The sequence below is a fragment of the Phocoena phocoena genome, chromosome X (genome assembly GCF_963924675.1).
Source record: "Phocoena phocoena chromosome X, mPhoPho1.1, whole genome shotgun sequence".
NCBI lineage: Eukaryota > Metazoa > Chordata > Mammalia > Artiodactyla > Phocoenidae > Phocoena > Phocoena phocoena.
In genome coordinates, this window is record NC_089240.1 from 30,402,210 (window position 1) to 30,474,298 (window position 72,089).

Consider the following 72,089-nt stretch of genomic DNA (forward strand, 5'->3'; position numbering starts at 1 on the left):
TATTTTTCATTTTTTGTTTCACTAGATATATAAGCAGATATCTCTCAGATGGTTCTCTGGATTCTTTCTGCAAATCAGAGCTTGAGCAACAACTCTGCGGAGTTTCAGTGTACACAGATCTCATTTGATGACAAGTAATAGTGTGTTAGGGCTTATACAAATATTAAAGACAAGGACACTGAACTTAAATATCTTTCCCAAAGTCATCCAACTAGTACATGACAGAAATAGGAATCAACTCTGGACTCTGTGGTGTCATGTCCCCTTCTCCTCACACTTCCTTTAGATGACATACAGCAAGTGTTCCATGTACACACAGCTTTCAGGTTCAGAGCAGAAACAGGATGCTTAAGAAATGCTAGTCCTTAGGGTGTTGCTGGTGTTGATAAGGTGCTATGGCTTTTTGCATTACTAATAAACGTATGTCCTTCCTGATTTGACAGCACCAACAAAATGCAATCATTCAATTTCAAAAGCATTAAGTAACAGAGTTCTGCAGTCTCAAAATGATCAGTTTTTCAGAGAACAAAGAGTCCTTTGATACTCCTGACCTTAGTGGAAATAAGTAGGGGGGATGAAATTGGGTCTACTGTAAATAAGATACTAGCTAACAGGTAAGGAGACTGAATTTAGCAGCAATATATGATAATGAGTAGCTTCAATAGTTTATTGCTCTTTGTAAATATTCTCACCTTCTGAGCTATATGAAACATTATTTGTAATTGGAGAAATAATTTCATTTTGATGTTCATTTAACTGACTCACCTGAACACACATAGGGAAATCAGTTGTATTGTAACCATATGGCTATTTACTAATCTAGTCAATAGATTGAGTAGAGGCCATCTGAAAGACAATACATGGAACATCTCTAGAAACATTGTGATGCACAGTTTAGTGTTAAATATGTAATAGGCACATATGTAAAAATAACCCAAATGTATATTTGTACATAATATATCTGTTTAACTGGCTCAAATATAATGATATATGAATATAAAATATATGTGAAAAAATACCATGGCCACTGTGTTTAGGAAAATACAAGCAAGATGAGCATGAAATAATGTATTTTGCTATAACTCAGAAATTCTAAAGTGCTTTTGAGATGGCTTTTCTGAGAGTACTAATATAGCATTTAGCTACTACCAGCTTCATTTCTATTTCTAGGAGCTAGTAACCAGGAGATGGAATGCTCTGGGGTTAGTGTTGGCAGAAGACCAGGTGTTTCAGATATCAGTACTCACTGGCAGTGCGTGAGGTTTATGAGGATAAAGAGTTGGGAAATTATGTCTCTGTGTTATATATAAAGTCATGTCACAGAATTATTTATCTATCACCAAGCATCTCAAAATGCAGCTGTAATATAAAAGAAGACAACTAAATTCAGAAGACTACATTGAAATAAAAAGCTAAAATTTACTAGCTGATTAACTTTGAAAATTAATTAGGCTTCAGTTTCTTCTACTGAAAATTATAGATGATAATTCCCTTTTACAGGATCTTGTCATAGTAATTTGAGGTTGAATCATATAAAATTGCTGATATTGATCATTTTTATCTACAAAAATGATAATTGCATTTAGATCAACTTAATAGTAATAGCTTCACATTTATTGAATCCTCTGTCTTATATGCTCTTTGCTATGTTTTACATGTTATAGTAGATTATAATGATGGCTTCAATTTTTTACCCTTCCCTGTATTTGTGCCCTTTGTAATATACATCTTTAGTGTCCTCCCATCACAAGTGGGCTGACCTTTCCTGTCTCTTGAGTCTGGGTCCAACAACTTTACTTATTTTGCCAGTGGGATGTCAGCATGGGTGAGCAAACAGAGGCTTGCAATTAACTTTAGCAACAGGGCTTCCCTCTTTTGCCGTGAGAACATGTCCAGGACAGACTCCTGGAGAGTGAGACATATCTAGAACAGAGTCAAGGTCACCCAGTTATTCTAGTCTAGACTATCGGCACTATTATCATCTCACTGAACAAAAGGAGACACTGTGACCCAGAGAAAAGTTCAGTAAACTGTCTTGGGTCATATTAACAGACAGTAAATGACAGAAGAAGGGTTTGAAATTAGGGAGCCTCACTCCAGAGGACATATTCCAACCAGTACACAGAACAGCTTTGTTCTTGTAAAGATGAAATGAGATTATTTTTTGAAAGTGCTTTGTCAGTGTTAAAGCACACTAAAAATATAAGTCATTATTATGAAACTGCAAAAGATGCTGTAAAATTCCAGCTAAGTTTTCCTTTGTCTCATAAAAAAATTTTAAAAACCCCAGGCAAGTACTAGCTGATTTAAAATGCACTGTTCTTTGATATGCCAGTTACATAGGAAAAACTGATAAATGGTGAAATTTAACATGCCACCTTCTTTCTGAATCAGTGATAGACCGCTGCTATTTGCTAGGCAACTACCAAGTAAACAGAAAAATAAAGCCACCGTTTTCGTGGCAAGTGTCATTAATAATAGATTAAGTTTACAGTAAATGTAATCTGTAGCATAGATCACACAGACAAAAATCCTGAAGGGGAAATGAAGGCATTAATAAGATATTTCTTAATTTTATGAAGCGTTATACACATCAGACCACTGAACCAAAAAACCTAGGGAAATAGCAATGAAACAGGGCATTTATTCCTCAGCTTCGAGGATGCATGCAAGTATAAATGGTGCAAAACAAGATGATTATGCCTAGAAATTGGAATAAACATAAAAAAGAAAAGTCTGGAGATGTTAATAGGCATTAAGTTCATGAGGTGTGACTTTATTTACATGGAATATTTTCTATGGGCATGAATTTTAAAAATTCGATTAATTTTTCATTTTTACATATATTGAACCCCCCAAAGTTATTATTTTCTTCAAAAATAAAATAAAACTAGATGCTGCACTGGGTGAAATGAATAATGGGGAGAACTGAAGGGAAACAGGACTCTGCATAGAAGTGTGCACCTAAGCTGAGTAAGGCATGACCCGAAGAGGGACTTCTTGATTTGGAAGGCTTTTGTCTGCAGTATTCCTCTTTTTATAAAACACAGAGATGACACTTTTAAAAAAAGAGAAAGAAAAAAATGAACTTAATAGAAGAAAAGAGAAGAAAAATAAAAGGAAACCCCAAAGAAATGGATTAAACAATAGGAAAAGAGTTCTGCTTTGGAAAGCATAACTAAGACTTAAATGATTTATACAAAACCTGTTGTTTCATAAATATCTCCCCAAAATCCTAGGTTTGATTTAACTGGCTCTTATTTTAATCATTTTCTTCTCCTTTGATGATTATCATCTAATTTTCTTGGTCCTTCTTTGAATAAAAAGGAAATTTAGAGGGAAAAGAGAAAGAACACTCAGAAGAGTTTTGCTCTTGAGTGTCTTTACTTTCTCTAGTATTCAGCTTTGAAAACAAACCATTCAGTCATTCATTTATTCACTTATTCATTAACTAACAAACATCTAGGGAGAAAAATGATGACTCCTTGTTAGGACATACACAATTCTGCTAAGAGAAAACTGATTGCGCTTGATGTAGATTTGGATAGCACTTATTTTTTCCTGACAACTACACCTTCATAAGATCCCACCATCTTTTTCATGTAAAATTCTGTAATACTTAGTCTCTTTATATTGTGCTTGCTCAGAAGATGTAGCTTTGTATAGTTCCTGCTTAATTTTACCTTATTGTCACTGCTTCATTGTCCTAGCCTGTCAATAGTTTTGAATCCTGACACCATAATCCTGCAGTGCTATTTGCAAATTTTTATGTATTCTTTTTTTTTTTTATGTATTCTTAAAAGTCATTGAAGAAGTTTTCTACAGGCTAGATGACTAAAAAAAAATCTGAAAAAAAAAATTGGCACTCTATTATGTGGCAGCTGGGCATGGAAATTGATACCACTGCTTTGGAAAACTGCTTGGAAGTACTTATTAAGTTGAACATGTGAATTCCCTATAACCCATCAATTATGTTCCAAGTTATAAATACACAACAGAATTATGTGCATAGTTTTATCAAGAGGCCTGTACAAGAATAATCATACCAAAATATTTGTAATAGTCCAAACTGAGAGCAAACTATTTGTCCAGCTATATATCCATTTATGTATAATGGATAAATAAATTGTGGCATCTTCATATAATGGAATATTATACAACAATGAGTTGAACAAAGTACAGCTTACATGCAACAATTTGAACAAATATCAAGAACACAGTGTTGAGCAAAATAAGACAGAAACAAAGCAAATACTGCATAAGTTCACTTTCCTGAGTTCAGAAATCAGACTAAATAAAACTATATAGGAATGAGTCGTTAGGTGGTCAAGCTACTTTAAAAAAAAAGGCACAAGAAATGATTGTCTCTAGGGTGGAGGAACTCAGGGGACAGTGATGAGAGGAGCATGAAAGATCTCTGAAATGTTGGCAATTCTGTTTTTTGATCTTGGTTATGATTATATGGTTGTTCTCTCCGTGATAAATTACTGAGCTCTACATACGTATTTGTACATTTTTGTGTGTATTTTATTTGACAATAAAAAAGATTAAGCAAACAAACAAGCAATTATAATTAGAATGTCATGTTTGGAAGCACCCCTATAAGATCATCTTCTGGTTCATTTCCATTCCTTTAGCCTAAGCTGCCATTAAGCATCATACTTTTTTTAATGGGTGCTTTTTTATAGAGCAGATCTTTCAAATAAACTGCTTAAAGTCTTCTCTAATATTTGTCACCATTATTATTTTGTAAATAAGTGACATATTAGCCTGGAATTGCTAGGCTGGAAACATATTTCAGAAGATATATAGATAAGTCTCCAAAAAGTAAAGAAACTGAAAAATAATGACTATGACATATGACAAGTAACTCTTCTTAAATCTCAGATATTTTAATCATAACTAAGAGCTAATTCTGAAGTGAAAGTCTTTTAATCACAAATAAGTAATAACCATATTTCCTTAATCCTAAAACATATTTTGTCACACCTGTGAAATCAAGGTCCATCTTATAATCAACTGCATCCTCAATCTTTGTCAGCCTGGATCAAAGTTAAGGTCTTCCAGAGAGAATTTTCACTTACTTTTGCCAGCCAACTTCCGGCACTACCCACCTGAGACCATTTTAAATTAAATTCTCTGCTTGAAGTTCTTTGGACCACACTGGAATTGTGAATTCAGACCTCAAACTTGCATGAGTACCAACTAGTTGTTCAAATTCTCCACCCAGTGCCAAGATTGAGATATTAAGCTTCCCCTGCTGTTCTTTTCTCTGTGGCCACTGTATTGAGTAGCCTAGTTTTAAACTGAAACTAATATAGCCTTTGGTGACCCAGTTTTATTCAAAGGACTCCTGTTAGACCATGCCTCCACCCAAACTTGGTTGTGTTTTTTCCTTTCTTATTAAAGTACATAAATTCTTACAATCCCTGGTATTTTAGATTATACAGGTAGAGAGATTTTCTTTTTTTCCAAAAGAAAATATTTAGTCTACAAGTGCACAGAAAAACCCAGACTGATTCTTCCATGTATCATTCTGTTTAACCACATTTTAATTTTGGTCAAAATCTTGCTACATACTCTATATTGTTAGTAAAATATTAGGTTGCAATTAAAATTAATGAACTTACTTTGAGAACTGTAAATCATATCACCATGTGAGGCAGAATTATTGTTTCTATGTGCACACTTTGTGTTCCCTACTTGAATTATAAGACCCATGAAGTCTCAAATTATACCTTTAGTAATGTCCCATTGCCTTGTACGTTTTGGGCCCATATTAAAGATGCAATAAAACTTAGTTTGGAGGGCTGAAAAACAACATGAGGTTAGCAAGAAACAAACAAAACTTCCATAAATAGGGTGTGTGTGTGTGTCTGTGTCCATGTGTCTGTGTGTGTATGTGTGTGTGTCTGTGTGCACCTGAATGCAAAGTAAAAGTAAACATCTGGGCACAGAATCAAAGAAAGCTTCTTTGTTGGTCTTCATTATGAAAATATTTCAGCTTTGTCAGGATTAGATATTATGGAAGAGTGCTTGGGAGGGGATTGGGACTCCTATCTACAATACTTGCTCCAACAGATTCAATTCATAGCCTTAGCAGGTAATAAAAGAACTTTGCCTCTGGACCATGTAAGGGATTGCCCAGGCATAGCTAGGTGCACTGGCCATTTTATGTATTAATGCCAATCTCAAATAAATCACTTTTCTGGTCTGCTGTGGAAGGAAAGAGGATATTTCTGTCAGTAAGTGAATGGAGGATTACTGACTTGCCGACCTTTCCTGACTGTGATAAAAGATGACTTCTTTCCTTTTAGCAATACTTCAAAAATGGAAATTGCTCTTTTAAACGTACAATGTGAGAATGAAGTAGGGAGCCCGCTATTATTCCATAAATAGATCGTGGCAGAGGGCACCCCTTGGGAAAGGGAGAAATTCTCATTAGGGCTATTTTTCTGAGAGCTGTCAATATGCATGCGTTTGCATTTAAAGAATGGAGAAAGGAGGAAGCAAGTCCTGACCGGATGTATTTTAAGACTCTATTCTTATTCCTGCAGCATTTAAATATAGTGTGTAAAATACAGCACTCCTAAATGCCTCATGCTATGTTTGTTCTGCAGATTCTTATGTCACTTTCCTGATGAAGCAGTCAGGAATGCAAAATTATTTTGCCTTGCATTGTTAGATCCAAATAAGAATGGAAATAACAAGGCATGCACTTTCCCTTGACCCAGGATATGTGACAGTTGCCTGGTATTTCAAAAACAAATGGCTTTTGCTGCTCAGGCCACAGGAAAAAAGAATGTGCTAAAGGACTGGACTTTTTGTTAAATGTGTTTGAGGGTCTTTAAAGGCCTGAGAAAATTAAACAAGTGAGAAAATAATGATGCAGAATATTTAGTGATATCAAATACTAAAACAACTCAAATGGTCTAGAAGTCACACCGTATCTCTGGAGTGTTCTATCAATTAAGTCTTAAGTGACCTTTCTTTCAGTAGTACCAGTTGTCAGAACCACTCTTTTGTTTTATGTTCTGTGTGCATGTGGCTTCTCTGGACAATTTGAAGGTATTGTTCACAAAAAGCAAGGATCCTGTGTTATACCAGTGGATGCTTCTGGTGATGAATCAGTTTGTCTTAAGGGCTCGAGGCCACCTGCTGTCATACAAAATCACAGAAAAATGTGAAAGCTAAAATCCACATCAATCAATAGAACTTTGTTTTGAAATTAAATAGGGAAAAAAAAAACTCTGAAAGTGGATGACTTAGCCCCTGGATGAAAACTGTGGAGATGACAGATAATTTGACTGCCTATAACACTTTGCTCTAAGAACTAAGAAAAAATCATGCTAGCATATTATTTAAACACCTAAATATTTTGGTCTCATCACAAGAAAGAATAATCCTCTTTTTGAAGATATTTATCTGTCACAGTGCATCTGATATTGAAATACATATTACATCAGTGAATTTTCATGAACAAGTAATGATCTTTTCTTAAAACACACACACACACACACACACACACACACACATTTGCCTTTAGGAGGATGCAATAGCAAGAAGCAGGAGGGAGGGTTTCTTCCCACCTCTTGTTTAATCCTAGGTTGAGTTGGAACACAAATGTGGAGGAGATTAAGTCCTTGACCTTGGGCTCAGTTGTCTGTGCTTGTGTATAACTGCTTTTTCATATGTGGAGCCACCATTTTAGCCAAAGGATGATCCAAAAATAACTGGAACTGTTAGGTTGACTTGCTTAAGCAGCCATACAGATCAGGTGTCCAGAAGAGTTGGATGAGTAGACTCTTCTACCAAATACAATTAATGTGTACACTCCAGCATGCTTGATTCTAATTGGTCCTGATTCACCTGAGCCAAAAAAGCACCAGAGCGGAGGCAATAGAAACCTTGGTTGATAGTATTGTGTGTGTGAGATATTACTCTGAAATGCTCAAGAGAAGCCGTAAGTGCAAAGAAACAGGCAAAATCAGCAGGACCAGCATTCTTGGAGAATGCATGTGAATGGTGCTGTCTGGAGTTGTGCAGCACGACAGCTCTTATGGGCTAAGGTAGATTGCCAGTGCATTTGTGATGTAAGATGGGGGAGAAATTACCATGAGTGGCTTCAGAGATTCCAGGACAGTTTTCATGCCATCTAATAATTATTGATCTTTCCCCCTTAGCATATGACTTTGATCCTGGGAAAAATATACACACAGAAGGGAGTGTTTACACTAAAATATTTTCACTTCGTTATATTTTACTGTGAATGAGAGAACTGGGAGCAATTCTGATGGGGAAATAGGAGTGTTAGGCACGCTGGGGTGGGATAGGAAGTATGTCAAGAAATCTTCATGTACTTCCCAATTCTTTTTTGGAGATTTAGCACAACCTGAATATTGAATCCTCTAACAAAGGGTGCTTTGTCTAACAAAAGGTTCTATTGGCTCCAACTAAAACTAGTTTAATCAAAACAGGAAATTATTGGAAGGACACAGGAGTATTTCAGGGAACACAAGGAAGCTTGACCTTACTAAGAACTGGGACCACCCACTGTTATTCTCTCTGCGTCTTACAGGGTCCCTCTTGACTGCTTCTCTCTGCATATCTATTTCATTCCTTTATTCTCTGCAGTTTTTCTTTGCCTCCCTGCACGTACCCCCAAACTCCATAGTTTATGCATTTTATTACTAGCTACATGCAGAGACCAATTCCAAATCAATAGGCAAGGGAAACAGAGGGGACTAGCTTAAGGCAGGAACCATCTCTGCTGTATGTAATCACCTCTGACCAGGGGTGCAGGGTCATGTGGTGCAAGTATGGCTGCCTGCCAAGTCCTCTACTGTTCTCAGAAAAATCATTATGGGTGAAGCCTAGACTCCAGAGCTAATCAATTACATCAACCTGTCAGGTTTCTACTCTCATAACTGCACAGTCTTATACCACATAGTTATGACTAAATGATAAAACTTGGAAGATCCAACTGTTAGATCTCCTTGTCCTGTATATATTTTTCTCCAATCTTTATGCTCACTTTAACTTTGTATTACATAGATTGTAAATAATTCTAAAAATGCTCTGGTTCCAAAATAAAAAACATATATGCAAACCATTCTAAATATAAAAATGCACAAAATTTGTACATATTTATACTCGTAAATCAATACGAGCCTCACTTTAGGAAGAGCATGTCACATGTGTTTTCCCCATCCAGAGAGCATAGTAGTCCAACAAGCCTAACTGAAGTCAAACACTGCTTTTGATTTGAATGGGCGTAAGAAGTCTTAATTGTTGCCTCAACTTTTAGAGCATTTGTGATTCAAACATGTCATGCAGTTAGCAGCAGCAGGAGGATGTTGATGTGTTTAGGCTCATACTTGAACTTCCTAAAGTTCAAATACCTGCCCAAATATGTACTAATATTTATTGACTTTCTGATACAAATGGGGAAAAATAATTTTATCCATGCCTGAAAAGAATGCGGGAAAGAAACTCACAGCATTCCATGTCTTTAAAGTTGTCTGGAAGAATATGCTAAATATTGAGGTTTGCAAAGAAATATTCCAAGAATGGATTTTCCAGAATTCTGCTTCATTAAGAAGCATTTAAAAATATCAAGGTCTTCAGAAAATATAACTGGAAATTTTATATGAAACATTATGCCTCCATATAGATTTCTGTATTATATCAAATTTATGCCAAATTTGTTCCAACAGTGAACAGCACCCATAGCTTGGAGTTGAATGAGAAACATACTTTTCATTCCTACTGTACAGCACAGGGAACTATATACAATATCCTATGATAAACCATAATGGAAAAGAATATGAAAAAGAATGTATATATGTATAACTGAATCACTTTGCTGTACAGTAGAAATTAACACATTATAAATCAACTATACTTCAGTAAATTTTTTAAAAAATATACTTTACATGATCATTAGTGTTAAATGTTTTATTACAATATCTCATTTTGCTTCTTTCAGACACACCATGGCTCAAATAAATGACACAACCATAATGGCTAGATAATGTTTAAGATGAATCACCTACAAGTTAAAAATGGTAAAACTTGTTCTTGATGTCAGGAATTGCCACATTACCACTGAGCAGTGAAATGGCCACAAAGGGGAACTTACTCTCCAAAAATGCTTTGATCCACAAGTTTCCCAGAGAGAGGCTGCCAAGCATGATAGCATTATCTGTATTTTCAGTTAACACACAGTATCAGAGGCCAGCGAAGCAGTGTTTCTCCTCCATTTAACCCTTAATAATTTAATTCCCCATTCATAATCATCTTTTGTTGTTGTTGGATTTTTTTTTAACATCTTTGTTGGACTATAATTGCTTTACAATGTTGTGCTAGTTTCTGCTTTATAACAAAGTGAATCAGCTATATGTATACATGTATCCCCATATCCCCTCCCTCTTGCATCTCCGTCCCTCCCACCCTCCCTATCCCACCCCTCTAGGTGGTCACAGAGCACTGAGCTGATCTCCCTGTGTTATGCGGCTGCTTCCCACTAGCTATCTATTTTACATTTGGTAGTGTATATATGTCGATGCCACTCTCTCACTTTGTCCCAGCTTATCCTTCCTTAATAATCTTAACAGAAATGTCTTCTGTTCAGTTTTAAAACAATTTCTTTGAACTCTTCCTTGTGAACTACATTTTTATCAAAAAACTAAATAGGTTGTATGATATTAATTTCTTATTTTACCTTTCTGATGATAAAGTCAAAGCAACCAAGGGTCCGTCTTCAGTACCATCATGTATATGCAGTGTTTGAAGTTAAAGTCTATGCCTGTCTCTCTTCTGTGTATAAGAAATGCCTTCCGGTCACACAGAACATCCTCACCCATGCCAAAATTAGTATATAAATTATATATATAGTTTAGATACTATTTTCTTCATTAATCCACGTCACACGCAGAAATTGAAGTATTCAAGGTTTTTGCTGGTTTGATGACATGATTTTCCAGTATTTGTTCCAAGCTTCTTTTATAATCATTATTTCTATGAAGTCATTCAACTTGGAAATAATTGCTTGCCAAAACTGAGTTTCTCTGGTGAACCACTCAACACAGCTTTAGTTTTACAAAGAACACCATTCTTTGTATGCTGTTAATCTTGGCTTACAAACACCACATATTATCCTTCCCACTTGAACAGTTCAGCTCCTGTTCTCTTAGTTATACTTTGGAACCATTAGACTTACGGCTGGAATATAAATGTGTGAGTCACCTAGCTGGTGAGTCTTTGAAAACAGATTTTCCAAGTATGGATATATGGACCGTCTGCTCGTGGCAACATCTAGTAGTTATTAAAAATGTGAGGACTTCCCAGTCTGCAAACCTGCCTTATATCAGAAAAATTGTTGGCATTTTATCTCATAGAGTTTTGTTACTTAGTCTGATTTTAACTTTGACATTAAGTATCTCTGACATTGTGTTCCCAATACTTGACACAGAAGTTATTCAAGTTAAATTATTCAAATAAATTAGTGCTTCCTGTGAAAATACTAAGCGCTTAATTCTCATTTTTATTTGCTCCTTTAATCTTATCTCATTTAAGGTTGCACTTCTGAAAAGCTATTAACAGAAGGTCGTAACATGAAAATTTGACCAATAAATTAAAAATCCAGGTATTCAGTGGATTATTCTACAGAATACAAAATAATTTCGCTATCAGTTAATTTTCTAACCAAAATGACTTAAAGACCACCAAAATGGAACATTGTGTTGACAAAGCATGGGCCTGACTTAATAAAACAAACCACAAACTGACTATATGGCCACTATGGCAAAGCAAATTAAAATTGTTTTCCTGTTTCCTGTTCACAATGAAATATCTGAAGGCAATGGATTTTCCCTTGTCTAATCCTAGTGAAGTTATCTCTCCATGTCTTCCAAATTCAGAGAAACTGGGTCATGGATAATTACCAGGCAGGACATGACTGTAAAGGTGTTTTGCCTGTGAGAATTCTGTATGAAAATGAAAGTACCTTATACTGAAAATATAATACATCAAATGAATGATGCTGCTCCATCGAATTAGAATAAGGTCATCGAAAAGGAAAATTTCTACGATAGAAAATTTGTGAAAATGTTAGAATTCATAACTTAAATGTGCATACTTTTGAACATCTGATATTAAATACCTCATAGATTTATGAATGATTTACAATATTTTTTTCAGCAGAAAAATATACTGTGAACCTGTCAAGATTTGAGCGTTCATGAGAAATGAAAGACATGACAAAAAATATATATTTTATATTCAAACTGATTTTATCAACACAAGAAAATTTGCTCAATTATATATGGCTCTATTTCTACCTTCCAGAAAATTTTCTGACAATCATACAAGTGCATTTTTTGCTCTAATATATATTTCTTTCCAAGTATACTTAACATTTATCTAATACACAAAGGGTGATGGGAAATTTGGACTTTATGAATTTCTACACATATGCACACTGAAAATTTAGTGTCTAATTAAAAAATAGAAATAATGCAGGAAAGCCTGCTTTAACATACCTTGCAACTACTGAAAACTAAACAAAAACCAAATTAGAGTATCAAACCCTTCACTACTCCTCTTTCTACTTGTGTGATTAGACAATAGGAAAAAGGAGAGCCTACACTCTATCTCCTTCTCTGTGCCTTTTAAGATAGAAAGTTAAAAAAGACACTTAATAGTCTTTCTTTTATTGTTCATATAACTCAGCTGCAGAAGATAGAAAGGATTTGGGAGATAATTTGAAACAAAATATAGTTTAAAAATATTTTACACAAAATGAACATGTCATATCAAGCTATGTTTTCTAAATAACATATACTTTATAAAAGAGAAAATGAACTGAAGACATGTAATTTAGAAACCTGTTAAAGAGTCCACACAGTAGAGAAGACACAAAGTCAAACCACATCAGTGAAGCCACTTTTATTTTTATTTTTTCCACATAGATAACTTCATGTCAGCTACAAAAATCATGAAATTAAGAACTGATCGTGAAACTGCAAACTCAAAACCACTGGAGTGATAAACAGGTTCCCCCCAGAGGACTGTTAAAAAAACAATAACCAGAATAGCATGAATTCATATTTAAGTATTAAACATGTCATATATTTTAAAATAATAAATATATAACAGCAGTAGAGAAACTAATAGCATAAACAGCATGGAGTATATTTTATTTTTTAAGACAGATGAAATTTCTAGGCACAGTTTTAGGCATTAAAGAGGACACAGAGGCATAGGTTAGTGCGCGCTGCTCTGTACAAAAATACAGTCTGAATAAATTACATTGCTAGCCATACAATTAGACGTCACTTACCAGTCAGTTCATTGCATGTTTAATAATATACAGGTACATGCTAATCCATATATATCATTTATATTTCAAACACATAGGTCTCTCTATATTTATGTCTTTAAAATTTACATGTTGAACTTACAAAAAGCTAAATTGTTGTGCAAGAAATCCAAATAACTAGCCCTGCTGAGTACTTTATGCTATATGTATGTATGTATATATCTCTCTCTCTCTCTAAGATAAACAATGGGATTGTAGTTAATAGTTTGGCTTGTAAGAAAACATTAAACAAACCTAAAGCTGCAAAGACATAATGTTACTGTGGGTGAAAAATTCACTTGTGTTGATTCTGATAGACAAAACAGTATTTTGGATGAGCAATGACAACTTTCATGTTATATTGAACTTGTTAGTAATGAAACACTTTCAAATATTAGTGATGGTAGAAATATAGCATAGGGCTCTTCACTGGGAAGGGGAAAAAAGTTATATAAGAAATCTACTTCTCAGTAAACAGCAAATATGTGTGCCTTAGCTTATACTATATTCTGTCACTTTCCAGCTTTTCATATTGACAGAGAATGAAAACTTTGTAAGACTCAAGATATGATATTGTTCTAACAGCACACTGCATCCTCTACTAGGACTAAGAAAAGTGCCTCATTGATGTCAGCACCAAAGTACTGTTTGTCCATTATTCAGGAATAAAGAGATTCTCTCCCAGTAAAGAGTGTTTAGTAGCTGAAATCCCTTTCCAACAAATACCGTTATTTCTCATGCTGCTCTGATAATACGCAATTAACAGCAAGATAGTCTGGCCCAGATTTTACTATTTCTCAAGAAAATTGCTTCAAAAGATTCTATAATAGTAATATCTTTCTGGAAAATTTCCACTCATAGTTTCTTATGATTCTATACAGAATTATATACTTTTATAAAGGTTTCTCTCTAGGATGCATTTAATCATTTTTGTCTGTCATCGCTAAAATAAGAATAAGCCTGGTTCTTCAAATTTACTTTGTGATTCCATAGAAAAGTCACAAGATAAGAGGGTTTTTTTTAAGCCTTTGAATAATAAAACAGTTTTGTTTTTTTCCTGTTGTTTTGGCAACAGTTCTTAAGACAAGCTGAAAGCAGAACTCTGCTTTGGGAGGTAAAGCAAATTATTAAATACTATTGATGTGGTCCTGCTCTTAACAGATTTTGCAATATAACAGAACACAGGTACATTTTAAATGATTTCTCCAATGCTTCTTTCTGCAAGAGGGCCAAATAGTGTCTTTGTTAACAAAAATAATTATTTATATTAGAACTGTATATTTGATATAAAAATATGTTTACAATTAAACTAACCAAATTTGTATATTAAACAGGATTAACACAAGTTTGCAGTGTAAGACTCGTTACAAGCTTACTCCCTATTATTGATAGTTCCTTCCATTTGACCAGTCAATAAATGATTCCCTTACTATAAATCCATCATAATTGTGTGCACAAATCAGTTAGCCCATTAGTTAACTTCAGAGGACCAGGTGATAACCAGATGAATTCTACTCCTCTATTGACATTTAGACATTTATATAAATCTATCACTATTCCTTTATTTTTTAATGAAGACATTTAAAATACTTGGAAAAAAAGCAGCCTTCTATTTTAATGAATTTTAAACAAAATGATCATCCTAATTGCTACTCTCTTTTGAACTACAGGGCTTACAGAAGAATCATTAATTTTCAGATTAACACCATTTCAGTTTTTCTTCTTATACAATTCTATTAACACTTTCCAGTGAAACAGTAGAGAACATAGAGCAAAAGCTTTAGGGTATATGCACTTTTGTATGGTAAATAAGTGTGAATACCAATCTAAGCCTCTTAAAAACGTGTACAAGGTTAGTGTTCAAATCACTTCACTAGAGCAAACATTTATTTTATGTGCAAAAGGCAAATGCATGTGTAGGGCTAGGGAAAAACTTATTACCATTTATACTAATGGTTCACCTTCTATAAAAATATTTAAGCTTGTTACATATGCACAACTGTTTGCTGTAATGTTTGGTAAGTGATTTAAAGGGTACTTAGGACAAAAGCAACTCATGCATATTTCTTTCTAGTTGCCCCAAGGAAAGTAGAGACTCAATTTTTCCTCATTCTAGATATGGCTGAGGCAAAATTTCTAACCACATAATGAAAAGCACATGTCTCCAAGTCTTGACTTCCTTCCCAGGGAGATGCTGATTGCCAAAGCATAACCTCCCTTTAAAACAAGTATTCTTGAAGGTGGAATATGTATCATTAACCAGTTACATTCAGAACCCCCATTAGATGCTGAAGGGAAGTTCACTTTTCAAGAGTTCACTCAAGCAAATAACCAACGGCCAATGTAGTCACTGGGTGGGATAAGCAGGCGATAAGGACTCTAACAGAGGAATCCTTGTCAGCACAATGGAGCTTCTAAACGTTGCTTATGCCAGCTGCTCCCCTGCAGGCAATAGAAGATTCAGGCATTTCTCATTCCAACTAGTTTCTCACAATGGTTGCTGTCATATAGACCCTTCACTTCTCAAGAAAAGTGACATGAACATATTGGAAGTTTGCAGCATTTGCCTATGTCTAATCAGCTCTCTTAATTTGTGCAGGTCCCTAAAATGGATGTAAAAGCTGGTTATGATGTTGACAGCCAAAAGGCAAAAGATATTAAATCAATTGAGCAAACTGCTTGATGCTCCACAAGTGTTTTAGAAAATAGTGACTTAGAAAAGATGCAGATGTAATCCTTTTGTTGGATGGTTGATTTTTTTTAAAATTTTAGACTATTGGTTCTAGTAGTAGTCTTCGTAGTTCTTAGGGTTCAGGCAATAAAGGATGGCACCCCCAAACGAAAATATAGTTGCACCCCAGGCCAAGCCATAACCCCAATTGAACTCATGGTAAATTTTCAAGCTCACAGTTTCAATGAACTTGATTGGGTAAAGGACCAGGCTGCAAACCTGTAAAACAACTAAAAAAAAAGCAAATCAAAATTAGGAAAATGTTATTTACAGGAAATAAAATGATATACAAATATACATATGTATGAGAATTACACTTTAATCAAATAAACAAAAAAGCCAAAAAATTTGAAGCATTGCTTATTCTAGATGGTACACTTTAAAATATTGACAACTTTTTCTGTTTAACACTATTTCACAGTACAGTAAGAATTACTCTATTAATAATTAGCAAATCACGATAATAGTATTTGATGAAATAATTAGTGTAATATAATTTATATGAGCATACAAAATAATGGTTCTCACTTTACAAACACATATATAATTATCACTATTATGGCAAGTAGTACTAGTTTAGCTAAACTGTTTCACTATACAACACCTGTAAATAGCTTCCCAAGAATAGTGACCCCAGATAGCAGCTAAAAACCCTTGTTATTTATTTATACTCTTGAGAAATTGGGGACTTTGAATTCATCTGTACTGATGAAACTGGTGTACCTGTGATTCAAGATGTGCTTTTGTTGCTGTCACTTCTCAATATCATCTAACTCAGCCCAATATTCCAAGTCCTACCTTGATGTCCTTACTCTGATCAAAAACTATTTTTATTCTTTTCTTTTCATCCAGTCCATACCTCTCATCTTTTAAAATGGGTTCAAAAGTCATCTTTGTCAAGAAGCCACACCAACTTACACCCTTATTAGATATAACAGATATAAATATATTATATATTCATTCCTCACCTACTTTCAAAAAAGAATTAAGTCTATGAAGGCATGGGAGGTAATCGTACTAGAAAACCTAAGTTAATGATGTCTACCACAATAGGGCACAAAACTTAGCTCTTACTTCTTAGTTAAACCTTAGTTCTTAGGCAGGGCTAAAGGGGAAATGTGATGAGTTATACTTAATAAAATAAAAGAAACCAGTTAATCGGGAAGGGGGAGGTGCTTTTTAAAAAAATATCTAAAATGCAGTCGGTATTTATCCAGTGGATATTTTTATATGGGAGACACTGGATTATATATGAGGTGATGTCTTCCATTCAAAATCATAACTTTCTATTGGATCAACTATTATATAATTTCTTTTTTTTTTTTTTTGCCCACGCCACACGGTTTGTGGGATCCCCGACCAGGAATTGAACCCATGCCCCCTGCAGTGGAAGCACAGAGTCCTAACCACTGGACCACCAGGGAATTCCCTTCTATTTTATTTAAATCAATTTAATGAGAATTTATGGGATGCATCTGCCTTATTCTCTACTATATGATGGCTTCCACCCTCAAGAGACAATCTTCACCCTGAAAAATCTGAGATATAGTAATATGTGACAGGGATTGGCAAACTACCAAATCTGGCCTGCTTTTTGTTTTTGAAAAAAAGTTATACTGGAACACAGCCAGGCTCATTCATTTATGTACTGTTCACACTACCATGGCACAGTTGAGTAGCTGCAACAGAAACCATGTGGCCCACAAAGCCAGAAGTATTTACTATCTGGCCTTTTATAAAAAAAAAAGTTTACCAACCCCTGATATATAATGTAAATTTTGGGTTAAAATAATTATTATTTAACTCATCTTAAAAATACCATAAATTCCAAAAATGCAACAATGAAAATGTGAATGATTAAGGTGTAGGAGACAAGAATAAACTTTGACACAGTAAAAATGATACAGCTTATTACATTTTTTGAAAACAGCAAGAGGATGGATAGTGTGTTTAATTAAACTGGAATTTCGTGCTTTAAAATCTACTCTCATCTATTCTCAGTACCTGTAAAATATCATTAATACCAATATGACTAATGTTCCTAGAAAGTCTACATTAACAGTCATCTATCTCTGGCATAAGACTGATGAACTACAGAAAACTCATGAGGGGGCATGATTCCTAAAAATTATTACTTCCGATAACGCTCAGACTAGGCGTGAAATGACCTTTCTGGAAGCAGATATAAGAATTCCAAACATTTTTGCCATGTAGCTCAACACTGCTCTGGGCCAGCACTAGCCTACCATACTTCCACATTACTACTGACAGTGGATGGATAAGTAGGTCCATATAACAGGAGAATCTCTCAACATTCAAAACAGAAATCACACCTTGTTTATAGTTTAAAAATCTCAGAAAAAGTTTTAAGTCGTTGTTAGAACAATTAACAGCATATTATATAATCCACACTTCTATTTCCAGCCAGTAAGTGCTAAATGTGTATTAATTTAAAAACTGGCTGGCTCTGTGCCTTTGTGATGGAAAGGGTGCTTTCATGTTTTAAATGTCTTAAAACTAACAAGAAGTCAATTACTATCAACCATGAACTACAGAAAAAAAAATTCCAAAGTTACTAAGTAAATTAAAAAGAAAAGCATTTTTCTCCTTTGGTTTCTATACTCTGGTCACTAGATCCTGCCAGGATATGATTGAAATATGAATGTGAATTAGAAACAGTAAAATTCATTTACTCATTCAACAAATACTTGAATGTTTCTAAAGTGACACAGTTTAAGGCACTGGTAACACAAGTTGCTACCCTCATGGCTAGGCACACCATTATCAGTAAATAAATATAGAATACGGCAGGTATTGCTAAGAGACATGAAAATACAAGAAAACAAGACAGAGGGATGCAGGCTGCTCTTTTAGATGAGAGCTGAAGAAGGCCTCTCTGGGGAGGAGTCATTAAAGCACAGACCTGAATGAAGTGAGGGGTGCAGGTCAATGTAGTGGGAAGTGAGCAATCTTGGGTAGAGGGCACGGGCAGTGCAAAACTGATGCAGGAGCACACTGGGTACAGTGGAACATCAGTAAGGATGCTGTGGATGCAGTACAGTGGTACAGAGAGCAAGGAAGGGAACAGCATGAGATGAGATAGAAAAGACAGCCAGAGGCTCATTCAGGAATGGCCTTGTGAACCATGATCAGGGGTCTGGATTTCATTCTAAATGTGATGAGCAACTGCAAGAGGAATGTGAACAGAGAAGTAAAAACTGATCCGAATTATATTCTAAAAGGATTATACTGCTTCTTTTGTGAATCAGCCAGTTCCTGGAGTGAGGTGTTCACCTAGCCTGCTTTTAATATTCATTTCAATGTGTTCTATTTAGCAAATATTTGGTCTTCATGGTATAATATAATGATATAGTTTCCCTCTAGTGGGAAAAGTAGAAACACAACTCCATTAGGCTCCACTGGCTTCCTTCTCTCTCGAGCAGCTTTCTTAGAGATGGAACTTTATTGTGTTGTTTGCCAGATGAAAATAACCCTAAAACGCTTTATGCTTCTGAATTATTTTACTCTCTTTGGAATCACTGAGAAAAATGCATGTAATAGCAAAATTGAGAAAAAAATATAATCTTGCATTTGTAAATAATTTTCTTCATTTAATATAATATATAGATGCAGGTTAAAATGTCTCCTTGCCTTTCACAGATGCTGCAAAGGAAACTAACAAACACACCTAGAGTCCAGAACTCAAGAAAATAACACCATACTATGTTTCTACTTTATCACCAATCGATGAAACATAACAGGCATTGGCTGTGGTATTTTCTATGCTCTATCTCAGAGGCATAAGTAAAGTTGTATAGCGTTTTAGAATTTGAAGGGAATTTGAGGTTCATTTTATTCCCCCTCCCTACTTTTTGGAAAAGAGGCAACAAAACTACCAGCCATGAAATTGTGCAGACAGAAACATGACAAGAACTTAGAGGTTCTTGTGTTATTTCTAGTTTTCTTTAAGGGGATATTTTTCAATGTTTTCAATATTGAAATATTCAAATTATTCAATAGTCAAATAGTCAATATTTTCTAACATGGGGATATTTCAATATTTCAACAAACATTTATTGGATGCCCACTGCATTCTAGGTGAAAGAGGTAAGACAGATAGGACACGGCCCTTGTCCTTTGATATTTCATACTCTATCGTGGAGACAGACACACAGATACAAACAAATGTGTTCAACAGTAGTAGTAGAGGCATGTTCACTTATAATCCATTCATCATGTTTATTGAGCTCTAATGATATTCCAAGTACCACTTCTGCCTGCAGAAAGAAGGGAGGGCTTCAGAGACGAAGCACTATTTGAACTGGTTCTTGAAGGATGGACAGTACTCGGTCAGAAGAGAAACATGAAAACACCTCTAGGAAGAAGAAGCAGTTTCCATAAAGCTTAGAGATATAAGAGGCTGTGCCCATAGAAAATTCACATGGGTAGAATGAAGGGCACAGTCACATGGAGATGTTTGGTTTAGACTATAAAAGACTTATTAGCATGTCATAAAAATACAGACTGGTTTCTATAGGGAGACATTTCAGAGGTTATTTGAATTGTAGATGCTGTTGGTACCCTATCCATATACTCTCATCCTCATAATTCCAGTATATGTCAGCCTGACTTTCGATTGTCAGCACCTGCACTTCTTTGCCTGACTTTTCCTCTGGCCACAAAAGCTACTTTGCCTGACTCCGAGGCAGGTACAGTGTTCTGGGAAATTACCATTGCTGTTTCCCCATCATCACCAACAGCCCTTACCAATGACTATCAGCATTTGGTTTATAAATACTCCAATTCCCTAGTCCTTCCAGTGAGGTAACTCTGAGGGGTGTGTTCTGCACTGGTTTCCAAAATTTTTCCAGGAAGATTAAGCTCCAGATGCTTACAGTGACCACTGGTTTGATAATGTACTCTTTATTGGCTGCCTTCTCTTCCCTGTCTCACTTTCTTTCCATATCCCTTCTTTTACCTCCCAGATTAAGTACTTGCACTTGATTCCTTGCTTCAGATTCTGCCTCTGGGGAAACCAAAGGAACAAGTGACAAGACCAGATTTGTATTTCAGAACTACATCTCATGTGTTTGTATGCAAGACAGCCTAAAAGGGAGGAGACTGGAGGAGGACAGGCCCCTAGGAGGTTAGTCAGTGCATGGATACCTACCTGTGCACAGTGATGACTAAGGTAACATCAGTGGGAAAGGTCAGGGAAAGTAAAGACTATAAAAGAAAAACTGAGTAACTGGATTCCAGGAAAGGCAAAGGAAGGAGTCACATAGACAGTTTAACTCAGACATTACCACAGAAAAATAAATTAGGGGGAAGTTCAAATTTGGGAACTGAGATGTTGCACTTGAGGAAGAGTTATATCCTCAACTAACTCAGTAATGGTGGTGTATAAAAAGAAGCTACAGACTTAGAAGATAATTTAAAGACAGAATTGATAGGACTATCCAGCCAAGTCCCCTAAATATCAAATTTACATAAAGGAAACAATATTTGTAGAATAAAAATCATTTGCCCATGAAAGGTTAACATGAAGCTATCAATTTCTCTCCTTTTTAATTTAATCTATAACTACTTAAAATTAAGCAGTACATATGAAATGAATTCTTGATGGCGATACTGTAAACTGTTCTAACCAAAGGGTAGTTTGATATGGATAAAGATCTGTGAATAGAACTCCTTTTTAGTTTGAAATATAAGCTGGACACTGATTTTTCTGTCAAAATCTAGACTTGAAATACCTCCAGCCATCTCCTTGTGCCTGACAGGATGGAGAGGAGGGCTGCAATACACAAGCCTCTAATCAGAGATGGAAAGCAGGTGCAGGACCCCCTCCCAAAATATCCCCATTCTGCATAAATAATCATTTAGAGGAGGCTTTCTGCAGATATAACTGAAAGGAACATCCTCAATAATACAATTAGTGGGGATTCTGTCATTTAAAATCTGTATTATGAGAGACTCAGATTTTTCTGCAACTTGTCTTAAAGGCCATGGGGGAGAAAAAGGAAACAATCATCCTAAGTCCCAGTGGGGCACAAAAAGATCTGCAAAACCATACAATAAGAGAAAAGGACCCAGAAAAAGGCAACCCCTCTAATTTCACCAAGTCTTTAGTGAGAACTAGATGTCAGGTATCAGAATCTCCTCATGCATTATCTGTCATTGTCAGTTACACAATAAAAAACATGCTATAGTCAACTGTACTGGACATGTGCACAGTTTTCATGATGTGCTATGTTTCAGTCATGCTGTACTGATCAGTTTGTGACACCTTGAGTTGCTGCCATCCTTCAGGTGTTGCTCCCAAGAGATGGAGTAACTGGAGTTACAGGATGGACTCCAACTGCAGTACACAGTTGGCAGCTGAATTAAAAATTCAAGGCTGGGGCTTCCCTGGTGGCGCCGTGTTTGGGAGTCTGCCTGCTGCTTCAGGGGACACGGGTTTGTGCCCCGGTCCAGGAAGATCCCACATGCCGCGGAGCGGCTGAGCCCGTGAGCCATGGCCGCTGGGCCTGAGTGCTCGGAGCCTATGCTCTGCAACGGGAGAGTCCACAACAGTGAGAGGCCCGCGTACCGCAAAAAAAAAAAAAAAATTCAAGGCTGATTCGGCTTTTATTTTTCTATGTGTTATATGTACCCAAGTACAGATAACTCGTGAAACCTCACTTGGGCTCTCAAATTAGAGAGCTGCCCTGAATTGAAACCCTGGCTCTGCAACTTACTAGCTGGACAACAGCAGACAATTACTTAACCTTTCTGAGGCTGCTTCTTCACTGATAATATGAGGAAAATAAATACCTAATCTTACGACTGTTATAGCAGAGATAGCAGTGTGCTACAGGTCTAGCAGTATGACACATGGTAGGTGCTCAGTTAATTATTATTATCATCAACAGTATCATTATAGATAACATCTTATTCTGAAGTCTAAATTTGTAGGACCGAAGGTAGAAGAGTTGTGGAACATAGGACAATGTTTTAGATGGGTTGCAGCGATGGCTACCTCTTAGATCTTCTAGCAATTATTCAAGCAGGTAGCAAACCCACCCTAAATCAAGGACCTCAGAGAAAAAGAGAAGACAAGAAAACCTCTAAAATTTGTCTGGCTGTGTTTATAAGACTTAATCATCAGCTTTTAGTAAAAACCCTTTAAGAGTATATTATCTAACACCAAGATAGTGAAGTTGCATACTATAGGCACCCAACATACATTTGTTAAATAAATGAATGAAAATATGGATATATGAAAAATAATCTCTACAACTGTTACTTTTTGAGCTGTTTTGGTCTTAGATTTGTGGTCACAGGGAATTTGCTGCTTCATAAATCGCCAACAGAGAAATGGTTTAAGAAAAAACAAATTACAGTTAGCTAGCTGTTTTCATGCCTGTTTTTCCCTATCAGATTATAAGCCACATTCCTCAGTCTTCTTTCCGTCATTCACTCAGCTATTTACTGAGTGCCCCAGAGTACCAGGCACTGCATATGGTACTGAATTAATGATGTAGTTCTGCGTAGAAATGTTTCCAAGTGGTAGTGCTATGTCTGTTTTGATTTTATGTACTGCAAGTTTCAGCAGAAGCAAAAAAAACAAAAGAATATTTCTTAGTTGAGATAAGTATCATTCCCTATGTGTGTGAATACCAAGATAAAGCTTAATATTATTTGAAGAAGAAAATATTGTGAGAAAAGTGGAGAAATACAGACCATTTTCAAGCAGACCAGGATGAGTAAAAAGGGAAAATAGTCCCAAATACACATTTACAAAGAATCACTAAACTGGTGAGACAAGCCAACCACTCGAATAAGTATGTTTCCTAAGAAGCAAGCAAGATAAACAACCATGATTTTTAGCTAGCATTGTTTCAAGTAGGCAGATTTTCCAACTTTGTTAATCTTACACCCAAATCATAAATGGATTATTATGTTTAATAAATATCTTTTCCAGAAGTCAGCTACAGGCAACTCTTTAATGGCTTTTGCAGATGGGAGAGAGAAACTTTTTCATGACATGTTTCAAATAACCAGTAAGTTTTACCTTGCTTATATGCAAAGTGAATGCTAAACTAATGGTTATTTCAAGAAAAGCTTCCATAAGCAGTCTCAAAAGAGAATGAGTAAAATTAAATCTCAGCACATGTACAGTTTTAAAATGTAGCAGTATAATGCTCATTTTCGGTCTCAGCAGGTAGAATAATACTGTATGAATGTTGCTTTAGGGATTCATCTCGTTATTTTATAATTTACTAATATTTGTGGCAGCGAGAGTTAAATCAAAATCTTTTTTTGAACAAATCCATTACCTTTAACTTATACTCATTTACAATATGTTTTCTGTTACAACAAGTGCTTATTTTCACATTTTCACAAATTTTGCTATACTTGGGAAAAACTATAGAACTTTTTAAGAAAAAACTGGAACTTCCAGTTATTTCTGTAAGAATGTTTATAATAGGTGCTTTAAACAACAGATTTCTTTATAGATTCTGCATATGCCATTATAGAGTAAGTTAAAGGCTAAATGGGATAGTAACTAGGTAGCACAATAATACTGGGCATTTATAAGAGAATGTCTAGACTGTCTCTATATCTTCATAAATCAGAAATATGAGTATTCTAAAAATTATTCAAAACATAATTCCAGTTTTAAAGAACTGTATATCATTTTAGAACAATTTATCAAGAAATTCTATTATAATTGACTCTAATCACTATGTTAATAAATCCTAGCTGCAAAGATAAACATACTATAATTAAAATATCTAAGTTATTTCATTGTAAAAATAGGAAAAGAGCCGTGGCAAATCCATGAACTGAGAAATAAACTGCAGAATGATGGAATCTTTAGGAGAATCTTCATGTTATACTAAATGATTCACAATAGAGACCTTTTTTTTTTTTTTTTTTGCGGTACTTGGGCCTCTCACTGTTGTGGCCTCTCCCGTTGCAGAGCACAGGCTCCGGACGCGCAGGCTCAGCAGCCATGGCTCACGGGCCCAGCCGCTCCGCGGCATGCGGGATCCTCCCGGACCGGGGCACGAACCTGTGTCCCCTGCACCGGCAGGCGGACTCTCAACCACTGCGCCACCAGGGAATCCCTAGAGACCTTTTTTATTACACGAGATCAACAATATAATGATATTGTCGCCACCGCCTAAGACTTCAAAATATTTTTTGTAATAGTGTTTTCTACTCTATTAGAAAGTATCTGTCATGCTATTTAGCCAGTTTTATAGGTGTCTCAATATAATGTCCAGTCCATAATAGGTACCCAATAAAGAGTGAATGAATGAATGAGGGATCCAGTAGTGAATGAACCACCCGTTTAGGATTCAGTAGCCTCCTAGCCCCAGGTCCACCAGTAACTACTATGTGATCTTGAGCACATCACTTAAGAGATTTTAATTAGATCTATTTCTACATTCTTTCAGCCCTGTGGACCGTTGTTTTCATGACCCTTGCATTCTGACCAGTCTTCATGGGTATAAGAAGATGAACACAAACAGCAGGGGGCAGCAGAACACTTCTGATTGTATAATTATAGACCAAATGACCCTTCAAATCCTGAGAAATTTCATCTATCCCCATCTTTAAACAGCTTTAAAAAAATCCATCTAACAGGCTAGATGGTTCTCTCAGTGTCTTCATTGTTGACAGTCACAGGGGCTTATTTTGCAGTCTTCAAATCAGATATGACTGACAGGATAAGTTGAAGGCACCAACAAGAATATTTCAGTTTCAGTCATTTATAAGAATATTTAAGGAGATCCTTATAAATGAAACTTAAACTCATATCAAATAATATACTGGGCTTTTAGTCTTATAAGCCCCTTTTCTAAATAGCTCCCTGACTTTTAGTAAAAGTTCCATTTTACCTGGGTTGATATTTTAATCCAAGCTGTGCTTCATAGAAAGATGGGTTGCTAAATTAATGAATATGCCATTGAACTCAAACGATTGAGTTGTCTGACGGGTCATGTTAAACATTATGATTTTTCAGTATAACCATGTTTATTTCAAAACAGATTTATACCTTTAAGAGTACACATATTGGAATTTTTTTTTCAGTTTTATGTCAGAAAAAAACAATTTTGCCTTAAGATCACCAAGGGGGCAGTAAAAGGAGGAAAAAAATACTGGATGTGAAGAAAGACTGTTGGTAAACACATCTGCTGCAATTCCTAAGGCAACAGCCCTTGTCAAGAGCCATTATTTATTCGTGTTTTAGTTTGAAGTTTAGAAATTGCCACTGTGCTCTGTGAAATGCTTAACACGTTGAAAACGGATACTATGATAAACCTGTAGCCAATTTACCTTAAAATATAACAAATGCCTCTTGATCTGTAGGTAATACAGCAACCACATTACTGTTTCTGCATGAGAAGGGAGGATGGTAGAAAGGTTCATGAAACTTTAATGTTTGAAAGTAATGAATATATTTACCTGCTGCAAAAAGCATGACAGCAACAGGTCTGTAGAAGCGCCTTCGAGATCCCACGCAGATGGAAATCAAACCCACCAGGAATGCAATGAGAATGATGGCAGCACCGCCCAAGAGTAAAGCCAGAGTAGCAATCTGCCAATCTGGAAAGAAAAAAGAAAGGCATTGCTTTTTTCAAGCAGTACACTATGCTCAGCAGCAGTCACCTTGCTGCAGCTAAATAGACGTGATTTTACTGCATACCAAGCATCCTTTGGGATTTGAGATGTTTTGCAACAAAAATTACTACAAATGTCCTTATTCAGAAAAGTCTCCTACATTAAGCTAAACACAGTTGGTTTTTTTTTTAAATCTTTTTTATCCATGTACCCAAATCTCACTTATCCTTCCAGACCCACCTTGAAATCTTCGCTAAGCACAGTTTTTAGACCACAGGTTTGCCATGCTTTTCTTCCAAGGACTCTATTAAGCATTCATGCTAAATTGGTGCCCCCTTGCACAACCTATTGTCATTATTATTTAATTTTCTATTGAACTATAAAGTTCACAAATCATAAGTATAGAAAGTAGAGAACTTGATGAATTTCATGTATATTTACACACCCACGTAACCACCACCCAGATTAAGATAGAGAACATTTCTATCACCCAGAAAGTTCCCTCGTGCCCCTCCCGAGTCAATTATCACCCTCCTACCCAGGCTCCAAACCAACATTATTTACGTATTATATTTGCCTTTTCTTAAACTTTATATAAATGGTATCAATTCATTGATCTCTGGCTTTTAAGTCTGTATTTATTTTCTGGCTTTTATGTCTCTGATATTCAACCACGTTGTTGCATGTGGCTGTAGTACATACTCTGTTTTTTTTATTGCTGTGCTTTCTTAGAAAGCCTTCCTTTGCACACACACACACAAAACCCAACTTTTTAATTGCCTTTCTCTCCCTCCCCCGCCCCAACTAAAACAACTCCCCCAGCAAATTAGCATCAGGAAGATTTGTTGTTTTTTCCTCTTCTCTTTCCTTTCATTCTAATCTTACTGTTGTATTTACCACCATAGGGATGGTTTCTGAAAGTAAGTATTCCCAGGGTGCCAGAATGGACTCTAAGTGGCTCCTTGGCTCCTTTCTTCATTCACACGCGTTAACAGTAAGCATATACTGACCACTTACTATGTGTAGGCCTCTGTACAGATACTTTGAGTCTCCCATGCCCTGAATGAAACCGAAACCTCACTGAAATGTATTTGTTATTTCTTATAAAATAAAGATTTAGAAAGAGTATGACACAAAACTGGCCCATTTTCCATTTTATAAGAGTAGAATGTTCTCTAAGAAGTAAAGTGAATATATAAAAGCACTATCCAGCTTAGGAAGCATCACAGAAAATGACACTGTGGAGAACATTCTTTCATGGGTTTTGTTTCAAAGTCCCAGGCTGCCTCTTCTGGTCCTCACTTTAATGTATGTGCAAGAAATAAAAATAGACTTTAACCCATGGTTAAATTGCAATGCAGTCTATCCAAAGTGAAGAACTCATGATATTTTGATGTTGCACTCTGAAATTATCCCTCCAGACAGCTCCCAAAGTGCACTCTTTACCACTGCAGGATAAGGGACAAGTAGAGGAACCTACAATGCCCTAAGATTTTCTTCTTTTATTTACACTTGTATAACCCTGCCTCAAGCATCCTCTTCCACATCCTCTCCTCCTAATAAATTCTGGAAATACAGCTGGCACTGAACTAGAACTCGCACAGCATTCAATAAACAAACAAACAAGGGAGAAAACAGAACAAGTCCATACTCCTTAAAATATAAAGATGAATCACAAGAAAGTGGAGAGCATTTTTTTTATGCCATCTATTTGTAACAAAGCAATATAACTTCAAACAAAAGTATAACTGGCTTTCAACTAGAGTTTAAAAGGATAGCCATACTATGGGTTTTTTGTTGTTGTTGTTCCATAAAAGCATGTAGCTTTGAATTAAAAAAACAAAAGAACAATCCTTACATTTGGAAGTCTCTAAATTTTTTTGAAAAAGTTTATGCATAGCACAATTTTATTGCACTTTAACATAATAAAAATCCTTCTGAAAAGTTGTAAGTTGAAATTTCTGAATAATAAATCAAATTTTCATTATATCTAAATATTTGAGGTACAAAAAAAAATAATAAAATCAATCCATCCAGACATCAATCAAATTCCTGGAGGCTTTAAGAGCCAATGCCGAACATTTTCTTGTTGGAGTATTACTTTCATAAAATGAGTATTGCTTTTAGCAACTTACTCCAATTTATTTTAAATAAATAAGAATTTTGAAAGTATCAATTTTGTTTAAATCAAGATACAACTTATTCACTCACTTTAAAAATATCTTAAAAATAAAAGCACAAGATTGCTTTTTTCCAATAAGCTCTTTCACATAGCCCAAAAGGCATAAAATGCCATACATTTGACTATTTCTACTTTTCAATCCAAAATAAAACAGGAATTTTGATCAATTTTCTCTACTTTAAATATCCTCAAAGAATAGCTAAAATATATGTATTTATTTGCATTTTGTAAAGAACAAGACTAAGGGGCTTCCCTGGTGGCGCAGTGGTTGAGAGTCCGCCTGCCGATGCAGGGGACGCGGGTTCGTGCCCCGGTCCGGGAAGATCCCACATGCCGCGGAGCGGCTGGGCCCGTGAGCCATGGCCGCTGGGCCTGCGCGTCCGGAGCCTGTGCTCCGCGGCGGGAGAGGCCACAGCATTGAGAGGCCCGCGTAACGCAAAAAAAAAAAAAAAAAAAAAAAAAAAAGAACAAGACTAAGAAAGAAATTGGCAAACTTTCCCTCTAAAGGGCCAGATACTAAATATTTTCGGCTTTGTGAGTCATGGTCTCTGTTGCAACTAACTACTCAAGTCAGCCGTGTTGTGTGAAAACAGCCCTAGGCAGTATGTAAATAAAAGGAGCATGGTTGTGTCCCAATAAAACTTTATCTACAAAAACAAGTGGTGGTCTGTCAGGCAATAGTTTGCTGACCCCTGGTCTATACCTCATGTACTATCTATCTATCTATCATCTATCTATTGATTGATTGATAGAATGTGGTTTTTTTTAATTTATTTATTTATTTTTGGCTGCATTGGGTCTTCGTTGCTGTGAGCGGGGGCTACTCTTCATTGCAGTGCGCAGGCTTCTCATTGCAGTGGCTTCTCTTGTTGCAGAGCATGGGCTCTAGGCACATGGGCTTCAGTAGTTGTGGCACATGGGCTCAGTAGTTGTGGCTTGCGGGCTCTAGAGCACAGGCTCAGTAGTTGTGGCACACAGGCTTAGTTGCTCCGCGGCATGTGGGATCTTCCCAAACCAGGGATCAAACCTGTGTCCCCTGCACTGGCAGGGGGATTCTTAACTACTGCGCCCCGCAAGGAAGTCCTTATGTACCATTTTAAAATGTTGAATTTTCTTTTAGGTAAAGGCCTCTCAGACAATAATAATTTCATAATGAAGTCAATTAGATTAATGAGTAATACAGGAGTGGAAAGTGATGCATAACAATAGAAAACTGCAAAAAAAATCCTAATTTCACATGTTGAATTTCCTTAAAATAGTAATACGTTATTTCATACCGAAAGCCAATAAAATGCAATAGAAGCTACAGGAGAATAACAAGTATTAAAAGGGACTAGAACCTAATTAGGAGGGGAACCTCTTGTAGCAAAGGAAATAGTTCTAAAAAGTAGATGAATACAACCAGTTCTGATTTTCTTCTATATGTCCTGTATTTAATTTTAAGTATTGAGGCTGTGGCTAATGAGAAAGTCACTTTAGACATAAAGTCAAAAAGGAGCACCAGTCACCAGCATCTCCACAGTTATGATATTGCTACCCTTCCCTTTGGTCCACAACCATAGCTATGCCTGCTCAAACAGAAAAGCCATTTTATTTTCCAAGAGACTAGAATTGGGCCACATATGTCTGCCGCTGTCCTGGCCAGAAGCTGGGGCTTAGACTGAAGTATTGAGGCTATATCTCTGGTGGACGGTGCCAAGTTTCGGGATCGCTGTCATTATACCCATTTGGAATGATTCACTTGGGCAGGTTGCCCAGGACCAAAGCTTTAACTTGCTGACCAGTTGAACATCAATCAGTAAGCTGAAAAAGCAGTTTGAAATGGCTACCATAGTCAAGGAGGATCAGGGTAGTTTTCAAGGTTCAGCACTAGGCATATTGGAGCTGAGAACAGTGCACGTGGCACTGTGTCTCTTTCAGTAAACAGCAACAGAATCCACTGTCCAAATATTAGGACCTGCCTCACAGATGAGTTAAAGCCAGGGACTATGCAGATCGGTCTGATACCATTTTCCTCTTTCTTACTGAACAAGACTAGGAGATGGGGAATAAAACAAGTCAAAAATACTTTTATAGATACCTACTAATGGCCATTAAAATAATAGGCTGGGATTCATGTTTACAAAGACATGTATTTACTTATCTACCAAATGTAGATTTAACAAGAATATATACATATAAAATATTTTGCTATATACTACAGGACTCGGGCAATTTTACATTAATACTATAATAAATGACTGGAAAACTATACATGAATCATTTTTTCCATTAGAAGGTTTGCATGCCACAAATACTTGCTATCCCATATTCAGTGTTTGCAAAACAAAATGTCATAAAATTCTCAATTTTCAGCTCCATTTCTTCAAAAAAAATCATCTAAGTTCTCATAATTGGTTAATTTCTATATCAATCTTAGTCCCCCAATTTTATAGCCCTCACAGTATTTAATCAGATGAAGTGTTAAGAGTCCTTAGAGATTTATTACTCGGCATTAGTTTTATACATTTCTATAAATGATATACTGATACTGTAGTGGAGCAGTGAACGTAAACCAGCTCTGCAGAACATCAGTGGCCATGGTTCTGTTTTACACATTGCAGTGCTCTGCACAAGTAAAATTGCTCATTATTCAATGTTGGGCCACCTGATTTGAAATCTGAGTTTGGTTTCTAAGACCTGAGAGAACAAGTGATAGTAGGTTTGGAGGAAATAATGTACAACCTTGGTCCATAAACTGGTTAGGTCTCAAGTGGGCTGGGAGGGATGTTTTGGATCCGGAAATGAAACTTGAAATGAGGCTGGCATAGTATATGTCAGGTTCCACTTAAGAGTATTTTGGCAAAACTGACACAGTGACACGCCGGATGCGTTGGAACTGTACCTACAAAAGCCAAGGCTAAAGATAAGTATGTGCTTCCCTATGACAGCTTTCTCTAACAGAAAAAAGATAAAAGAAAAAAGGAAAAAAATAATTAAAATAAATAAATATATATAGATAAAAGACAAACACACAATGTTATACTTTCCCCCGCAGCTACAGAACAAAAATTGGGCAGTCCATACATCAAAACATCAAGTCCAACATTAATGTGCAACTCAGGAACTAAATTCAAATCCTCTTTCTAAGTATTTTTATTAGCGGGTGCCAGAGTTTCCAATGTCTATAAATGCTTTAGTATTCTGCAGAATTGTGCTGACTTACTTTACAATCTAATACATGAGACTGGCCTGAAATTGCTACTGCACTATGAAAATTCTATGGGCCACATTATAACTGCCAAATTGGAGAATTCACATTCCCTTGGGGAATTCACGGTCAAAATTTACTTCCGATTTTCAGGAAAAGCAAAATCTAAATGATGATACATTTTCCACACTTTTGAGCCAAGGTCAGTGTACCACACCAGTGCCTAAAGCTTTCCTCCACCTGTCTCATTTCAAAACCTTTAACTCATCAGACACTGGCTAATTTATTTACCTCTGCAGGTATTGTTTATACGCTGAGATTAGTTCTACTGTATGTAAATCCTTGAGCACACAATTGTCACTTCTTCTAGGAAATTAGATATAATTAAAAAGCAATGAAGAAACACATTTTTAACCTTATAAATTCAAGTCCCACAGCAGGAGTGGGTGGTACTTCCCCAAGTGTATTCTAATATTTTAATGCACGATTCTCACTATTCCTAAAATTCTCATCAGAAAGTAAAATATTGATTTTAATAACTTTTATAATCACACTGAAATGTGCCAGAAAGGCACTTATATTTTTACCTTTGGATTCTCCAAAAGAATATTCACCAAAATGATATCCATAACTGCAATCAAAATCATTCACTACTCAACCTAGAAGAGTAATCTTTTCTGTCATCTTGACACTATCTCACAAGCCATCCACAAGTTCTCCTTAAAGTTACTCTGCATGTGGCAGATGAAGTGGAAAATCGGAACCATTTGTGAGTGAGTTTAAACTTAGTTTTCTTGGCTAAGTTGCATCCTGACCTAAATCCGTCAGCATTGCATTAATTTTCCACTGTTCCATGGGATACAGACACAAGCAAAGGCAGCCAAAAGAAGAATCCGGATTCTAATTTCAATAATTAAAATGACCATCTCCTTTTTCAAACAACTAATATCAAAACTAACATTCACATGCAAACAAATATTTATGGCAAACAACTACGTCTTTCATAAAATGACAAACAGTATAGACACTGTGTGCACCGAGCTGCACACAGTCAAGTGGAATGTCAGAGAAGCACCTACTTTAAAACCCATGTTAAGTTGGCAACAATATGATTTAAGTCTCACTCTTTAGGCCCATTTATGGATAAAAAAAATGTGTCAGAAATACAGCGCCAACCTGATTTTAAGCACATAAATTACCCCAGGTAACCATCCAAATACATAATGCAACAATTTTAATGACCAAAGTGCAGGTCAATTTTACCAAAATTTTGGAAAATTCTGGGGGTCCAAGAGTGCCAAACAGGTTATTAATTTTCAATCCATGACAATTTCATTCAAGACTTCTGAGTTGTTTTGTGTTGATGTTTGAAGAACACACATACTTTTTTCTTTACAAATAAAGGGGCACTTTAGCTGCTTCACAGAATTCTATCACAGAAAATTTGGGGAAATGTAATTTATCATCTAAACACCATAACATAGTGTTTTTTTTTTCCCAAAAAAAACCATTGTATACACTGCTTAGCCAAAGCCCTGCTATTAAAGTATGTTTCAGTATTTAGACAAAAAAGAAAGACACCATCACTGCTAATGGCTGCTGTTTCTTACCAAGTATTATATTAAAGATTTCGTTAGCATTTGATGGTAACTAGTATTATCTAATGGGTACTGGTATTTCTCAATAGTAATTCCTAATCATAGTACATATATAAACTTGTGATGTGTTTGTTACATCAAACATTGTTCTTCTCTACTCTTTGGAAAAAACCTAAGAAGGTTACAATTTGGAAAACTTGGTTATTTGGAAAAACGAGAAGAAAACCCATGCCAAGACTAGGAGTGGGTGACCTGCCTCTAAGCAACTAAAAAGCTTTTGTGATGGGTTTAGCGTAGCTAATAATAAAGAGCAGATGGAAGGCAGCCAGCCAGTCACCCACAATCAGTATTAAAACACCCCCCAGTAAATATGGAGGGATAAATTTGGCAAGCTAGTGCCCCCACCAGTTCCCTGTTAGCAAGCTTCTTTAGATGAGAGCCCTTCTTCTACCCCCCTGCAGAAGGTGAATTTATATTTATTTCCTCCTTTATAGTACTTCGTACATTTGTATTATTTCATTAATTTGTTTAAAAGAAACTTTCATTCATCACCTTGCTCTCACCACCAGAACGACTAGCTGATTTTGTACCAGGACAATGCTTACTCCCTGCTAGGAAATCAATGAATATGTTTCAATGAAGTTAACTACTTGGATACATACGAGAAGATAGAAAAGGGCCTCCTGGGACATTTCTTAGAAAAGGGCCTCCTGGGACATTTCTATCTCTCTTTAAGTCACCTACTAGTGCTAGGAAAAGACTCCAGGTTGCCTTCACAAAGCACTATGCATTATGATGAACATTTGGTTTCAGGACCATAAAACATGACAGAAATAAAACTCCTTCTGATGGAAATTTGAGTCCTTTTGTGGATGTGCCTTTTCATGCATAGAGAATATGTGACTCGGAGTCCCAACTTCTATTTTTTTAACATCTTTTTGCCTAATACGCATATATTTTGAAAAGACAATCAATATTTGTGACCTTATCTTGAAACATGGCTCATTAAAACTATCATTTTAAATCTCACAACAGTTAATAAGCTGGTAGAGATAAAAATGATCTAGATATTTTTTTCCTGGTTTTCTGGAAACCATGGATGCTTCATTTTTGTAGGGGTTACTGTTTGTTTAGTTTAGTTTTGTTTTATTAATGGGAGTCTTTGGTGCCAAAGGCAAGACTACAATAGAACAGAAAATTGATGGTCTACTTATGTCTCAAAATCCCAAACAAATATAGGAGCAAAAAAGGGTAAGGAAGGTGTCCTTGTCTAATTTTCAAGGGAGATGATTCAATACTTTAAAAAGGCTGGTAAGATTTAACTGTCCATGCCTTTGACACGTGAGGATGAAATTCTGCTTAAGGAAAAATCTGTCTCATAAATAAGTGTATCTTTAAAAAAAAAAAAAAAGCCAGAACGTAATAATAAGTGTTTCTTGTTTTTGTTTTAATCTTTATTTATTTTTTGGCTGTGTTGGGAATCCACTGCTGCGTGTGGGCTTTCTCTAGTTGCGGCGAGCGGGGGCTACTCTTCATTGCAGTGCGCGGGCTTCTCATTGTGGTGGCTTCTCTTGTTGTGAAGCATGGGCTCTAGGCGCGCAGGCTTCAGTAGTTGCAGCACACGGGCTCAGTAGTTGTGGCATGTGGGCTCTAGGGCGCATGGGCTTCAGTAGTTTTGGTGCGCAGGCTCAGTAATTGTGGCGCATGGGCTTAGTTGCTCCGCAGCATGTGGGATCTTCCCGGACCAGGAAGCGAACCTGTGTCCCCTGCATAGGCAGGCGGATTCTTAACCACTGTGTCACCAGGGACGTCCCCCAGAATGCAGTAATAAGTTGATAGGAAAAATCAGTCTCTTGATAAATAAATGTATCTTTAAAAAAATAAATAAAGTCAGAATGCAGTAATAAGTTGATCCAGTGAAATTTATATGCATATAATCAAGTTAAGAAACTTACATGGCTGGCTTCCACAGACTTTTGGAAGTGTTTTTCAACTTAAAGTCAAGCAGTTGTTTTAAAGAACCCTATCATAGAGAAACTTAAAGAAAAAGAAGTTTTCATTGATTTTTAAGGACTAGCCACGGTAACAATGTAAAATTTGATGATAAAAAACATCTAAAACTTAATGGACTTGTCAACATAAATGAGTCTATTTGAAGACTCTTTAAATTCTATGGGAAATCAAATCTTGGATGATAAATAATCTTCTAAAAAGTAGACAGCTGTTTCACATGCAGTCCTTAACTTCTTCATCGAAAATTCCATACATGATAGTATTCAACAATCCTTCAAATACCAAGAGATAGTTATCTGCAATATTACTGGAAATTCTGAAAACCCACCCTGCAAAAATACTATGGCTAAGTACAATCTCTCTATTGAGTCTTTAATATTCTGTCTTGCCTTATTTTTCTTGTCCATGCAATCAATTTAATCGGGCAGGATTATTTTTTAAAATCTTTTCTACTCCATATGTGCTGTGATTCTGTGACTCAACATATGGGCAATTATCAAGAGAAGAATCATGTTATTAAAATAATGAAAAAACAAGCAAACAAAAAACATCCCTGCAATTCTCATACCTTTCTAGCACTACAAAACTTGGCTCCTGTATGGAATTGTTACATTTTAGTGTTCATGTACAAACCATCTTGTCAGACTCATACAAAACCTTCTAAGAAAGGCTAAAATTTTATCATGAAGCATGAAGTAGCAAATTAAGAGTTCAGATTCTTAATCAGTTTGATCCTTGATCATTTGAGACTATAATCCAAAAATGACCTAAGGTTGAATATATAGAGAGAAAAACGTTCTCTATTTGTAGACAGGTTAAGTTTTTGAGGTCATTTGATTCCAAATCTAGAGTAATCCCATACAAGTGACTAATCATTAAAGCCATGTGTTGGTTGAGGGCAGTTTTTGCCCCAGCCAAATGTTATTTATACAATTGATTCAAAGTTCTTAAAGAAAGAAGCTATGTAGTTGTCTTGGTTCTTCAGAGGCAATAAAGAAAGAATGCAGATTTCCGGCTAGACTCCAGTGTCAGACTATATACTTGCACATGTGGCCCAAGAGCATTTCCTATCCTACATGCTCTTCTACAATGTGACCTTGCCACTGCTCCATCAAGAAGTAGAGCCCAATTCTCCTCCCCTGGAATCTGGACTATACATATGGCTCCTCTGTGATTTCCCAGGCTGGTTCAGACAGAGACTGGTTCTCTTTGAACCCTTGCTCTCAGCAAAACTACTCATCCTGTAAGAAAAGAAGTCCAACTATGCTGAGACCACCATGCTAGAAAGGCCAGTCCCAGCTGAGTCCAGCCTCCCAGCCATTCCCAACAATAAGTCAAACCCTGTGAAACCATTTGGAAGAAGATCCTGCAGTTCCAGATGTTCTAGTTTCCAGCCATTCAACTCACCCTCAGCTCCAGCTCCAGACATCCTGGAGCAGAGACAAGCCATCCTCATTATGCCCTATCTGAATTCCTGACCCACAAAAGTCATGAGCATAAAAAAATAACTGTCATTTGACACCACTAACTTTGGGGTTGGTTTGTTTTCCAGCATTAATAACTGGAACACTCTTGGAGAAAACCTGTCCCTACCACTGATTGAGAACTTGGTAAACTTACAAAAATACCTGGTCTCCTCAATAATATATGGAGATAACGTTAGCTAAACTGCAAGTTTATTCAACACTGGGAATAATAGAGATGTCTGGCCTGGAGTAGTACTGAATAAAAGGTAGCTATTAGACAATAAATTTGTGATCATGATTTACCAAGAGCACTGTTAAATGCTGGGAAGTACATATCAAAATTTAAATTTGAGACTAACAACACACTTCATCACTCAATGCAAAAAAAGTTTACCACTTAAGGAGGAAAAAGTCCTCAATTATTGAAAAAAATTATCACTTTGGGTTTGCTTCTCTGAATATATAAGGAAGAAATGCAACCCTAATGAGCAGGTATGTTTGCATATTTAATCTTCATGACAAATCATCTGATGACAGTAAGCTGTATGAGGTCATATGATTGGTAAGTGGTCAAGTTCAGGGCAGTTTGAATCCAAAGCCTCATATATTCTTCACAACACTACTCTGCCCTCCTAGAGGATTATGTTATAATTTATCAGCGTTCATAAAGAAGTTTACTGTGATATTTAGGTAATATAATCCAGGGACTTACTTTGGAGCACCTAAAATCCTTTTCACTAATATATCCAGCAGTACTTTGCGGTCTCACTAAGTGGGCTTAGTATTAAACAGAAACCTGAAAGTGATTCTTCAAATTTATTCCTGACAGCGGGCAAAATCTATTGCTTGAGATATGCTTTTGTTTGTTTTGGTTTTGTTTTGAAAGGTTTTATGAAAGGCCAGGCTTCTCACATATTCATCAAATCCCTTAGCTGACAAAGATTGATCTAAATGGCTCCCTGGAGATTACAATCATTCTACAAATGTGAACAAAAGAGGAATTATATCTGCCCACAGATTAAAATGTCCTTTGTAAAAATCAATCTGGGGAACTTCAGAGGCTTAGGAGACCTTAAAAGGAAATCATCATCAAGATCTTGAAATGTTATACTGGGTTTTCTCTGGATTATTAATCAAGAAAGTTTTGGTGCTAAGTGCTGCTCTTTGAATAATTTTCCACCAGTCTACGCTGTATAGGTTAAAAAAAATTCCATTTGTTCTACTTCTGTTCTTTCTTAGGAAGCCAGAATAGAGTATAACTGTTGTGACCTCCAGGCTTGCTGAGCTATTTGTAAACATGCATCAATATCAACTCATTTCAAGCAACAAGCTGAACTTTCCCTGGAGTAAATCACATTGCAAAGTTTTCCAATGAAATTACGTTTCCCAATTAAGATATGGATTCAAAATATGCACAGATGATACACATCTGAACTCAGAATCACTGTATCTCAGATTTTCTAAGATTTGCAGGTGTTTAGGCAGTTCCGTTTATCTTAAACTACCACCTAAGACAGGTTTTCTTATAATGCCTTTTAAAGTGGATTTTTATATCACAGTTTTTAAAAAATGAGCTACATACAAAGCACTCTTAAAAGAACCCCTTGTCAACTGAAAATAATAATATTCACCTGTTATTAGCCTACAGCGCACTGCCATTTCAAAACTGCCAGTGACTCGTTACAAATGCAGCTATTTTTAGGACAGTGCGCTAATGTTAATATTCCTTGAAAAAGGAACCAACTATTTAATCAAGTATTTTGTGGATGGAAAGCTGGATAAATGCCACTTGTTATATCCCAAAATTGCTCTCAGTAAATTGTGTTCATTTGGCCATCTGCACACCCTTACATTTTGCTTAGTCAGTAAATAACACAGACGTCAAAAAAGCAATCTGATTTATATGAAATAGCTACGTATTTATAAATTTTAAAGAAGTATAAAATTACCCTAGAGGTTATACAGTACGTTTGAAGTCAAGTTTAAGGTGTCAGCTTTCTGTATACACTTGAGTAATCCTATTTGTACTAAGGATTCTCTTATAATTGCTATGGCTGTGAAACCCTATAATTATATTCTAGGAAAAAAGTTATCAAAACTAAATGCGACTAAGCAAAAGTCTAAAACATTACTATCATTTAAAAATAATATTTAAGATGTATTAAAAGGCTGCCAAAATCATCCTTAGAAATTCTGTGGCCAGCAGCCATGTGAGTACCACCTATTCTAAACTTCCTAACAAGCATACTTAATTAATTTATTTTTTTCCTGTTTCCACCGCGAATGACAGTCTATTAGCCATTTTCTCATTTGTCTTTTTGGGAAATTTACAGCTTAAGGATGAATGCCTGGATAGTCCCCCATACACTGAATTGGGACACCGGAGAAAAGCATTACAGTTGACTGACACCCGGATTACTGGTTCGTACTAGAAGTGCTGACGCAACCTACAATACACCAGGACACAAAAGGAATGGTTCTGCTGCTTTTGCTTAAAACCATAAAACAGGTTATAAGCGGCAAACGATGCACATTTGGTACCAAAATTAAAATGCGGCTTTAAAAATAATGGCTGAGGGGAAAGTTTCCCTAGGAACTGGGCCTAAGTAGGACATATTGTCATCGGTAGAAACATTCCTGAAATTTCCCTTCTGTATTTACAAGCTTGCCTCTTCACAGCAGTTTCAATTCTAATTAAGACAAAGGTTTTTAATTAAGCCCTGAAGATGCTGGTAAAGGGCCTTCAGTAAAACTGTCCTTGGTGGTTCCTCCTGAGGTAATTCATTTCGAGACAAAGAAGTGGATCTCTTAAAATCTTCAGAGAAGACATTTCCCTCCCTGCTTTCTGCTATTCAACACAGCAAACAGACTGAGAAAAGCTGCCTGCCCTTTGGAACGGGCAAGGAAAACATTGCTCGTTTCACTTCAAGCTTCCCCCTTGTTTCAGAATACTGGTGCACAGAAGCTTCAAGTGCACCGAACACTGTAAGAAAATAGACTTTGTAAAGTGGGGAGATGAGCGATTTTCCAGATTTTGTTTCCTTTCCTCCTGCATCCTCCCCGTCCACCACCACCTTGGGGAGGAAAAATGAACTGCTACTACATAAAGAAAGTCAATAACTTGTTCCAGATAGCCTCCAACAAAACCATTTCCACCAGCCCAATTTGCTTCTGAAGTATACTTTTTCTAGGATGAAAGCTATTTTATTTTCAGGAACGCAACAAGAAATAAATGCTGCAGTATGAGTTTCAGCAAGAGGGTAGAATAACGGGTTTAGAAGAAAAAATCAGAAGCTGTACCAGCCTCCGATTTTCACCTTGCAGAGTCCTATTACAACTATATTTGCATTAAGCTTGTGTCTCCCTATTTCCTTGCTTAGAGAGGAAAAAAGCAAAGATAAATGGGTATGGAGGCAATGAAGCAAAGATTAGCAAACACTGCAGACGCGCCACAAACTCGAGCTGGCTTCTCCCCATTCCCCACATTCCTGGCCGAGAGAAAAGGATACGGGCCTGAAAAGAAAATGGGAGTTGAAGCTTGTTTCTCCTACCTATCTGAAAAGTCTTTATGCAATCAGGGGGCTATTATTTCAGGAGACAGAGAGAAAGGGGCAAAAGATTCACGTTGCTAAGGAGACGTGCTGGAGCTGGCATTCCTACATAAATTTCCATTTCTATTGGAGAGGGGAAAGAAAGCATATTTTCTCCAAAGTTTATTTGGATCCCCTGGTTACTGAAGAAAGGCATTTTACCAATTTATTTTATCTTTAGTTGTAAACAACCAACCCTGAAAGAATTAAAAGACCTAAATGTTGACCTCCCGCTGCCAACCAGTCCCCTCCACAGTAAATTAAGCAACAAAGACGAAATCCTTCAATGGAAATTTTGAGGTAATATCAAAGAAAAAGCCTTTTGTAAACAGACAAATTTATGGAAGAAACTAAACCAAGTGCATTAATTTCTTTTATAACAAGAAACCAAAGACAAAAGCAAATCTGATTTTTGTGGCTCTTTGTCCTATTTCAACTTGCCTGGAACTTGACACGTTTCCAGTAAGGCTTTATAAATAGTCCCAGAGAAGACAGGGAACTGTCACGAAGGAATTTAATGAGTTTCTCAGGGGTGCGCGTTTAAGTGTATAAAATCACAGCCTGGTCTTCTGCCTTTTATTCCCCTTTCTCTGCACTGACACCAGCAGCTGAAGAATCAAGATTAGCGAGGAATAGGGGTTTGCAGCAAGAAATCGGAAGTTGTCAGATTTCTGCTAAGGGCGTACACATTGGGAGGGCAGGGGAAGGCAACCGGGGCTCAAGGAGAGAGTAAAGCGGTAAAGGCCCTCCGTGACTACCTAATTCTCCGTCGTCCACCCCATCCCTTTGCTGTTTCCAGGGCTGGCTGAATAAGCCACAACTTTCCAGGCATCTGTGAGTACCTCATGCAGAAGAGCAAAAAAGATCTGGAGGACTGAAGAGGCATCTGGAGTGGGAAAGAAAGAAGAGCAACTCTCAACCAAGGACGGTGTCACCAAAAAAGGCAAGGAAATTAAAGCCTGTCCCTCTCCCAACTCTTCACATCGCTCAAAAATTTAAGGAACTAAAATCCAAACCGAAACTCACGGGAAAACCCAGGTAAAGTGGAGTAGAACAGGCAGAAACGGGGGCACTCAGAGGTAAACTCAGGCACATTCCTCCTTGAGAGAGAAGTGGGGAAGGCAGACAGAACCCACAGCATCCTGGTGGGAGTTGGGGCGCTTTTGCTTGTGTCTTTTTTAACGCGGGTGTGGAAGGCGTTGCATTTTCAACACAGCCACATGGTTCTCGCCTTAAATGATAACAATTACCCAAAATAGCATACGTGTTACTCCAGAGCCCGAGGAATGGCCACGGTTGGAGAGGGCGTGGGACATTGTACTGGGTTTGGCGACCAGGATTGGGGAGAGGTGAGGGGTGGAGATCAGGGAGTTGGCTGGAGCCCGAGGATCCGCGAAGGGCCAGGATGGAGGGGGCGGACTAGGGTGGGGGACACAGAAGGAGAGGCGGTAGCTGTCCAGGCAGCGGGGCGCGGGGAGGTCCGGGGCGGGAGGCAGGGGTCGCGGCGCGCCGGGCCCTCACCGCTGCTGAGTGTGGACTCGCAGTGCCAGATGTCCAAGCTGGCGGGTTTCCGGCAGGACTCCCACAGGGACAGGTAGTACTGGTGGTCGGCCGTGACCCAGGCCGGGCTCAGCACGGCCCCCAGGTCCAGACACAGTGCCAGGAAGATGCACACCAGCCCGACCAGCTTCAGCGGGGTCAGCACCGACACGCGCACCTCCTCCATGCCGCTGCCCGCCGAAGCCATGTCCCGGGCGCCGCAGCCGGCCCGCCCCGCCGGAGACTAGGATGCCAGGCGGGTCCGGAGAGCCGGGAGCCCGACCTCCCACGGAGGGAAGCAGCCGAGCCGCCGCGCGCGTGGACTCGCTCCCTCGGGGATCCGCGCGCTTTCCGCCGCGCCACGAAGGTGGATCTGAAGGGCGGCCGGCCGGGGACCGGGTCGTAGGTAGCCGCAGCGACGCCGTTCCCGCCGTGGACCTTCGCCGCCGGCCCAGCGCAGCGCTCTGCCCGCGCCCGCTCCGCCCCGGCGCTGCCCCGCTCGCTCGCTCCGCCCCGGCCCCTCCCCGGCTGCGGGAGGCGGTGCCGAGCGGGGAGGGGCAGCGGTCAGCACCCGGGCAGACGTCAGGCTCCGGCTCCTGGCTCCAGGCTCCCGGCGCGAGAGGCTTGCGCCCGCCCCACCCCTGCCCGGTGCGCGCGGAATGGGTCCGCTCTCTCTCTGCCCACCGTGCGCTGTGCGCGCGCATTGAGTCCTCTACCCTAGTGTGCTGCGCGCACATAGCCCCATGCGAGCCCTCCGCCCCAGAACCGCTGCGCTGGGCAATTCCTCGAAGCTGCCCGGCCCCCGGCCCCGCCCCTGGCCGCGCTCGCTCCGGGGTCGCCTGGCTTCCCGCCCCCACCCCCTCCCGTCACGTGGATTTCCTTTTCTTAGCGAGCTGGGGTGGGTCCTTTTCTAGAAGGCGTCAGCTGTAGATTCCTAGGTTTCTTGGGCTGTGGCCATTGGAGCAAAGAGAGGTTCTCTCTCAGCGATGTAACACACCCCCTCCCGCCCCGCCAATTTCTCATCCCGGGGGGATTTGGAAGAAGGTGGAGAAAAGTGACAAAAGGCATTTTGTTCTCTTTTCAAACTCAGGATGGACCCAGTCTTGGACGCGATCTCTTCCCCCCCCCCCCGCCCCCTACCGCCCCCTCCCGCCAGTTTTCCCTATTTCCTAACTTTCCCCGCCGGCCTACTGCGGCTTCTATTCTCTGGGCTCGCCTCCTTTCGCGCCCCCTAGGAAGGGCGGCGTGAAACGAAAGAACGCAGGAGCTAAAATGGGAATGAGAGCTCCCACAAAATGTGATGTAAACCGTACTTGCTTCCCCGCTGCTGTGTTCTTTGTACGTTATTTAAAACCTTTATTCATTCGGCTTTACATTATGCCAAGTGGGATCTGAATCCCTCCATTGCATTAACCTTTTCCTGTGCCCCGAAGACCTAGCCCAGGGCCTGGCATAGGAAAAGTGGCATATCTTTAAGTAATGAATCTATGCATATTTACTGTGTGCTTGGGGCTAAGGATTCAGCCCAGTTCGACCTTGTCTCTGTTTTTAAGGAGACGCTCTATTTTTTCCCCCTGTACTTGAGGAATAAACTCCCATTGAAACTGAATTTGCAATTTGTAACTGACTATAGTTCAGCTTGTGATTGGTAGGTTATCTGTCTCCTGTATCTCTGACTACTTGCCCTTTTTCCTATAAAAGAAAGAACTTATTGATAGTTCATTGGGGGTAGGGGTGTTCCCAGATCTTTCACTGTCTGAAAAAGTTGGGAAGAAACCCGAAAATAGTGGTTAAGATCTGAAGAATGGAAGAAATGCCTTCTCTCTTTTAATGAAACACCATCCTCAACGCTGCAGGAGTTCATACTTTTTGCGGATAACAGTTTCTTTTCTTCTAATCACCTTTCCATAGAGCTGACTACATTTTGACTGAAGCAACATTTTGAATGCAAGAAACAGTTGAGTTAGTGTCAAATGACGAGAATAAGAACCAACTCAATGTGAAATAAAAACCCATTGTTTTCTTACATTTGTTCCCCTACCTCTCCATCGTGATATTTACCGCACTTAACAAAGAATGCTAGAGCACTCTGAGCTCCGGAACCTCTAACTTCCAACAGGATTCTTGGCCTCCCAACCTTCCAAGGAGAAAGAAGCTTACATGCTTATCCTTGAAAACAGTTCCTAATGGAACACTGCAAAGTTATAAACCAGGACGATTAATAGGGAGGACCAGGCTTGGGATATCTTTCTTTTACCTGGATATATGTTCATGGATTTATAAGGTACATTTGAAAATAATTTTTAAGAATATTTCTTGACTATGCCCTCAAAGTTATCTTTTTGTTCTCCAAGTTCTATCACTTGCCCTTTAATAAGTTCCAGTCCCAGTCCGCCAGTATTTTCTTTATCTTGGTTCCATCTAGTTTGGGCTTCCTTCCTCCTCCGGCCCCACCCTCCCCTTGCTTCATTTTTCCGGCTTGTACTAAACTGCTTACTTGAACAACTCCATCCTTCATTGTACCACCTATAAAATTGTCTCTGTACTGTCTCAAAAATTAGAAAAATAAGGCATTTTTAACAACAAAAAAGCCAAATTCTCCTAAAATACTCCATTCCTCTTTTAATATGTCTAGAATTTGCACAGCATAATACAGATCACCAATCCTTAATCCTCATTTTAAAAATACAAAAAGCTCTCAAGACAGAAGGGTTTTTTTTTTTTCCTTTTCATAAGTTTGTAGCAAACTCATTTGGTAAAAACAAACAAATAAAAAAACAAAAAACAATTACAAACTGATGTGAGGCTATGTATGGTTTTGGTTTATCCCACTTAGTGTGAAAAAATATGGAGCCACAAACCCTGTTGGGTGTTGTCTAATTTACAACATATGAACCATAGCATCATTCAACAATCTGAAAAAGTTCCTCAATACAGCTGGCCCCAGAGGTTTCATATAAGGGATAGTGGACCTGCATTTGCTCTAAAAAGGGAAACGGTGGAGCAGAGATTCATAGTTAATATTGAATGAAAACCTACCAAAAAACAAAAAAGGTATCTGGCTGGAAGTAGGATGGGAGGTGACAGCTAAGGTGTGTGTGTGTGTGTGTGTGTGTGTGTGTGTGTGTGTGTGTGTGTGTAGGAGGGGAGTAGAAACAAGAATTGAAAAAGACCCATATCTGAGGGACTTCCCTGGTGGTCCAGTGGTTAAGACTCCGCACCTGAATGCAAGGGGCCCAGGTTGGTTCCCTGGTCAGGGAACTAGATTCCGCATGCCTCAACGAAGATCCCACACACGGCAATGAAGATCCTGCATGCCACAACTAAGACCAGCGCAGCCAAATAAATTAAAAAAAAAAAAAGACCCATAACTGAGAAATGATATGGGCCTACATTGAACTGTGAAGAAAGAGTCCCTTGCTTAGGCGAATTTACTAGAGATCTCTTAGAAGTGGTGACTTTTTGGCCCTTCATTATGGTGCCACACAAAAGCCAGACACCCCCTCTTTCACCTGAACCTAGCCTGGGCACCATATCACCATGGTCGCCCCTCTCCCTAGACCTCAGGGAGGCAAAGGCTAAGGGCCCAAATTCTATCCCATGGTATAGGAGCTCCATGAGAATTAGTCATAGAACTCTGACGTGGAACTCTGCCTGAGTTGTATAATCAGGGAAAGGCAGGAAGGAGTCATTCCCAGACTCTGAAGTAAAGGAAGAGATCTGCCTCAGGCTTGCATTCGTCAGGCCAGAAAAACAGGGCAGCAATGTGAGAGGTGAAGTCAGATGGAAGAGACTGGGAAGTTCATTCAGAAAAGTAGGGAAGTGTCATGGTGGGAGGTAGAGGATATGGAAGAGATGGGGGGGTGAGGAGGGAGCACGTTCCAGACTTTGAATGTGTCTTGAGAGAATAAAGAGGAGTAAATGTCACATTGTCTGCTCACAGCCTGTTAGCAAGGGCACCATCTCTACATTTGCTTAGCAGTTGAAAGGTACAACTACTAAGGTTCAGTCCTTTGGGATCACTCAGAAGGGATGTAATCAGTTAGGAAGGGAGAAATGATGTACTGTTTTCAGGAATCATCCCAGAAAATCTCATACACTGTTCAAGTCACCAAACTTGTCACTGTCACAGCAGCCTCTGGTCAATGTCAATCCTGTGCCCCTTCTTTAGGTAGGCAGTGGGGAGGTGTCATCCAGTTTTTCTGAATCCAGGTCACTATGCATATAAAGTAAGCTTTATCCATCAGGGACAGGGCAATTTGGCTCTGCAATTTTAAGTCATGCTTCTCTTTCCAGCTGCTGGAAAGGTCTTCCTAGAGCAGGCACTAGTTTGCTATAGAGAGGAAGAAACAGAATGGAGGAGAAAATTATGAAGCAACCGTTAAAAGATTAGAAATATCCACCAGCTGTTTGTCCAGTGTAACAGATAATAATGTTAGCAAAATACTTTAGAAATTAGAAACAAAGACTACTTCAGTGGTTTACTCTCTTTACTATAATTCCATTCTCGAGGTCCATGCTAGAAGGATTCTGATGTGAGTGAAACCACGATACAGTAAGTCCTGCCTGCTATTTATGATAATTAATAAGGTCCAAGAGAGTTCCAGGTTATGGTGTGTTCTGTATTGCATTATTGAGATTTCTTCTGTTGTCACAAAATTCTTGGCTTAGAGTTATCACAAATAATTGTGACTAATAATTACAACTTCTGCTCTTTTAAGAAAAGAATATTGATGAAAATGAAGAATTCCACATCCAAATAACTATATTCAATCATTTTCTAATGTCTTTTATGATTTAAAAATGTATAATATTGAATCTGTTAGATTTAAGTCAATAAGAGCACATCCATTGTTTCACATTATGTGTGAGTTTTGACTTCAAGTTACTTCTTATTTCATAATAGTGCCTATGACCATAATAATTTACTTGCCCACAGAGAAAGGAAATAAATCATGAAAGGGAAAACACAAGAGGCCACTGGAGTTGAAGGATGATTAGTTTTAAAGTAAATATGTTTATTGTAATGAAAGAAGTGTGTCAGATGCCCGGGAACTAGAAATACAGGGAAAATCAGAATATTCCCAGTGGGATTAATTCTAAATGCCTCTTCCATCTCTTTTTCAAGCTTCTATTTTCTTAACAAAATCAATTATGGCACAAGTTTTATTCCACTTTTATATTTTATTTGTATTCACTTAGAGCTTTGTGGAGAAATGACCAAGTAAGTATAAGCACTTCTTGTACTTCATGACTGCATTTTTTTTTTCTTTTTTTATGGTACGCGGGCCTCTCACTGTTGTGGTCTCTCCCATTGTGGCGGAGCACAGGCTCCGGATGCGCAGGCTCAGCGGCCATGGCTCACGGGCCCAGTCGCTCCGTGGCATGTGGGATCTTCCTGGACCGGGGCACGAACTCGTGTCCCCCGCATCGGCAGGCGGACTCTCAACCACTGCGCCACCAGGGAAGCCCCATGACTGCATTTTTAAAAAACATTTTATTGGAGTATATGCCTGCATTTTTAAACTTCTGGTTTCTTTGTTTCTACAACTATAAATTGAAACTTTCAGTTACCCTGAAGCAAATGCATGCCTACCCACATATTCTCATCCTAGTGGCATTTCAGTTATCCTTGGCCATCATCATCAGGATACATCATTTCTACATCTCTCCTGGTGTGCCCCACGCTTGAGGACTAAATCAAAATTGGAACAATGGAAGCCTCAAAAATAAAGGGGTAGGATGACCAGGTCTAGATTTTGCTTGGTGAAGCTCGAAGGGGACTAGTGTTGAATCATGACTTGGGTTTGACTTAAACACAAGTCAAGGGAAGTTAGAGTAGAGATGGATCATCATCATTAGGAATCATCATGGGAAGTTGTTCACATTTTCCATTGCTCTCTTTGGAACCCATTAGCTAAGCTTTCTCTGTGACTTTAGATTTCAGTTTAAAGCCATCTTTGTGCACTTCTTGCTGGGTTTTCAGAGAACTTTTACTCTTGGACATTTAAATGAAGACACCTGTGACTTGATGGAAAAATTCTAAGTGCCTGCTTAGAACCTCCCCTCCCAAATTAGACTGCAAGAGTGTCAGTTTTTCATCTCAAAAATAGTTTCATCCATGATGGTTGGCACTGTTTTATCCTCTCCCATGTGTTTATTTTTTGTAACATAGATGGTCTTAAAATTGTTGTAACTGGAAGCCCTTACAAGCACTCTCCTAATAGGGACTCTGTAGTGTAAGAAAGTTCTCTTTCATTAGAAAGTGTGGATCCCTTCTCTGTTTTGTGGCCTGAAGCCCTCACTCACACTCACAATGGAAAAAAAATTAACCCCAATTCATACATCTCAAGTATAGCAATGGCTCAAAGTTAATTGAAGGAAAGGCTGAAATTAAAAAAGGATTAAGTAGAAAGGAGGGAACCTGGAGCAACTTATATTCACACTTCCAAGTAGAAGAAAGCAGCTAAGCGATTTCTCTCTGGAATTTCCAAAAGGTGGTCTTAAATGTCAGCAATGCTGGGGGATTGAGGCTAGTGGAAAAAAGATCCTCTTAGGAATTGTATTCCAGTGTAACTCTCAGCTCTAGATTTCACCTTTTAAAATTTGTCGGTAAAGTTAGTGAGTACTGCATGATTCATCAGTAGTTTGTCACAATTCAAAATGTCAGTTCATTCAGGTCCAAACAGATATTGGTAGAAATATCAGAACAATATGAAGATCAGAGCTTTTTGTCATTCCCTGAATCATTTTTTTCAACTTTACCTGTTTCACATTTTCCCCTCTTTCCTTTCAGGCTTTCTGGTCTTTGGTAAACAAGAATGGGGATTGTTTTATTCAGCCAGACCAATGTTAAGATAATCACTCTGGAACCTACTGAGTATATGGATTTGGGCTTGCCATTAACGTCAGATCCCTTCTTTATAAAATAGGGTGATACCTATGTCATCGAGTTGTTGTGAGGATTGATGAGGTAATCTATATAATGTGTAATGTCTGGCATATGGTAAGCACTAATCATAATTATTATATTAGCATAAGCCAGATGTCAGCTAAGGCCTTCTTGTCCCTAGGAGATTTAGGGAAACTTTGTTTAACTCTATAATTTCATGATCCTTCAGAATCCAAAATCCTTTCCCAAATCCTTGCTGCTTCTGTTCTTCTCTGTATCTGGTTCTGCATCTAGTCAAATGCTCAATTCTACCCCTAACCAACCTAGGTGCAAATGTCAGCCCTCACCAAATTTCCAGGAAAAACACATCAAGTAGCACCGTATAGTTTTGAATTTATGAAACTTTTCTGATGACTTAAGGAGTCATGAGGGAAGGGTGCTACACTGCAAAGAGGAAAGACTTCCACATCTTGCTTGTCTCATCAGAGCCCGCATCTGTCCTCTCTTCTCTCACTGTCAGTCCCAACCCTTCCTTCTCTATCCATCTGCTCATTCCCATGGCTCTAAATCCTTGCCCCTCGAACTGTGGTCCACAGATGCCAGCAGTACTGGAGTCACCTGAGAATTTGCTAGAAATGCAGATTCCTGACCTCTCCCTGGACTAACTGAGTCAGAATCTGTAGTTTAGTGGGATCCATAGTGATCAGTGTACAAATTAAAGTTTGGGAAGCGCCTGATCTACATCATCTTCTCAGGTCTCTCAGGGCTCAACCTCTACTGCAGGTAGCTGCATGAAAGCAGCTGCTAAGAGAATTTTTAAAAATCACCATTTTCTTCCTTACTCTTCAATGCATTATGTGGTGACCAGGAGAATGGAGTTTCTTTCATGTCCACTTCTCAGCAGGCTCTAATTGTCACTGATTTTGATCCCACTGGCAATGATTACTCCATAAGGGTCATCAGGGTTTTCTTGATTCAATAGTTCTAAACCACCGTTTTTTGTTGTTTTTTCACCTGCTTCTGAGAGCTGTCATTCTCAGTGTAGTCCCAAGAGTCTGAAGATGTGTTAACTGACTGATGAAGACAAATGATGATGCTTCTTCAAGTGCACATTAAAAAGCAACTTTTAAGACTGAGGAACACTAAGAGTGACCCCTGGCTTTTTCTGAATTCATTTTGAGACATTTATTGCAACTTCACAGCACATAAATAAACTACTAAGGATCAAGAAGTAAAAGGCAAAAGTTCAATTAGCCTAGTCATCTGAAAGAGCATCGTAGAACAAAGTACAGCAGGACACTGATAAAGACCATCAAATACAGAGAGTCACAGGCCTGGAAATGATATGTGTAGGTAAAGTAAGAGGATGAAGCTGCATTGTTGTGCTTTCAAACTCAGGCCACTTTGACATTTGATCTCCAGACTCTTTCTAAATTCCTTATCTTTAGCCAACCCAGTTATTAGATTTGGGAAACTCACATATACTATTCTTAATTGATGAACTGACAAACAAAAAATGGTGTGCCAGTGAACAGTGTTGAGAACATAAGCAGCCTGTGGAGGCGAGAGTAAGCTAAAGATGTCATTTGGGAAAGTTTATCCAGGGGACATGATGTGTGGAGTGAACGGATACAGGATTTTTCAGTATGATGAAGAGAAAACTAAAGTGAAAGACAAATGAAATTTACTTTAAAAATTATAAAAGCTCAATTATATATAAATAGTTGGCAGGTCAGGGGAAAATATAGAAGATAAATAAAAGTTAGTGATTATTAGAGTTGACAATTGAGACTGAAGGACAGGCTAGTAACCCTTGTAGGGACCAATTTTTCATAGCTGGCATAGAATTGGGGTGAATGACGCCACCATTCTATGTTTTGACACCATCACCCTACAGTGAACTAAGTGAAGCTGTGATTTCTGATAACCCTTTATTATTTCTTGACAAGATATCACCAATTTTGATAAAGCAAGACAGATAAAGCAGATTCTTAAACACATTCAGAGAAGTACATTTTTCTAATATATTCTATTCAATATCTTTTGCAATTTTTCTCAACATGTTTTGAACCTTTTTACCAATTCACTGTCACTTTCATATCAATTTCTGGACATTTCTTTGGTCATACATTTTAATACTTTGTGTGTGTCCAGGAGGGAGACCACATATTTTGTGTGTGTTTTTGTGCTTTGGGTTTTTTAATCTTTTTTAACATATTTTTTCATTGACTGAATTAGTGTGTGCTGCTGTTTCTCAGGCCTTTCCTGGAGTACATTTCTCTCTTAGAAACAGGCTTCTTTTTAGGAGAAAACCCAAATCTGGTTTTCATTCTTTGCGCAAGTGTCTGAGTACAGGGTCAAATAATGTAAGAAAAAGTAAATACATTAAAGTTGTTCTTTGGAGTCAGCAAAACTAAAATAGAAATTATTTTAAAGGGTGTGATTTTAAATATTGATAGACTTGCTGCAAAATCCCTTCAGTTACGCCATGCTTCTTAATTCTACTTTCATTTATCATATTCTTTTAAACTCATGGTGTTTTCCCGATGTTTTTTGCTGTTTACTCCCTTTCCCTAAGTCCAGTGAGAAAAACGGAGAGAGTGGTTAAAACAGTCAAAAGCCATTTCTAAAGTATATGTACATGATTTACCTTTTCCCATTTTAAAAATCTTATCTCTTTTTATTTCTTTTTCTGCTGTTGTCATATTTAGTCTCTCACATGATCCACGTTCTGGCTTATTATTTTTTTTAATAAGCAAGCAGTAAATCAAATTGAAACACACACACAGAGCACCACACAGCACACACAGCCCATACTCAATTATTTGTATGACATCAAATACTGGTGAATATCCTTGTCTCTCCCCTGGAAATATGTAGAACCTTCTTTCCCTGATGTACAGTCAAATTTCACTTGGGTGTGAGCAATTTCCCCAAACTGAAAACTGTCTGTGTATTTTGGGATAATATTCCTACTGCTGTTTTACTGAATATGGGGCTGGTTTTGCCATTACCAAGCCAGATCCATTCCAATCAACATGTCATCAAACCAAAATTTAGTACACAAGGTCTGACCAACTAAGTGTTCTAAAGGAACAACAAGGCAAAATATTAAAAATCAAGAGTGCCCTGCAAAATCCAGACATAGGATTGCTGAATCTATAGTGCAAAACGTTCACTCTGTCTTTGATCCCTGCTCTCAGCCAGACTTCTTCACTATTGAAGTGGCTTTTTCACCACTCCATTTTCCCTTCACTCTTTCAAATGGTTTTCCAACTATGTCCAAGTTTCTCATCATATCTGCTAATGCTGCAATGTTTGGTCTTGTAATGGGTTTCTTGCCTTCCCATTATCCCTTCTGGGTAGTATCAGAACAAATGTTAAGATAGTAAATTGTGTACATAAACGAGGATAGTGTTGGTGGTAATCATTAATGGTGCTTTAAATGGAAAGAGATCAGAAATAGAGAAATTTCTCTAGATTTAGTTAGAGTTGACTATACTTTCAATAATTTATTTGACAACGACTCCATAAGAAGAAAAAGTTTGGAAAAGCATTGTATAGAAAAACATGCAAGGCCTGTTTGGAAACAACCAAGGTATGTGATACTAAAGAGTGAAGAGTTAAAAATGATTCCACAATTTAAGTCTGTTTGAAAAAAATATGATTCAAAAGGCAACTTACAGAAAGTAGAGTAGTGGTTGCCAGGGGCTGGGAGGAAGGCCGGCATGGGGAGTTACTGTTTAATGGATTTAGAGTTTCAGTTTTACAAGAGTTCTGGAGATTGATAGTGGTGATGGTAGCACATCATTATGAATGAATTTAATTCCACTGAACCATACACTTATAAATGGTTAAAATGGTAAATTTTATGTTATGTGTATTTTACCACTATAAAAACATTGGAAGGAATAAAAGGCAACAATTTTTTTCTTTCCTCCAACGTCCCTTTAAACATTTTTAGTGCCGAGTAATCTTCCTCCACTCTTTGTTGAAAACTCTTATAGAGCTCATAGGTGTCTGTTCACTTTCATGTAATAATGAGTCCCATGTCAGTTTAGGTGGCAAATATAATTTTGATTCAGCAATTAGAATGTCCAGCTGTGGGACTTCCCTGGTGATCCAGTGGTTAAGACTCCCAGTGCACGGTGCATGGGTTTGATCCCTGGTTGGGGAACTAAGATCCCGCATGCAGCACGGTGCGGCCTAAAAATAAGAATGTCCAGCTGCAATATATTAATCAAAGCTCCAAATTTCATTTAGCATTAATTCTTTGTAGGTTGGACGTATAAAGCCACTCTTTTTATAAAGGGGTGCTGCTTCTATTCTAGGTCTCTTTTTATGTTGCTGATCAGGCTGAGGGGTTCAAGAGATGGAACTGATCCTACTCTTTTCTTTGTAAACTCAGTAATTGGAAGAGGGAGTCTCTGTCACCTTCACTCTGGCATGTCAATAACTTTTCTATTTGGTATCTCATCTAAATTTGAGGGAAGGCGAGTTCCATTATAAGACTCTGTTATGATGTGCTGTCAAGTTTGGCTAGAAGGTTGGGAAAGAGAGAAAATACTCTGGGCATCACTCAGATGACTGGTCAAGGACTGTCAGAGACTTAAAAGTTGTGACACATGAGTATTAATAACCTAGTGTGTGAGAAATGTAAGTAGCTCTAAATCAGATTTCATTGCACATCATTTTATTAATATTATTATTAATTATAATTTTTGAGCACCTATCAAATTCTAGCATTTTCTAGGTGCTTTACCCATGCTTTTTAAATTTCTTAAATGAATACAGCCACACAAAGAGGAAGGTGCCAGTGCTGCTTTTCGGGTGAGGTAATTGAGTTGCGTAAAGTTTGAGTTACTTACCTAAGGCCATGCAGTTAAGTAGTAAAGCTGAAATTTTTCTCTTCTGTCATCTGAAATTGATAGAACATCAAGATCACTGCATTATTCCTAACTAATGTTTTTTTACAAGGAGGCCTAAAGCTATGTTATACTGAAGGAACAAGAGTTGACAAGCACTGCTAATTGCCTTTTGTTCTATTCCTGCTAGTAGACTTCCACTCAGGACTGACACCCCCTCCCCCCCCACCCCCGCCCCATCCTTTTTCTTGCTCTGGCATTGCTAGTCGCCTTTATCTCCACCTTGAATTTTAGTCTTTCAGACTAAGCAGTATTTATAAAAATCACACACCAAGGTCACTTTGTGCAAAGCATGATCTGAATACTAATACAGACCAAAAATTTGTAAGACTACTGTGTTAACCGGGGATGAGTGATGTCATCTTAAGTGAAAGATATTATATAGGGACCCAGTATGTCCTAGTTCAGATATCTTTTGTACTGTCATACTTTATATGTCTTTTTTTTGTTTTGTTTTGTTTTTGTTTTGTTTTGTTTTGTTTTGTTTTGCGGTACGCGGGCTTCTAACTGTTGTGACCTCTCCCGTTGCGGAGCACAGGCTCCGGACGCGCAGGCTCAGCGGCCATGGCTCACGGGCCCAGCCGCTCCGCGGCATGTGGGATCTTCCCGGACCGGGGCACGAACCCGCGTTCCCTGCATCGGCAGGCGGACTCTCAACCACTGCGCCACCAGGGAAGCCCTTTTTTGTTTTTTGGTCACACCCTGCACAGCTTGTGGGATCTTGTTCTCTGACCAGGGATCAAACCCTGGCCCTCCGCTGTGAAAGCACTGAGTCCTAACCACTGGAACACCAGGGAATTTCCTGTATGTCATTTTAATGTATCATGATCTCATGTAAGAAACCTATTTCTATACAACCAACTAACTAACCAAATTAACTAACACTCTCCACTGTCTGGGTAAAGCAGGCCAACGGATGCCCAGGGCATACTCAAGACTCAGGGCTACTAGGCTAATCTATTGTAGCCCCACTCACTGTGGAGATGAGTGTTTACTAGGAATTATGTGTTTGTTATGATACCTGTTTATGGTGCTTGCCCATGTTTTAGTAATTGTCAAATTAACTGTGGGAGAAGCAATGGTGAAAAGTTCGAAATAATTACACAAAAATCTAGCTGCAGTCCAACTCTGGAATAAGTCCTAAGTGTCTAAGTTCTCTCTGTACTTAAAATAAAAGCAAAAACAAAACCCAGATAAGCATTTATTTATGAAAGATGTTAGGAGACTTCTAATAAGGAGTCACTCAAAGGAAATGTCTTGAACCTATATCACTAGATTCATAAATAGGTGCTCCTTTATGAGGAGGTACCATTCTACTTGGAAGAACAAGGGCTGAGAATGTGAGTGCAACATTAAAAATACATACACATGTGTACACACATACATACACACAGAATGATAAAGTTAGAACCATAGACCAGGATACTCCTTTGTCCCACAAAGGATCCAAACTACCAAAGGCCTCACCTCAGCAGTGGACAAGGAACCATCAGACCTCAGACAACCAAAGTCTAGCTGTGACTCCATATGACAACACCATGGTATTAGAACCAGACTCTCTAGCCTTCTGTGTGCATAGATTCTGGAAGAAGAATTGACCAAGTAAACTTCTTTTCCTTGGTTAATGCAAGCTAAAGCCCTCAAAAAGGAAAAATTGGACATACTACTAGTAAGAACATGTGAGGTTTTAAGCAATCAATTTGAAAAATAAAAGAGATGTGACCTTGTTTACATCCCAACCTATTGAAAAAGGTCATCAACATTTAACCCCATTTTAGGAAAAATTGTTAGATTGAATATAAAATGATCTAGTTATCTTTTCAAAACAAGAAATACATTTTTTTAATATCCACTTATTTCCAAATGTAAAAAGCTACAGATTTAGAGAAATTCTGATTTGTACAAAAAAGAATTATAATCTCCGCATTTAATTTAAAGTTATTTTCTTGCTTTTGTTTCATCCAATAATTTCACTTAGAGGTACATATCCTAGAAAAATTCTTTACAGCTTTAGTATTAACTTTATTGTTTTGATATTGCAGTTGGACCAATATTTGCACTCAGCTCCATCCAGGCTAGTTGTTTTTTGCATCACAAAAATGATGTGAATATACAGTTAAAAGAGCTAAGCTAAAGCCGGTACATATACCCCTTTCTCCCTCATGAAAGAGCAGGGCAGGTTCTGGCCCTGGGCTGGAGCATTACTTGTTCATGGGCCATGCAAGGAATGCAGATAAAGGATTAATATATGAACCTGCATCCTGGGGAGAAGCCAGGTAGACCACATAAACAGATTTTCAACCCTAAAAGTGCCAGACCAAGAAGTAAAATCCAGGGATGTGGCAGCCAGTGGAACTGAGGGAATAAGATGGTATTTAGGAGGTTCACAATGGAGAGAGGAGAGGTGCAAGGCATCCAAGGCCTCTCACTGTTTAGGAGGGAGCTTTCACAGGCTCTCCCATGGCCTGAAGGCCGTGGGTTATTTCTCAGCTAAAATCCTATTTTTCAGTTTCCACTGGGCTTGTGTATACTGTTTTAACTTTGTGAAGACACTACTGAGCGTGGGTGAGGCGGTGATGGGTATTGGAGCACAGTGTAGTTAGGTCCCTAGAAGGGGTTATGTCCAAATGACCATAAATATTGTTAATGATTTCCTCTACTCTAGAGAAGCAAGTCTATATCTGACCGAGTCTACCTCTGAGCAAACCGCCAACCTAAAGCTGTTTTTCTTCACAACCACATTTTTTATTATGAAATACAGCATATTTACAAAAGGGAGGTATATCAATTTAACCAATAAGAAATTAATGAGTGCTTGTTAACCATATTAGAATAGAATATTAGCAGCTCAGAGCCCCATGTATGTGCCTCACTGATCTCCCCATCCTTTCTTCAACCTAGATATGCACATGGTCTAAAAATTTCTATTATTTATTCTCTTGCTTTTACTTTATACTTTTACCACATAAGCAATTTAGTATTTAGCTTTATCACATTTAGTGCTATATGAATAAAATCCTATAGCATGTCTTTTTCTGTGACTTTTTTGAACTTCATAAACACCAATGCATGCAGCTACTATACTTTCATTTTTTTCTCTTGCATAATGTTCCACTGCATATGTATACAATGAATGAATATTTGTTTGTTCTTCTGTGGAAGACCATTTGGACTGATTCATATGCCTTTAAGAACAGTGCTGCTCAAAATATTCTGGAAGCATTGCTTAAGGCCTATGTGCAAGTGTTACGTGCTATGGAGTGGAATTGTGGGTCATCAAGTATGCACTTGTTTACCGTTATTGGATTTATACTTCCACCAGCAGTGCATTAATGTCTGCATTAAAAACCGGACATGATCACCAGTTGACCTGCAAGCTGGACCTGGTTAATGAAAGGCTCCTCACCCACCCCCCTGTCCTTGGAATTACACCCACCATTCCCACACTAGGAGCTGTTCCAAGGACGCAGCCTTGAGAGAGTGATACGTTGTTGAGACCATCTGGATGGTATATGTGACTAAACCCTGTTAAGGCTTCTATATAGACTTTTAAGATTCTGGTGGTTGGGTGCAGAGATCTGCTCATCTTGCATCCACCCAAGACAAGCCACCTAACAATAAGGAATGGTCAACCCCTTTGGTCTCCCGTTGGCCCTTTGTGTACAGGGGCCAGTTTGCAAACTGAAAATGAAATATATTTTCTGTTGCTCCATCTCTTCATGAACATTTGAAATTTCTGAAGAGTTCTAGGAAAAACATCTCAAAACTGTTCAGCTGTGGGGAGAAGGAGGGAAGCACTGATTGATACTTTTTTTTTTTTTTACCCTGTTGTCCAAGATGGGACATTGGGTGTTACCTACTCTGTATTTTTAAGTTTTGCATGCATAAGTGCAAGTGGGCTCATGCAGGTAACCCTGGCCAGCATGGGTTCCAGGAAGGGAGAGGTAGAGGATGCAGCCCCAGGAGAGGGAGCTCCTGAAAGTAACTGTTAAACAAGTCATTAAAGGCAGCATGGAAGTGGTTGCTGCAGCAGGAGATAAAATAAGAGTTAACACACAAGAAGTTTTATAATTTTTGTCAGTTTTCATTTTTGTAGATGTCCTTTATCAAGTTAATAGTTCCTTTTCTAGTTTTGTCAGCTTTTTCAAGTAAAATATACATAAAGTAAATTCACCAATTTTAAGTGTGCAATTTAATGATTTTTTAAATTAATTTTTTATTGAAGTAACATTGGTTTATAACATTACATGTTTCATGTGTACAACATTATATTTCTACTTCTGTATATACTACAGTGTGCTCACCACCAAAAATTTAGTTTCCATCCTTCACCATACAGTTGACCCCCTTTATCCATTTCACACTCTCTCTCTTCCCCTCTATCTACTACTCTATTCTCTGTATCTATGTGTTTGCTTTGTTCATTTATTTTATTTTTTTGGTTTATTTGTTTTTATATTTCACATATGAGTGAAATCATACACTATTTGTCTTTCTCAATCTGACATTTCACATAGCATAATACCCTCAAGGTCCATCCATGTTGTTGCAAATGGCAAAATTTCATCTTTTTTTATCCTTGAGAAGTATTCCATTGTGTATATATACTACATCTTCTTTATCCATTCATCTGTTGATGGGCAGTTAGGTTGTTTCCATACCTTGGCAATTGTAAATAATGCTGCAATGAACATAGGCATGCATATATCTCCAACTATCCCACTTCTGAATATTTATCCAAAGAACATGAAAACACTAATTTTATTTTTGACTAATGCATATAGTTGTGTAACCTCCACCACTATCATGATATAAAACACTTCCATCACCCCAGTATGTCCCTTCATGTTCCTTTGCAGTCAATCCCTCCTCACCCCAACCCCACCCCAACCCCTGTCACCTAGACCTTGGCAACTGCTGATCTGCCTTCCATAGTTAATGATAGAGGTTAATGATTTCCTATTATTTCTAGTTCTCTAAAAATTCTTATTAGGAAAGGATGTTGAATTCTATCAAATGTGTTTTATTGATCTATTAATACGATCATGTGTTTTTTCTCTCCTATAGTCTCTTAATGTAGTAAATTTTACTAGTATTTTTTGTAATATTAAAATAATTCCTGGATAATACCAATTTGGTAATGATGGGTTTTTTTCAACAAGACTATATTCAGGTTGTCGTTAGTTTGTTCATGAGTAGTGCATCTGTATTCACGATTTGTTCCTGTAACTTTTCATAGTATACTCTTTGGAAGGAAGTTATTATACACAGTTCACAATTAAGGAGTGGAGACTTACGCTCTCTCTCCTTAAGGGAGGAGGATTTACATAAATTATTTGGAATTCTTCTGCACAAGAGACTTGTTTCTTCTCCCTTTACTTTTTTTTTGGCCACACCGCAAGGCTTGCAGGATATTAGTTCCCCGACCAGGGACTGAACCCGGGCCCATGGCAATGAAAGTGCTGAGTCCTAACCACTGGACCACCAGGGAATTCCCTAATTATTTGTTCATTTAATTATTTATTTATTTATTAATATCACTATGGACTCATGGATACTTATTTTATATTTTGGGTTACAACTCAATGCTATGTTATTTATTTTGTTACTCAAATGTTGCCTCCTATGTTCCTTTGACATACCCAAACCATTGAAATATTTTGTTTTGTTTCATTTTGTTTTTTTAAATGCTTTCTTTCTGGCACTAAAAGATGCTCCAGGCTTATTGTGTACATTTTCAGCCCCAGTCCTAGAATCAGCCATTTCTCCAAGGATACCAGTTCTGTAACTTTTTAATACACTATTTTAAAAATTGCTATAAAGGTTATTATGTCATCACCAAATAAGTTGGTGGAAATATTCCTTCTTTTTCTCTACTGGAAAATTTGATTTATTGTTGGAATTCTTTGTTATTTCACATTTTCTGGAACTTCCCTGCAAAGCCATCTGATTCTAGTGTGTTTTCTGGTAGGATAACTTAAACTATTTTTTTTTTTTTTTTTTTTTTTTGCAGTATGCGGGCCTCTCACTGTTGTGGCCTCTCCCATTGCGGAGCACAGTCTCCGGACACGCAGGCTCAGCAGCCATGGCTCATGGGCCCAGCTGCTCCGCGGCATGTGGGATCTTCCCGAACCGGGGCACGAACCCGTGTCCTCTGCATCGGCAGGCGGACTCCCAACCACTGCGCCACCAGGGAAGCCCTAACTTAAACTATTGATTTTGTATTTTAATGGCTTTCTATTTGTCTAATTGAACGAGTTTAGGTAGGTTGCATATTTCTAAAAATTTTTTCCCATTTCATCTAATATTTTAAATTTATTAACAAAATTATTCAGAACATGATTTTATCTTTTTAATCTCTGTAGTATCTGTAGTTGTGTCATCTCTTTCACTCCTAATATTGTCCATTTTGCCTTCTCTATTTTATTTTATTTGTTAATATGATCAGAGATTTGTGCAAGTTATTAGTCTTTTCAAATAATTGTTTTGTGGGGCTTTGGTGGCCTCTTCCGTTCCTATTTTATTTATTTATGATATTTATTATTTATTCCCCGTTATTTTGGGGAGGTTTATTATGTTGTTCTTTTTTTATTCTTAGGTTGGATGCCTGGTTAATTATTTTTAAATGATTCTTCTTTTTGAATATACATACTGAAGGCTATAAAGTTCCTCTAAGTACCACTTTGGCTATATTCTACAGTTTTGATATGTGTGATTTTGGTCATTTAGGTTGAAATATTTTATAATTTTTTTTCTGACTCAAAGGTTATATAAAAAAGTGCTTTTAAATCTCCAAATTCCTTCATTCTTTATTCATCCTACCAGTATTTGTCACAAAAATACCAGCAACTGCTCTAGTCATTAGTCATATAGCAATAAATAAAGCAGAATAAAAGCTATGCACTCTAGGAATTTACATTCTAGTGAAGGGAGACAGATAAAAAAAAAAGTAATGTTTTAGATGGCATGAAATGATTTAGAGAAAAATAAAGTAGGGAAGAGGGAAAAAGAATGAGTTATGGATAGGGTGTTGGAGGCCTCAGTAAAAAAGGAATATTTGTAAAATAACCTAAAGGAGATGAAGGAGTGAGTGTTCAGATATCTGCAGGAAGGATCCTGACAGAAGAAACAACCAGTGTACAGTTCAGAGGTTGAATCAGGCTTACTGTATTAATGGAACAGCCAGTGTACCTGGAGCACACTGAGGGAGAGGGGAGGTTATGGGATTGGAGAAACAAAGCCAGCTTGGAAGGGTAGGTGTGTAGGCCTTGTGGACTACTGTAATGACTATGGATTTCAGCTTTCACTTGTAGCATGATGTGAAGCCATTGGAGAAATTTGAACAGAGGTATGACTCATCCAGGTTAGGTTTTCCCAGGATCATTGGGGTAGAGTTGAGAATAGATTGGATAGGAACAAAAGGGAAGCAAGAAGACAAAAAAAATGTATTGCCATTCACTTCGTAGATTAGAATGTGGCCAATTTTCATAATGTTCCTCAAGTTCTTGCAGAAAACATATATTTTTCTGTCATTGTATACAATGTTACATATACATTCTTTAGGTCAAACTTATTTATTGTGATATGCAAATCTTCTGTATTCTTGCTAAGTTGTTATCTCTTTAATCCATTAGTTACTACAGATGTGTCAAAGTCTCTCAATGTGATAGAGGTTTTGTAATTTTCCATTTAATTCTGTCAATTTGTGCTTTGAGGCTATATATGTTTGAGGCTATATTATGAAGCCCATGTGAGTTAAAAATCATTATTATTGGGACTTCCCTGGCGGTCCAGTGGTTAACACTTCATCTTCTAATACAGGGGGTGCAGGTCGGATCCGTGGTTGGGGAGCTAAGATCCCACGTGCCTCGTGGCCAAAAAACTAAAACAAAACAGAAGCAATATTGTAACAAATTCAATCAAGACTTTAAAAATGGTCCACATCAAAAAAAAAATCATTATTATCTTCTGGCAAATTGAAACTCTTGATCACTATGTAGGCCTCTCTTTATCTTCAATAATGCATTGGTCTTAAAATCTACTTGGTTTGCTTTCAAATACATTGAGACCACCTTTGTTTTGATTAGTGTGTGCCTGGTGTATCTTTCCATCATTTGACTTTCAATCTTTCTGAATTTTGATAATTTAGGTAGGTCTCATGTAAACAATATATGGCTAGATTTTTCTTTATTTTGTTTACAGTCTGGAAAATCATTATCTTTCAAATCTAGAGTTTAGTCCATTTACATTGTTATAGGATTATGGATATATTAGAATTAATTTCTGCTATCTCCAGGCATTCATTTTGTACTGTTTAGCCCTTTCATTGCCATTGCTAGTTTTTCTTCTTTTTTATTATATTTTCGATTAAGTTATTTTAGATATTATACTCTAAATATTTCTTTTGGTATTTATTCTAGCTATTTATACATGCATACTTTATTTAGTCTCTTTTACATTTTCCAAATCTTTGTCTCTCTGAGCTGCTTTCAAGAGAGTTCTTATGGATCCATCTTTCATTTATTCTTCTCTCTTCAGCTGTCTAATTTGCTGTTTAACCCACCATCAAAATTTTCATTTTAATTATTTTGGTTTTAGTTTCTACAAATTCTTTTGATTCTATTTTAGACCTGCATTCTTATTTTTTATTCGTTATTTCTTGTTTAAATATTTAAACCTCTATTTCATGTTTTGAAATATATGACCATAGTTATTTTATGTTCTGGTTCTGAGGATTGCAACATTGGATTTCTTTGCACATTGGGTTCTTCCTCTTAGTTGTGGTAACTGGTTTCTGTGGCCTTTGTATTTTTTTTCTGTGATCTCATATCCCTTAGATTGTTATCTGTGGGAATTATTTGAGGGCTGGGTTGCAATTGTTTCCCCCAAAAGGGTTTGTTTGATTCTGCCAGTCATCTAGGGGTCCAGAGCACTTATCTTAAATGCTTCTCTTGAAGTTTCTGCTTATGTAAATTTGGGCTACAGACATACGTGAGAACTGCTTTTGTTTAAATATTCTCAGGGCAGATTGTACTCCCCTTCCATACAAGGTGAATGTCAAGACAGGCAATTTCACTTGCTGTCCCCATGGTGTGCCAGGTTTATTTCTCATTACCATTACATGGAAGGTCTATCCTTTCTGGATCCTAGCTTTAACCTGAGAGTTGTATTAGACTCCAGCCTTGGGCAAGCCTTAGGCTCTGCTCCTGTCCCTGTGACTTTCAAAGCAGCAGAGAATGCTCTGTTCAAGGTCACCAATGCTCTGTTCAAGGTCACCAAGCAGATGCCCTGAGGATAAAGCCTACCTTTATTTCTCTTACATCTTGGGATTTCTATTTTCATTTTATTTTTTGTTATTCGCCTGTTCTTTATTTCTTGCCAGATCAGTGGTAACATTAAAAAAAGATGTTTATATTCTATGCAAATTTTTCTTATTTTCCTTAGAAGGGGTGTTCAAGGTCTCAAGTCTGCCATACTGCTTCAAATAAAAGCCACTTCACACATGCTCTCCTTCCTTACATGTAAATATATTATTTTTCTCTTTTATGTATTTCATATGTAAATATGAAATATATTGTTTCATTTTGACTCTCTCCCAAAAGATTATATACTGTGAAGAAAGAGGTAACTGTGATAATAAGCTAAACCTGATAATTTGATAATTGTTGGTAAAAATTGGAGATAAACAATAATTTAGTATGTCACAGGAAAATATCCAATTATATTATCACCTACGTCTACTAGAAATCAGCAAAATGTAAACCATAGTTTTTAGTATAAAGTGTGGACAACCATTTTCCAAATTGGTAGTCTGAAAACTAGAGGTAAAAACCACTCAATTTAATCTCTATTTCAATGTTATATTTCTTCTCACTATCTCCAAAAATACTAGGAAATTGACAAGTGATGTGACAGAGAGATGGATAAAACACTATCCTGAGCTTCTTTCTGATTTCTCCCTAGTCATTAATTTCCATTTTGACAACTATGGAATATATACTTAAAAGCTTTTGGAATTTGATTATCAAAAATCAGAATCTTTTAAAATACTGACTATAAGCTCCTTGACAAGAGAAGCTTATTTTCTATTAAGAGTTTGGATTAAAGGAAAAGTGAGATATTATCTCTATATTCAAGGAAATCACTGTGTGCTAGTTTAGCCTAACCAACAAATACATGTTATATTGGTATAATGAATAGAGATTTATAAAAAGCATTAAGATATCACATAGGAAAGCTCTCTGATCTAATATCAGAGGGATGAGATGTTGAACCATGATGCACAATCTAGAACAATTGGAGAATTGAGTAGGGAAGAAACAGTTGGTGCTCACCAGTTATCCCATCTATAATTTACAATCTGCTTTGCAGTTAAGTTAGGCTATATGACAGGTTCTGGTCAATGGACAATGCATGAAAGTAGCATAAGTCACTTCTTAGCTAAGGCAGTTAAGAGTGGGGGTACCTCTTTCATCCTGCTTTGCCTGCTGACATGACCTGTGTGTTCCAGATGGTATGGCAACAATATGGAGAAGAACTGACCAGTCTTCATTAGACTTCACAAAAGTGAGAAAAGATATTAATTGTGTTTAGTTATGAGATGTCTGGCTATAGCTGCAGGTAATGTTAATTACCTAGATTAATACAGTAAGGTCTTAGTTTGGGATCCACCCAAAACAGACCCCAACACTGGCATTTGAGAATGAGTGGTGTATTTGGGAGGTGACACCAGGACACACCAGTGAGGAAGTAAGATGGCGAAGAGGTGATGGTGAATAAAACATTTGTTTTCAAGCAGTTGCTATGGGTAACTTGAGCTTCATCCTGCTGCGGAATTCTGAAGGACAGTATAGACTATACACTTCAGAGTTATTCCTAAGTGATTACTAAGGGATGATGGGAGTGTGAGTTTTTATGCACCAGCTTCTGTTAGCCATTGATTATAGGTTTCTCCTGGGAGGTGTTGATTCCCCAGCACTTTTTGCCTGATATACAAGTGAGAAAATGGGCCTTGATGGCCAGAGAAAGCTCTCAAAGAAATGCAGGTGAGCACAGCGTGGTTTCACTTGTATGAAGGCACAAGACAACATGATATATCATAGGAAGTATAATGTGAGAGGCTGCATGGCATGAGATAGCACTGAAGAGATAATATGGCATCCAATCATGGAGGCTCTTTTTTGCCATATGAGGACCTTTTGTCTTTTGGTCTTGTTAGTGGCAGAAAGCTGTGGATAGATTATAAGTGTAGGAGTGATGTGGTCAGATTTGTACTCTAGATTGGTCACTCTAGAAGGTATTTGGAGAATGGAATTGAAGTGGACCAATTCAGTGATTGTTACAGTTCTCCAGTGATGAGATCACAGGGCTCGAAACTATGACAATGATAATAGAGACTATACTGATAAAAGCTAATATTATTTAGCAGTCAGTATGTGCCAAATACATAATTTTAACATGAGTCATTTAATACAACCATATCAATAGAAATTATTATTATATGTATTTTTAGGAAACTGTAGTGGAGAAAGTTTGAGTACTTTATTGAAGATCAGAGTTAAGAGGTAGATGAGCTTGGATGTAAACCCAGGATATGTTGTTCCAGAGTCTACACTCTTAACAAGCTCAACACTGGCTGTTGGTAAAAAAGAATAGATTTGTTTACGTTATTTGGTGAAATGAGCAAATCATGGTGATTTTTTCTAAGAAAGAGGAAAATGTAAAGGATGACTCCAACATTTCTACCACGGATAAAAGGTTAGATGTACATTTATAAGAAATATTTTTAAAACAAGAGAAAATTCTTCATTGCATATAATGTTGCTAAGAGGCATTTATTTTAACAACAGCAAAAAAGCTTCTGAAGTTTATTTTATCCCTATGGTTGTAATAAAAGAAATGAGCCCTGAATTGCACTAATTTCTTCCAAGAAACTGGTACACTAATTTGGGGCCAAAGAGCTAAAGTATGAAATAGCTCAATGACAGGGAGTATAGTACTTTGTTTACTGGCAGTTTGGCAGGTAGTGTCTTCTGACCTGGGAAAATGGTCCTGTAGGCAGGAGGGGCTTATTTTCGTCATGATGTGAAAAGCAAACCTAACATGGATAAGATTAGTAGCCTTACTTGTAGTGGCCACTTCATATAGATTTGAATTTTTAAATATTTTTTCTTAAAGACAAAGATGTGCTACACTTCAAATATTCTTTCTCTAAAGATGGCTGAAATTGTATGGAAATGAGCTTGAATATTAATTTTGGTGGTACTGACAGCCAAATAATCACCATGAGTGTTGTGGTTCTACTGTATAGACTGAAGGTGATTGTCATTCAGTCTTCATTTGAAAGTACATTTCCTCAGATCAGTGCTCTAAAAATATATTTCATAGGCTAGGTGAGTGCTGTAGGAGAAACTTATTAAATGTTGGTAGGAACTACAGTTGACCCTTGAACGACATGAGTTTGAACTGTGAGGGTCCACTTATACATGGAATTTTTTCACCAAGTGCATACTATAGCACTACACGATCCATGGTTGATTGAACCCAAGGATGCAGAACCGTGGATACAGAGGGCCGACTGTTCAGTTATACATGGATTTTGAACTGCAGGGGTCAGCACCCCTAACTCCTGTGTTGTTCAAGAAGATGAGCCAACCATCCATTGAGTTCCACAAACACTCAACAAAGTAACACCTTCCAGAGAAGCACAGCAGGAAAATAGGTAGCAGGTGCCACACCCTTGGCATCTGCTCAGAGTAAAACAATCTCTGGTTCCACTGAGGCAGAAGGAGGGTGTTCTTTCTTGTAGCTGTTATTTTTCTGTTCTCTAGCAATGAGAGTTATATTTATAGTTTATTTATAAATGGATTAAAAATATCTCCACGTTTCTTAACTGACACATTTTGAATACTTACCAGTCTTTCAAATTTGCTAAAATTGTTGCTTACTGGCTGACTGATTGCTTCTGAAACTTTTTTTTCAGTCATTTAAGCTTTCAGTTTATTTTAGAAAAATCATAATAAAAAGAAGGTAATATTTACAGAATGATAGGATTCAAATTCAAAATGACCATTTCAAGCTATGACTCTTCTTCTACCTGTAAGATCTTGAGTTATAGACTTAACCTCACAGTCTTGTTTCTTATCTACAAAATAGGGTTGCTATGATTATTAAATGCATATGGCCCAAGGTAGAATTGCTGAATATATATTAGGTGCTATTTTATGCTAAAAATGTCTTAGGAATACCATGATACAATAATTGAATTTGAAGTGTTCCTTAAGGATCACCTATCCCAATCCTACGTTAGCTGGTAAGGAAACTGAGTAAATTGTTGGTGATTACAAAATTATTAGTGGCAGAATTAAGGTTTGTATCTAGATTTCTTAATTCATGTTCTAATTTTCATGGACATTTCTTAATTAGAGTTCTTAAAGATAATTTTTATTACTTAAAAAAGGAAAAGAAACAGTTAAAAGCAGTTGCTGACTACTCATGGCAATTTACAGTTGTAATATCACTTTCATGAATAAAGAATCCAATAAATAAATATTGTAGCGACTCTGGATGTTAGATGTAGAATAGGATAAAATGACCAGATGGTTGATTTCAATGTAAAATACTTTTCTTGCCTATTTCAAGATTTTTCAAAATCTAAAAGAAAGCATTTTCTTCTCTGATTTAGAAGGAGAAAAACCAGCACAGCAAAAGTGCAACTGTTGAGAGTGGGCAGGGTTGTGTTGGGGTAAGGTTGAAATTACAACCTCACAAAATTTTATCTTGTAACAAAGAGGGCATGAATCCATCCTGATTTTGCCATCGAAAAAGTAAATTCAAACAAAATAAAATGAAAGAAGTTATTTCAAATTATTTTGAAAAGTAATGATTTCTGTATTGGTATATAAAGTATATACTTGCTCATATTATTACAAATTCAAAGCACTGATATATATATATATATATATATATATATATATCCACACACATACGTATGTATGTTTGTCACTTTGCCTCACTTAGATCATAGACTGGTTGCTCCAGTGCCATCCTTAAACTAGGTGTCATTCACATTACTGAGCATATTACACATGCTGAGTTCATTTACCTTTAGAGTTATCCAATGAGGTATGTATCATCTTCACTTTTGGTTGAAGAAATTGAGGCTCAAAGTAGGTAAGATGTTTGTTGAAACTACAGAAACAAGGTTTTGTTCTAGTTCTCTTTAAAAAAATATTGGGTTATAATTCTGTGAGGTCAGTGTGCCCCGTTTAAGCCACAGGGTAGTCTAGCAGAAGTCTCACACTCACTCCCACAGGGAGGGCCATGGATTAGAGAAGAACAAGGGCTGATGTTCAGCCAGTAAGAACCGATTTAACTAAAATGATTGTTAACATTTGGAAATAGTACTCTCCCACCTGCCTTGCACCAGCCTGCCTGACATCACCTTACCTGGAATCTAGGAAATTCCTAGATTTCTCCACAATCCAGTAGGAAAGAAAGCATAGCTGGCAAAGCAAAAGCTTCCTGTATCCTGCTCAGGGCTTTGCCCAGCAGCAAAAAAGTGAGAGTGGGGAATTGGCTACCGCCTGCTTTCTCATTTCAAGCCCCAAGAACAAGGGAGTATGGGATATGCAGCCTGTAGATGTCAGCCTTCTGGGGCACAGAACCAAGCAGGGGAGAGGTAAGAATGGGTATGGTGGGGGGCTTCCCTGGTGGCGCAGTGGTTGAGAGTCCGCATGCCGATGCAGGGGACACGGGTTCGTGCCCCGGTCCGGGAAGATCCCACATGCCGCGGAGCGGCTGGGCCCGTGAGCCATGGCCTCTGAGCCTACGCGTCCGGAGCCTGTGCTCCGCAACGAGAGAGGCCACAGCAGTGAGAGGCCCGCGTACCTTAAAAAAAAAAAAAAAAGAATGGGTATGGTGGGGCAGATGGAGTATAACCAGCATGGCTGTGGAATGAAAGATCATTACAGGAATTAAAATGAGCCCTAAAGAAATACATAAATCTGCAATTCTAGCACAGCTGAGTTTATGACCCTACGTTCATGTCTGATATAGGAACCGTAGATTAAGAGAAGGAAAGCAGAGGATTTGGGTTTCAACTCTTTCAAGGGCTAGTAGGTTTATGTTGTAGTTGCTTCCTCTTCTGATCTAGAGGCCTCTGTAATAACCCCCCTGGCGTCTATGTAGATGCAGGGCCCTGAATTTGTCTGTCATTCTCCAACTGTTGGAAAATGTCAATATTCACTTCACATTTACTAACAGTCAGGTTGTTGAAGTGGGAACATCAGCTGAAGAGGATTTATGACAACAGTTCTTGGAGTTAGACTGTGGGGCTAATGGCTTTCAAGAACCCTGGGATGCTGAGTCATGTGTATTTTTTAGGGAGCCTTTCTTAGGCAGACCTTACTTCCTCTTGCTGCATAAGTATCATGAACATGCTCTCGTTCAGTTTTGTTCAAGAGGCAAAATATCTAGAATTTATAAACATCTTTTAAATGGAAACATATAGATCCTTACGTTAAGTCTTCTAGGAGGATGATGTAAATCTGATTATAAAAGAGCAGTAATATAAAAGCCAGAGTATAGAAAAAGGAATTTGAATGTTTTTAAATTCTGACAGGAATTTACTTGCATGAGAGTATCATAGGAAGCTGTGTGTGATGGAGGAAGGTGGAATCCAGTGAAAAGCCACGTAAATCTGTGATACCCCTAAATGAGCTCTGTGTTACTGTGTTATCACTGTACTCACTGTACTTCCATTAAGTTCTACATAGCTGTCTAATTAATTTGGAAATTATGTTATCTCTATGTATTAATTTTCTAGGGCTGCTATAACAAAATTCCACAGACTGGGTGGCTGAAATGACAGAAATATATTTTCTCACAGTTCTGGGTGTCATTGGGTTTGTATCTTCTGAGGTCTCTCTCCTTGGTTTGCAGATGGACAACTTCTTGCTGTGAACTCACATGGCTATCCCTCTGTCTGTATTGTTCGTGTCCTAATCTCCTCTTCTTATAAGGACACCGGTCATATTGGATCAGAACCTGCCCTAATGGCCCCACATAATTACCTTTTTAAAGACCCTATCTCCAAATACAATCACATTCTGAGTTACTGGAGGGTTAAGGCTTCAACATATAATTTTGGGGGAAGGGGACACAATTGAGTCCATAACACTCCATGAGGTCCATTATCACTTTTCTGTAACCCTCTTAATGAGCTGTATCCCAGTATGTCCTGCACAGTTATATAGCATCAGTATGGCACATTTTAGTCTGTGTGATGTCTATTCAGTATCCATTTATCTCTTCCTTTTCTTTAGACTACCAAGATATTCCCTCAGGTATCCACCTGTTTATGAGATCATTAGCACCAAGTGGTAAGCCTGGATTGGCTTAGCTCAGTCAGCATATACCTTTCTCTTTGGCTACAGCCACTGGTGCAGTGCTGGACATATGATCTATGCCAGCCCAGTTACTGTGAACCTGTAGACTTCTTTCTTTTACTGTGGCAGATATTTTTTCTTCTGAATATGGACAAGAAAGCATGTAACCTTTGGAGTTTTTGGCAGCCATCTTGTGACCATGGATGAGAGCCAAGTCTAAGATGATGCTGCAGAAGGAGAGAGATGAAAGGGATAAGGATTCTTGAAGATTCTATTGATTATTGAATCAAACCATCCTTGAAATTCATCCCACATCAGGACTTTCCAACTATGTAAACCAATACATTTCCTTTACAGTTTGAGCTGTATTTAGCTCTTCTTTTCTGCAGCTGAATGTATTCTGATACAAGGCAGTGATGCTTTGTGCTTTCTGACTTTACAGAGCTAACCTCCCATCAAGTCAACAAATGTTTTTTGTTCATCTGCTATGTATGCGCCAGTCACTTTATTAGGTGCAGGGGAGAAAATTTTGTGCAAATTAGATAATCCTAGCTTTCTTAGCTTATAGTCTAGTTTGGGACACAAACTTTCATTAAATAATCACAAAAAAAGGTATAATCGTAACTTTGAAAGCACAAAAAAAGAGATATACTCAAGGTTATAAAAGACTATAAAAGGAGGAGCTCACCTAGTACTTGTTCTAGTCAAATTTTCCACAAGGAAGGCCTATTTAACCTGGAATTTGGAAGAAGAGTACCAGTTAACTAGGTGACAGAAAGGAACAAGGACAAAGTCTTGAATCAGGAAAGAAGAAGGCACAGCATTTAAGAAATTAAATGAATGCCAGTGTGTGTGGCTCACATAGATTAAGTGGGAGAGGACATGGCATGGCGTTCTTTTAAAACAATACTTGTTGCAGGATCTGAGGTCTGGAGCTTCTCGCATGCTATTTATTTATTTATTTAAATCCATTTATTTATTTATTTATTTATTTATTTACGGCTGAGTTGGGTCTTCGTTGCTGCGCGCGGGCTTTGTCTAGTTGCAGTGAGCGGGGGCGACTCTTTGTTGCGGCGCGTGGGGTTCTCATTGCGGTGGCTTCTCTTGTTGCAGAGCATGGGCTCTAGGCGTGCGGGCTTCAGTAGTTGTGGCTCGTGGGCTCTAGAGCGCAGGCTCAGTAGTTGTGGCGCACGAGCTTAACTGCTCCACAGCATGTGGGATCTTCCCAGCTCAGGGCTCGAACCCGTGTCCCCTGCATTGGCAGGAGGATTCTTAACCATTGCGCCACCAGGAAAGCCCTCCCATGCTATTTAAAAACAAATTAGCTGTCATTATTTCATTGTGCTCCTTATCTCAATGGTGAGACAGTAGAAACTCCTAATTATAAATTTTATGCTGAAACCATCACGGACATTTCTTTCTCCATTTTACCTGGAAGATTTGGAATATTCAAGATATGTAAAGATTAGTGCAGGGTTTTAGTGTGTGCATGCACGTCTGTGTGTGTGTGTTTATGAATGTCTGTGTGTCTATATGTGCATATTTATGAATGTGTGTGTGTTTGATATGTGTACATATTTATGAATGGGTATGTATGTGTA

General features: G+C 37.8%; 1 protein-coding gene across 1 annotated transcript; it reads right to left on the bottom strand.

Annotated features, from left to right (window-relative positions):
* Positions 1 to 16,124: 16,124 nt before the first annotated feature.
* Positions 16,125 to 42,762, bottom strand: TMEM47 (transmembrane protein 47). The gene is made up of 3 exons (XM_065901180.1): positions 42,266 to 42,762; positions 26,550 to 26,690; positions 16,125 to 16,321 (listed from the first exon to the last, which is right to left on the bottom strand). The coding sequence occupies exons 1-3, from the start codon at positions 42,489 to 42,491 to the stop codon at positions 16,143 to 16,145; spliced, it is 546 nt and encodes a 181-aa protein (XP_065757252.1). The 5' UTR covers positions 42,492 to 42,762; the 3' UTR covers positions 16,125 to 16,142.
* Positions 42,763 to 72,089: the final 29,327 nt, after the last annotated feature.

Coding starts and splice junctions, on each gene's coding strand:
- TMEM47 (XM_065901180.1), bottom strand. CDS start 42,491: ATGGCTTCGGCGGGCAGCGGCATGGAGGAGGTGCGCGTGTCGGTGCTG. Junction 26,691..42,265: donor CGAGTCCACACTCAGCAGCG/GTGAGGGCCCGG, acceptor TTTTCTTTCCAG/ATTGGCAGATTGCTACTCTG. Junction 16,322..26,549: donor TGTCATGCTTTTTGCAGCAG/GTAAATATATTC, acceptor CTTTTTTTTTAG/TTGTTTTACAGGTTTGCAGC.